Source organism: Procambarus clarkii, chromosome 8 (assembly GCF_040958095.1).
Source record: "Procambarus clarkii isolate CNS0578487 chromosome 8, FALCON_Pclarkii_2.0, whole genome shotgun sequence".
NCBI lineage: Eukaryota > Metazoa > Arthropoda > Malacostraca > Decapoda > Cambaridae > Procambarus > Procambarus clarkii.
This window is the reverse complement of record NC_091157.1, coordinates 37533438-37605526: the sequence shown is the minus strand read 5'-3', so window position 1 is coordinate 37605526 and position 72089 is coordinate 37533438. Positions and strand designations below refer to the sequence as shown.

General features: G+C 43.4%; 1 protein-coding gene across 1 annotated transcript; it reads right to left on the bottom strand.

The window, feature by feature from the left end:
- Positions 1 to 47461: 47461 nt before the first annotated feature.
- On the bottom strand, positions 47462 to 63739 carry LOC138360335 (uncharacterized). The gene is made up of 4 exons (XM_069320254.1): positions 63649 to 63739; positions 48493 to 49083; positions 48066 to 48359; positions 47462 to 47934 (listed from the first exon to the last, which is right to left on the bottom strand). Exons 1-4 carry the CDS (start codon positions 63737 to 63739, stop codon positions 47462 to 47464), a joined length of 1449 nt encoding a protein of 482 aa, XP_069176355.1.
- Positions 63740 to 72089: the final 8350 nt, after the last annotated feature.

Here is a 72089-nt window from a genome sequence, read left to right as displayed (position 1 = left end):
AGGTATACAGAGAATGACTGAGAGGTGTGTGAGGAACTCAACAAGAGGTTCCAGGAGGTCTTCACAATAAAACAGGGTGAGGTCACTGTGCTAGGAGAAAGGGAGGTAAACCAGGCGGCCTTGGAGGAGTTCGAAATTACGAGAGAGGAGGTCAAGAGACACCTGCTGGATCTGGATGTTAGAAAGGCTGTTGGTCCAGATGGGATCTCACCATGGGTACTGAAAGAGTGTGCAGAGGCACTTTGCTTGCCACTCTCCATAGTGTATAGTAAGTCAATAGAGACGGGAGACCTACCAGAAATATGGAAGACGGCGAATGAGGTCCCAATATACAAAAAGGGCGACAGACAAGAGGCACTGAACTACAGGCCAGTGTCCTTGACTTGTATACCATGCAAGGTGATGGAGAAGATCGTGAGAAAAAACCTGGTAACACATCTGGAGAGAAGGGACTTCGTGACAAATCGCCAACATGGATTCAGGGAGGGTAAATCTTGCCTTACAGGCTTGATAGAATTCTACGATCAGGTGACACAGATTAAGCAAGAAAGAGAGGGCTGGGTGGACTGCATTTTCTTGGATTGTCGGAAAGCCTTTGACACAGTACCGCATAAGAGGCTGGTACATAAGCTGGAGAGACAGGCAGGTGTAACTGGTAAGGTGCTCCAGTGGATAAGGGAGTATCTAAGCAATAGGAAGCAGAGAGTTACGGTGAGGGGTGAGACCTCCGATTGGCGTGAAGTCACCAGTGGAGTCCCACAGGGCTCTGTACTCGGTCCTATCTTGTTTCTGATATATGTAAATGATCTCCCGGAGGGTATCGATTCTTTTCTCTCAATGTTTGCGGACGATGCTAAAATTATGAGAAGGATTAAAACAGAAAAGGACTGTTTGAGGCTTCAAGAAAACCTAGACAAGCTGAAGGAATGGTCGACCAAATGGTTGTTAGAGTTTAACCCAACCAAATGTAATGTAATGAAGATAGGTGTAGGGAGCAGGAGGCCAGATACAAGGTATCATCTGGGAGAGGAAATTCTTCAGGAGTCAGAGAAGGAAAAAGACTTGGGGGTTGATATCACGCTAGACCTGTCTCCTGCAGCACATATCAAGCGGATAAAATCAGCGGCATATGCCAGGCTGGCCAACATACGAACGGCATTCAGAAACTTGTGTAAAGAATCATTCAGAACTTTGTATACCACATATGTCAGGCCAATCCTGGAGTATGCAGCCCCAGCATGGAGTCCATATCTAGTCAAGGATAAGACTAAACTGGAAAAGGTTCAAAGGTTTGCCACCAGACTAGTACCCGAGCTGAGGGGTATGAGCTACGAGGAGAGACTACGGGAATTAAACCTCACTTCGCTGGAAGACAGAAGAGTTAGGGGGGACATGATCACCACATTCAAGATTCTGAAGGGGATTGATAGGGTAGATAAAGACAGTCTATTTAACACAAGGGGAATACACACAAGGGGACACAGGTGGAAACTGAGTGCCCAAATGAGCCACAGAGATATTAGAAAGAACTTTTTTAGTGTCAGAGTGGTTGACAAATGGAATGCATTAGGGGGTGATGTGGTGGAGGCTGACTCCATACACAGTTTCAAGTGTAGATATGACAGAGCCCGATAGGCTCAGGAATCTGTACACCTGTTGATTGACGGTTGAGAGGCGGGACCAAAGAGCCAGAGCTCAACCCCCGCAAACACAACTAGGTGAGTACACACCAACAGAGTGGGGGCACACACACACACATACACACACCAACTGGTGTTGAAACAGCTTCCCACACCAGCAGAATGCTTTCCAAGAAAGGGACAAGAAAATAAACAGAAGAAAGTGAGCTTCAAGGCAATGTACACTAACATAGATGGGATTATAAATAAAACAAGTGAACTCAGAGAATGGGCACTAGAAAAAAACCCAGACAAAATAGCACTCACGGAAACAAAGCTAACGAAAACTATAACAAACGCAGTGTTTCCACAGGGCTACTATGTAATGAGGAAAGAGAGAGAAGGGAGAGGAGGAGGTGGTGTAGCTTTGCTACTAAGAGAAGGTTGGAGTTTCGAAGAGATGGTAATTCAGAACTGTGAATGTTTCAGTGATTACATATCAGGAACCATAGCAACTGGAGGACAGAAAATTATAGTAGTAATCATATATAACCCACCACCGAATGACAAAAGACCCAGACAGGAATATGATAGAAACAACCTGGCCACCATCAATATAATAGAGAGAGCAGCTTCTGTGGCTAGCAGGAACGGATCCAGACTACTAATAATGGGAGACTACAACCATGGGAAATAGATTGGGGGAACAGAGACCCACATGGAGGACCAGACATATGGAGAGCAAAGCTGCTGGATGTGGCAACAAGAAACTTTCTAATTCAACACGTCAAGGGACCGACAAGAATGAGAGGAGGGGATGAACCAGCCTTGCTTGATCTGATATTTACCCTAAATGAGTCGGATATAAGGGAAGTTAAGTTGGAAGCCCCCTTGGAAATGATTGATCATAGTGTATTGAGCTTTGAGTACCTGGTTGAGCTAGGAATTATCACCCCCAAAAAAGAACTGGGAAACAAAGGGCTGGCGTACCGAAAGGGAAACTATGAGGAAATGAATAAATTCCTATGGGATATACATTGGGACACAGAACTCAGAACCAAGTACGTACAAGACATGATGGACTATATCACCCAAAAATGTCAAAAGGCTGTAAGCAGGTTTGTCCCAGCCCGACAGGAAAAAACAGAGATGCAAAGGAAGAATCCGTGGTTTAATAGGGAATGTATGAAAGCAAAGGAGCTGAACAAAAGGGCGTGGAGGAACTTCCATAATAACAGAACCCCAGAAAGTAGAGAGAGATACCAGAGAACCAGGAACGAGTATGTTAGTATGAGAAGAGCAGCTGAGAAAAGGTATGAAAATGATATAGCTAATAAAGCCAAGACCGAACCAAAGCTACTACACAGTCATATCAGGAGGAAGACAACAGTGAAGGAACAGGTGATGAAACTTAGGGTGGGCGCCGACAGGTACACAGAGAATGACAAAGAGGTGTGTGAAGAACTCAACAAAAGGTTCCAGGAGGTCTTTACAATAGAACAGGGAAAAGTCACGGCGGTAGGAGAGGTGGCAGCAAACCAGGTGACCTTGGAAAGGTTCGAAATTACAAGAGATGAGGTCAAGAAGCACCTGTTGGAGCTGGATGTGAGAAAAGCTGTTGGGCCGGACGGAATCTCACCATGGGTATTGAAAGACTGTGCAGGAGCACTTTGCTTGCCACTCTCCATAGTGTATAGTAGGTCACTGGAAACGGGAGACCTACCATAAATATGGAAGACTGCTAATATAGTACCAATGTACAAAAAGGGTGACAGACAAGAGGCACTGAACTACAGGCCAGTGTCCTTAACTTGTATACCATGCAAGGTGATGGAGAAGATTGTGAGAAAAACCTAGTAACACATCTGGAGAGAAGAGACTTCGTGTCAACCCATCAACATGGGTTCAGGGAGGGTAAATCTTTCCTTACAGGCTTGATAAACTTCTACGATCAGGTGACAAAGATTAAGCAAGAAAGAGAAGGATGGACGGACTGCATTTTTTTGGACTGTCGGAAAGTCTTTGACACAGTACCCCATAAAAGGTTGATGCATAAGCTGGAGAAACAGGCAGGAGTAACTGGTAGGGCGCTCCAGTTGATAATGGAGTACCTAAGCAATAGGAAGCAGAGAGTTACAGTGAGGGGTGAGATCTCAGAATGGCGTGAAGTCACCAGTGGAGTCCCACAGGGCTCTGTGCTTGGACCTATCCTGTTTCTGATATACTTAAATGATCTCCCAGAGGGTATAGACTCATTCCTCTCAATGTTTGCTGACGACGCCAAAATTATGAGAAGGATTAAGACAGAGGAGGATAGCTTGAGGCTTCAAGAAGCCCTGGACAAGCTGCAGGAATGGTCGAACAAATGGCTGTAAGAGTTTAACCCAAGCAAATGTAATGTATTGAAGATAGGGGTAGGAAGCAGGAGACCAGATACAAGGTATCATTTGGGAGATGAAATACTTCAAGAGTCAGAGAGAGAGAAAGACCTGGGGGTTGGTATCACGCCAGACCTGTCCCCTGAAGGTCATATCAAGATGATAACATCAGCAGCATATGCCAGGTTGGCTAACATAAGAACGGCCTTTAGAAACTTGTGTAAGGAATCTTTCAGAACATTATACACCACATATGTCAGACCAATCCTGGAGTATGCGGCTCCAGCATGGAGTCCATATCTAGTCAAGGATAAGACTAAACTGGAAAAGGTTCAAAGGTTTGCCACCAGACTAGTACCCGAGCTGAGAGGTATGAGCTACGAGGAGAGACTACGGGAATTAAACCTCATTTCGTTGGAAGACAGAAGAGTTAGGGGGGGACATGATCAGCACATTCAAGATTCTCAAGGGAATCGACAGGGTTGATAAAGACAGGCTATTTAAAACAAGGGGCACACGCACTAAGGGACACAGGTGGAATCTGAGTGCCCAAATGAGCCACCGAGATATTAGAAAGAACTTTTTAAGTGTCAGAGTGGTTGACAAATGGAATGCATTAGGAAGTGATGTGGTGGAGGCTGACTCCATACACAGTTTCAAGTGCAGATATGCTAGAACCCAATATGCTCAGGAACCTGTACACCTGATGATTGACGGTTGAGAGGCCGGACCAAAGAACCAGAACTCAACTCCCGCAAGCACAACTAGGTGAGTACAACTAGGTGAGCACACACACACACACACACACACACACACACACACACACACACACACACACCCTGTACCCACCCCCTGTACCCTCCCCCTCTTATCCACCCCCTGTACCCTCCCCCTCTTATCCACCCCCTGTACCCTCCCCCTCTTATCCACCCCCTGTACCCTCCCCCTCTCCCCCACCACCCCAAGCCCTCCCTCCTCCACCAATCCCCCTGTGCCAGGTCCCCCCAGCTCCCACTCACCCCAGATCCCAAAGGTCCCCCCCCAGAAAAGAAGCAGAAGAGAGTCAGTTTCAGGGTGATGTACTCGAACATAGATGGGATCACAAGCAAGACAAGTGAACTAAGGGAAAGAGCACAAGAAGTTAACCCAGATGTAATCGGACTCACTGAAACAAAACTCTCTGGAATCATAACGAATGCCGTGTTTCCCCAGGAGTATACAGTAATAAGGAAAGAGAGGGAAGGTAGAGGAGGAGGCGGAGTGGCCCTACTCATGAGAAGGGAATGGAGTTTTAAGCAGATGGCCATCCCGGGCTGTGAGGAGTTCAGAGACTACATAGCAGGCACCATAACAATGGGAGGACCAAGAATAGTAGTAGCAGTAATATACAACCCTCCACCAAATGACAGGAGACCCAGTCAAGAGTATGAAAACAACAACAAGGCAGTTAACACTATAATTGAGAGGGCAGCCTCTGCTGCCTGTAGAAATAGATCCCACCTGCTCATCATAGGCGACTTCAATCACGGAAAGATTGACTGGGAGAACAAGGAACCGCATGGAGGCGAGGATATGTGGAGAGCCAAACTATTGGAGGTGGTGACAAGCAACTTTTTAACGCAGCATGTCGGAGAACCCACAAGGATGAGAGGCAATGACGAACCAGCGAGACTCGACCTAGTCTTCACTCTGAACGACTCCGACATAAGAGAAATCGGTTTTGAGGACCCAGTAGGAATGAGCGACCACAGTGTACTGGTGTTTGAGTACTTGATTGAAGAAGGGTTATTGAACTCGAGGAGGGATACCGAAACCAAAAGGTTAGCATACCGAAAGGGAAACTATGAGGGGATAAGAAAATTCCTAACAGATATAGCATGGGAAACAGAGCTCAGGGGAAAGACGGCCCAAGATATGATGGATTACATCACGCAGAAGTGCAAGGACGCAGCAAACAAGTTTGTCCCAGTCCAAAAGGAAAACAGAGAAATGAAGATGAGAAACCCATGGTTTAATCAAAGATGTAGGCTAGCTAAGCAGCAAAGTAAAAGGGCATGGAGAAACTATAGGAATAACAGGACACTGGAGAACAGAGAAAGATACCAGAATGCCAGGAATGAATATGTCAGGATGAGAAGAGAGGCAGAAAGACAATACGAAAATGACATCGCAAGTAAGGCAAAGACTCAGCCTAAATTGTTGCATAGCCACATAAGAAGAAAAACAACAGTAAAGGAACAGGTTATGAGATTAAGGATAGGGGCGGAAGGATTCACTACAAATGACAAGGAAGTGTGTGAGGAATTGAATAAGAAATTCCAGGAGGTCTTCACCTTAGAACAAGGAGAAATTCCAGAGGTAAGTGAGGGAATAGCTAACCAGGAACCACTGGAAGAGTTTGAGATTACCAGTGGGGAAGTAAGGAAGTGTTTACTAGAGTTGGACGTGACGAAGGCTATAGGCCCAGATGGAATCTCCCCTTGGGTTCTAAAGGAAGGAGCAAGAGAACTGAGCCTACCACTCTCCATAGTGTATAACAAATCACTGGCAACAGGGAAACTGCCAGATATTTGGAAAGTAGCTAACGTAGTCCCGATATACAAGAAAGGGGATAGACAGGAGGCACTGAACTACAGGCCAGTGTCCCTAACCTGCATACCATGCAAGCTGATGGAGAAGATTGTGCGAAAAAAACTAGTGGAGCATCTGGAGCGAAGGAACTTTGTAACACAGCATCAACATGGGTTCAGGGATGGCAGGTCCTGCCTCACAGGGTTACTTGAATTCTACGACCAGGCAACAAAAATAAGGCAAGAAAGAGAAGGGTGGGCAGACTGCATATTTTTGGATTGTCAGAAAGCCTTTGATACAGTGCCACACAAGAGGCTAGTGCGAAAGTTGGAGATGCAGGCTGGAGTGAGAGGGAAGGTACTCCGGTGGATAGAGGAATACCTAAGCAACAGGAGACAACGAGTCTGTGTGAGGGGTGAGGTCTCAGATTGGCGAGACGTCACAAGTGGAGTCCCGCAGGGGTCAGTCCTTGGACCTATACTGTTTCTGGTATATGTAAATGATCTCCCAGAGGGTATAGATTCGTTCCTCTCAATGTTTGCCGACGATGCAAAAATTATGAGGAGGATTGAAACAGAGGATGATAGTAGGAGGCTACAAGATGACCTGGATAGACTGAGTGAATGGTCCAACAAATGGCTGTTGAAGTTCAACCCGAGTAAATGCAAAGTAATGAAACTAGGCAGTGGAAACAGGAGGCCAGGCACAGGATACAGAATAGGAGATGAAGTACTTAATGAAACAGACAGAGAGAAAGATCTAGGAGTTGATATCACACCAAACCTGTCTCCTGAAGCCCACATAAAGAGAATAACGTCTGCGGCATATGCGAGGCTGGCTAACATCAGAACGGCGTTCAGGAACCTGTGTAAGGAATCATTCAGAATCTTGTACACCACATATGTAAGACCAATCCTGGAGTATGCGGCCCCAGCATGGAGCCCGTACCTTGTCAAGCACAAGACGAAGCTGGAAAAAGTCCAAAGGTATGCTACTAGACTAGTCCCAGAACTAAGAGGCATGAGTTATGAGGAAAGGCTGCGGGAAATGCACCTCACGACACTGGAAGACAGAAGAGTAAGGGGGGACATGATCACAACCTACAAAATCCTCAGGGGAATCGACCGGGTAAATAAGGATGAACTATTCAACACTGGTGGGACGCGAACAAGGGGACACAGGTGGAAGCTGAGTACCCAAATGAGCCACAGAGACGTTAGAAAGAACTTTTTCAGTGTCAGAGTAGTTAGCAAATGGAATGCATTAGGAAGTGATGTGGTGGAGGCTGACTCCATTCACAGTTTCAAATGTAGGTATGATAGAGCCCAATAGGCTCAGGAATCTGTACACCAGTTGATTGACGGTTGAGAGGCGGGACCAAAGAGCCAGAGCTCAACCCCCGCAAGCACAATTAGGTGAGTACACACACACACGCACACACGAGGTACTGAATGCAAGTTTCCATGGAGTGTTCACAACCGAGCCTGAGCAGCTCCCATTGTTAGAAGCGATTACCCTAGGTGAAAGACTATCAGATATAGAGGTGACAGCAGAGGAGGTAAGGAAACAGTTGACAACACTGGATGCAAATAAAGCGGTTGGACCAGACAAAATATCACCGCGGATACTAAAAGAGGCAGCGCAGGCTCTCAGCGTGCCTCTGGCAATGATCTTTAATGAGTCACTTATGTCGGGAGAATTGCCCAGTGGCTGGAAGGAGACAAGTGTCGTACCGATTTTCAAGAAAGGTGATAGGGAGGAGGCACTTAACTACAGACCCGTGTCACTGACAAGCATCCCCTGCAAAATACTTGAAAGAATAGTTAGACTAAGACTTGTTGAGCACCTGGAGAGCGTTGTGTTTGTAAACAAGCACCAACATGGGTTCTGGACAGGGAAATCATGACTAACAAACCTTTTAGAATTCTATGATAAAGTAACAAGGATAAGGCAGGACAGAGAAGGCTGGGCAGACTGCATATTTCTTGACTGCCAAAAGGCCTTTGATACAGTACCGCACATGAGACTGCAATACAAACTTGAGAGGCAGGCAGGAGTAAGCGGAAAGGCCCTAGCATGGGTGAGGAACTACCTAACAGGAAGGAGCCAGAGGGTAATGGTAAGGGGCGTGAAGTCGGACTGGCGAACAGTAACAAGTGGAGTACCTCAAGGATCGGTGCTGGGCCAAATCCTCTTTCTAATTTACGTAAATGATATGTTTACAGGAGTGGAATCATACATGTCAATGTTTGCGGATGACGCAAAATTAATGAGAAGAGTTGTGACAGACGAGGATTGTCGGATCCTCCAAGAGGACTTAAACAGGTTGCAGAGTTGGTCAGGGAAATGGCTACTGGAGTTCAACACCAGTAAATGTAAAGATATGGAAGTGAGATCAGGTGATAGGAGACCAAAGGGACAGTACACAATGAAGGGAAACTGCCTACCTGTAACGATTCGAGAAAGAGACCTGGGAGTGGATGTGACACCTAGTCTAACTCCAGAGGCACATATAAATAGGATAACGACAGCAGCGTACTCTACACTGGCGAAAATTAGAACTTCATTCAGAAACCTAAGTGAGGAGGCTTTTAGGGCGCTTTACACTGCCTACGTGAGACCAGTCTTAGAGTATGCCGCGCCATCATGGAGCCCTCACCTGAAGAAACACATAAGGAAACTGGAGAAGGTTCAGAGGTTTGCGACGAGGCTTGTCCCAGAGTTACGAGGGATGAGATATGAAGAGCGTCTGAAGGAACTGAACCTTACGACACTCGAGAAAAGAAGGGAGAGAGGAGATATGATAGGGACATATAAAATACTCAGGGGAATTGACAAAGTGGAAATAGATGAAATGTTCACACGGAATAATAACAGAACGAGGGGACATGGATGGAAACTGGAAACTCAGATGAGTCACAGAGATGTTAGGAAGTTTTCTTTTAGCGTGAGAGTAGTGGAAAAATGGAATGCACTTGGGGAACCGGTTGTGGAAGAAAATTCTATTCATACTTTTAAAATTAGGTATGATAGGGAAATTGGACAGGAGTCACTGCTGTAAACAACCGATAGCTGGAAAGGCGGGATAAAAGAGTCAATGCTCGATCCTGCAAGCACAAATAGGTGAGTACACACACACAAACACACACACACACACACACACACACACACACACACACACACACACACACACACACACACACACACACACACACATAGTTGAGTTCTTCACACACCTCTTTGTCGTTCTCAGTGTACTTGTCCTTACCCGTTCTCACATGGATGGATTCAGGGATGGCAGGTCCTGCCTCACACGGCTACTTGAATTCTACGACCAGGCAACAAAAAAAATTCAAGAAAGAGAAGGGTGGGCAGACTGCATATTTTTGGATTGTCAGAAAGCCTTTGATACAGTGCCACACAAGAGGCTAGTGAAAAAGCTGGAGATGCTGGCTGGAGTGAAAGGGAAGGTACTCCGTTGGATACAGGAGTACCTAAGCAACAGGAGACAACGAGTCAGTGTGAGGGGTGAGGTCGCCGATTGGCGAGACGTTACGAGTGGAGTCCCGCAGGGGTCAGTCCTTGGACCTATACTGTTTCTGATATATGTAAATGATCTCCCAGAGGGTATAGAATCGTTTCTCTCAATGTTTGCCGATGATGTAAAAATTATGAGGAGGATTGAAACTGAGGACGATAGTAGGAGGTTACAAGATGACCTAGACAGACAGAGTGAATGGACAACAAATGGCTGTTGAAGTTCAACCCGAGTAAATGCAAAGTAATGAAACTAGGCAGTGGAAACAGGAGGCCAGACACAGGATACAGAATAGGAGATGAAGTACTTAATGAAACAGACAGAGAGAAAGATCTAGGAGTTGATATCACACCAAACCTGTCTCCTGAAGCCCACATAAAGAGAATAACGTCTGCGGCATATGCGAGGCTGGCTAACATCAGAACGGCGTTCAGGAACCTGTGTAAGGAATCATTCAGAATCTTGTACACAACATATGTAAGACCAATCCTGGAGTATACGGTCCCAGCATGGAGCCCGTAAATTGTCAAGCACAAGACGAAGCTGGAAAAAGTCCAAAGATATGCTACTAGACTAGTCCCAGAACTAAGATGCATGAGTTATGAGGAAAGGCTGCGAGAAATGCACCTTACGACACTGGAAGACAGAAGAGTAAGGGGGGACATGATCACAACCTACAAAATCCTCAGGGGAATCGACCGGGTAAACAAGGATGAACTATTCAACACTGGAGGGACGCGAACAAGGGGACACAGGTGGAAGCTGAGTACCCAAATGAGCCACAGAGACATTAGAAAGAACTTTTTCAGTGTCAGAGTAGTTAGTAAATGGAATGCACTAGGAAGTGATGTGGTGGAGGCTGACTCCATACACAGTTTCAAATGTAGATATGATAGAGCCCAGTAGGCTCAGGAATCTGTACACCAGTTGATTGACGGTTGAGAGGCGGAACCAAAGAACCAGAGCTCAACCCCCGCAAGCACAATTAGGTGAGTACAATTAGGTGAGTACACACACACACACATTCACACACACACACACACACACACACACACACCAACACACACACACATACCTGTACCTGTCCTGGTACAGTTCACTAACGAAGAGGCAGTGGATTACATACTGCATCACAAACACCTACTCAGAGGTAGCGAAAATTACTACAACGTATTTATTGACAAATTCATGACGAAGGAGGAACAGATTGCCCACAGAGCAAGCAAACAACAGTACGACTCTTCCCATTTGTGCGCAGCTACACACCCCAGTGCTAAACCACCCCATGCTAACCAGCTCACACGTGCTTCTCAGGTCACCCCTTCGCCAAATCAGCCGCCCCTGCTTATCTCCCCAGCACATCCCTTGACCCCTCTGACCCCACTGGAGTCAAATTCATCCCACATTCCAAGGACCCCCTCATCACCTCAGCCCCCAAAACCCGTCCAGCCCTCATCCCCTCAACCCCCAAAACCCACCCAGCTCTCACCCCCTCAACCCCCAAAACTCATCCAGACCTCATCCCCTCAACCCCAAGAACCCACCCAGACCTCATCCCCTCAACACCCAAAGCCTACCCAGCCCTCACCCCTCCTCATCCCCTCTCCTTCCATGTGACCCCCCACCCTTGCGAGGGAGGTGGGAGGTCCCCCCCACCCCCTCTATCCTTCCCCCTCCCAACCTCTCAACCTCTATCTGTCTCCCAACCTTACGCTATCTCCCAACCCCTCTATGCCCTCCCTAATCTTCAGACCCAGTATGCCCTTCCTACTCCAGACCTACCTACCCAGGCCCTACCCCAGACCCTCCTACCTACCTTCCTAGAAGCCCAGCCCCCAGTAGCCCCCCAAGCACTCTTTCTGAACACCCCCCTCCTGAACTCTTTCACCCCCCATACACCCCCCGGACCCCCCCAGACACCCCCCGGATCCCCCCGGACATCCCCCGGACCCTCCCCGCCCCCAGTCATCCCCCAGACACCCCCCAGATCCCCTCTGCCCCCAGTCACCCCCCAGACATCCCCCAGATCCCCCCAGACCCCCAGAGAAAGGGAGAACTCTGGTACAAGAGTTTCCATGAAGAATCTCAAGGTTTGGTACACCAATGCTGATGGGGTATCTAATAAAGCAGAAGAGATAAAAGAAAGAGTGAGTGAAGCAGATCCTGACATAGTTGCAATTGTGGAAACTAAAATTAATGACATGATCTCAGATGCAATCTTTCCTGAAGGGTACCAGGTGATACGAAAAGAGAGGACACAGAGACAGGGAGGGGGAGTAGCACTCCTAATAAAGCGGAAATGGAAGTTTGAAGACCTGGGAAATCGAGTTACCAATGAGTGCACAAGCTTCATACATGGAACTCTGACAGTAGATGGGAGGAAGATTGTGATCCTGGTAATCTACAATCCCCCACCAAACAGTAGAAGACCCAGGCAGGAGTATGATGACAACAACAAAGCATGTATAGATGAACTGCAGAAGGCAGCAACACTAGCCCACAGAATGAGAGCGAAGCTGCTGATCATGGGGGACCTAAATCATGGAGAGATAAATTGGGAATCAAGGAATCCCCATGGAGGGGACGAAATGTGGGGAGCAAAATTAGTAGATGTTATAGACAGGAATTTCCTGACACAACATGTGAAGGAAGACACAAGGGAAAGAGGAGGAGATGCACCGAGCCTATTAGACCTGATTTTCACCCAGAACGTAGAAGATATCGAGAATTTAGAGCATGAAATACCTCTAGAGGCCAGCGACCATTGTGTCCTAGTCTTTGACTACATGATGGAATTCAAACTTATGACCATGGGACAAGAGATCTGGGAAAGGAGAGCTGACTACAGGAAAGGGGACTATATGAGGATAAGGGACTATCTGGGTGAAGTGCAGTGGGAGGAAGAAATTAGAGGAAAAACAGTCCAAGATATGATGGACCTAGTCATACAGAAATGCCAGGAGGCCGAAGAGAGATTTATACCAACGGTAAAGGGAAAAAATAAGAAGGAATATAATAACCCATGGTTTAATAGACAGTGTCAGGAAGCAAAAATGGCCAGCAGACGGGAGTGGAGGAAGTACAGAAGACAAAGAACAGAGGACAACAGAAGCAGATACAACAGAGCTAGGAACGATTACATTAACATAAGACGAACATCGGAAAGGGACTATGAGAACGATATTGCAATCAAAGCGAAAAAACAACCTAAGTTACTACACAGTCATATAAGAAGAAAAATGTCGGTGAACGACCAAGTGACAAGACTAAGGAAGACAGAGGGGGCATATACTGAAAGTGACAAGGAAATCTGCGAGGCACTGAATACCAGTTTCCATGGAGTGTTCACTACCGAGCCTGAGCAGCTCCCATTGTTGGAAGGGGTTACCCTAGATGAAAGACTATCAGATATAGAGGTGACAGCAGAGGAGGTAATGAAACAGTTGACAACTCTAGATGCAACTAAAGCAGTTGGACCAGACAAAGTATCACCGTGGATACTAAAAGAAGCAGCACAGGCCCTCAGCGTGCCTCTGGCAATGATCTTTAATGAGTCACTTATGTCAGGAGAATTGCCCAGTTGCTGGAAGAAGGCAAATGTCGTGCCGATCTTCAAGAAAGGAGATAGGGAGGAGGCACTTAACTACAGACCTGTATCACTGACAAGCATCCCCTGTAAAATACTGGAAAGAATAATTAGGCTGCGACTGGTTGCACACCTGGAGAACATTAGGTTTGTGAACAAACATCAACATGGGTTCTGGACAGGGAAATCGTGCCTAACAAACCTTCTGGAATTCTGTGATAAAATAACGAGGATAAGACAGGACAGAGATGGTTGGGCAGACTGCATATTTCTGGACTGCCAAAAAGCCTTTGATACAGTACCGCACATGAGACTGCTGTTCAAGCTCGAGAGGCAGGCGGGGGTGGGGGGAAAGGTCCTAGAATGGATAAGGAACTACCTAACAGGAAGGAGCCAAAGAGTTACGGTAAGGGGCGAGAAGTCGGACTGGCGAACAGTAACAAGTGGAGTACCACAAGGATCGGTGCTGGGACCAATTCTATTTCTTGTATATGTTAACGACATGTTTACAGGCGTAGAGTCCTACATGTCGATGTTTGCGGATGATGCAAAGTTGATGAGAAGAGTTGTGACAGATGAGGATTGCAGGATCCTCCAAGAGGACCTGAACAGATTGCAGAGATGGTCAGAGAAATGGCTACTAGAATTCAACACGAGCAAATGTAAAGTTATGGAAATGGGACTAGGAGATAGGAGACCAAAGGGACAGTACACAATGAAGGGGAACAGCCTACCTGTAACGACGCGTGAAAGAGACCTGGGGGTAGACGTAACACCTAATCTATCTCCTGAGGCACATATTAATAGGATAACGACAGCAGCGTACTCTACACTGGCAAAAGTTAGAACATCATTCAGAAACCTAAGTAAGGAGGCATTTAGGGCGCTTTACACTGCCTACGTAAGTCCAGTCTTAGAGTATGCCGCCTCATCATGGAGTCCCCATCTGAAGAAGCATATAATGAAACTGGAAAAGGTTCAGAGGTTTGCAACGAGACTCGTCCCAGAGCTACGAGGGATGGGGTATGAAGAGCGCCTGAGGGAACTGTGCCTTACGACACTAGAAAGAAGAAGGGAGAGGGGGGACATGATAGGAATGTATAAGATACTCAGAGGAATTGACAGAGTGGACATAGACGAAATGTTCACACGGAATAGTAACAGAACGAGGGGACATGGATGGAAGCTTGAAACTCAGATGAGTCACAGAGATGTTAGGAACTTTTCTTTTAGCGTGAGAGTAGTGGGGAAATGGAATGCACTTCAGGAACAGGTTGTGGAAGCAAATACTATTCATAATTTTAAAACCAGGTATGATAGGGAAATGGGACAGGAGTCATTGCTGTAAACAACCGATGCTCGAAAGGCGGGATCCAAGAGTCAATGCTCGATCCTGCAGACACAACTAGGTGAGTACAACTAGGTGAGTACACACACACACACACACACAATTATGTAGGGGCCTCGTAGCCTGGTGGATATTGCGCAGGACTCGTAATTCTGTGGCGCGGGTTCGATTCCCGCACGAGGCAGAAACAAATGGGCAAAGTTTCTTTCACCCTGAATGCCCCTGTTACCTAGCAGTAAATAGGTACCTGGGGGTTAGTCAGCTGTCACGGGCTGCTTCCTGGGGTGTGTGTGTGTGTGTGTGTGTGTGGGGTGTGAAAAAAAAGTAGTTAGTGTAGTTAGTAAACAGTTGATTGACAGTTGAGAGGCGGGCCGAAAGAGCAAAGCTCAACCCCCGCAAACACAACTAGGGGAATATAACTAGGTGAATACACACACACATACACACACACACACACACACACACACACACACACACACACACACACAATTTTAGAATTCTATGATAAAGTAACAAGGATAAGGCAGGACAGAGAAGGCTGGGCAGACTGCATATTTCTTGACTGCCAAAAGGCCTTTGATACGGTACCGCACATGAGACTGCTATACAAACTTGAGAGGCAGGCAGGAGTAAGCGGAAAGGCCCTAGTATGGGTGAAGAACTACCTAACAGGAAGGAGCCAGAGGGTAATGGTAAGGGGCGAAAAGTCGGACTGGCGAACAGTAACAAGTGGAGTACCTCAAGGATCGGTGCTGGGACCAATCCTCTTTCTAATTTACGTAAATGATATGTTTACAGGAATGGAATCATACATGTCAATGTTTGCAGATGACGCAAAATTAATGAGAAGAGTTGTGACAGACGAGGATTGTAGGATCCTCCAAGAGGACTTAAACAGGCTGCAGAGATGGTCAGGGAAATGGCTACTGGAGTTTAACACCAGTAAATGTAAAGTTATGGAAATGGGATCAGGTGACAGGAGACCAAAGGGACAGTACACAATGAAGGGGAACAGCCTACCTGTAACGATTCGAGAAAGAGACCTGGGAGTGGATGTGACACCTAATCTAACTCCTGAGGCACATATAAATAGGATAACGACAGCAGCGTACTCTACACTGGCGAAAATTAGAACTTCATTCAGAAACCTAAATGAGGAAGCTTTTAGGGCGCTTTACACTGCCTACGTGAGACCCGTCTTAGAGTATGCCGCGCCATCATGGAGCCCCCACCTGAAGAAACACATAAAGAAACTGGAGAAGGTTCAGAGGTTTGCGACGAGGCTTGTCCCAGAGCTACGAGGGATGGGATATGAAGAGCGGCTGAAGGAACTGAACCTTACGACACTAGAGAAAAGAAGGGAGAGAGGAGATATGATAGGGACATATAAAATACTCAGGGGAATTGACAAAGTGGAAATAGATGAAATGTTCACACGTAATAATAACAGAACGAGGGGACATGGGTGGAAACTGGAAACTCAGATGAGTCACAGAGATGTTAGGAAGTTTTCTTTTAGCGTGAGAGTAGTAGAAAAATGGAATGCACTTGGGGAACAGGTTGTGGAAGCAAATACTATTCATACTTTTAAAGCTAGGTATGATAGGGAAATGGGACAGGAGTCATTGCTGTAAACAACCGATAGCTAGAAAGGCGGGATCCAAGAGTCAATGCTCGATCCTGCAAGCACATATAGGTGAGTACATATAGGTGAGTACACACACACACACACACACACCGAACCAAAACTGCACATCAAGAGGAAAACAACACGAAATAACAGGCGATGAAAATTAGAACGGGTGAGGACAGGTACACTGAGAACGACAAAGAGGTGTGCGAAGAACTCAACAAGAGATTCCAGGAGGTTTTCGCAAAAGAACGAGGTGAAGTCCTTGTGTTAGGACAGGTGGCAGTAAACCAGAAGACCTTGGAATGGTTCGAAATTACAAGCGATGAGGGCAAGAGACACCTGTTGGACCTGGACGTGAGTAAGGCTATTGGTCAGGACGGAATATCACCAAGGGTATTGAAAGAGTGTGTAGAAGCACTTTTGCTTGCCACTCTCCATAGTGTACAGTAGGTCACTGGACACGGGAGACCTACCAGAAATAAGGAAGACAGCTAATGTAGTCCCAATATACAAAAAGGGTGACAGACAAGAATATTTCCGGATATTCTTGTTGAATATCTCTGGAAACAATACTGTGGAATACCTCAGGATACAATACTGTAGAATATCTTCTGATACAATACTGTAGACTATCTCCGGATACAATAATGTAGAATGTCTCCAGATACAATACTGAAGAATATTTCCGGGTACAATACTGTAGAATATCTCTGAATACAATTCTGTAGAATATCTCCGGATGAAATACTGTAGAATATCTCCGGATACAATACTGTAGAATATCTTTGAATACAATAATGTAGAATATCTCTGGATACAGTACTGTAGAATATCTCTAGATACAATATTGTAGAATATCTTTGGATACAATATTGTAGAATATCTCTGGATACAATATTGTAGAATATCTCTGGTTACAATATTGTAGAATATCTTCGGATACAATACTGTAGAATGTCTCCGGATACAATACTGCAGAATATATTCAGATACAATACTGTATCTTGAGATGATTTCGGGGCTTAGTGTCCCGGCGGCCCGGTCCTCAACCAGGCTTCCTTTTTGTTACACATCCTCAGGAAGCAGCCCATAACAGCTGTCTAACCCCCAGGTACCTAATTACTGCTAGGTGAACAAATGCATCAGGGTGAAAGAAACTCTGCTCATTTGTTTCAGCCTCCACCGGGACTTGAACCCGGAACTTAACGACAACAAATTCGAAGCGCTGTCCACTCAGCTGTCAGGCCCCTCTGCAGAATATATAAGGATACAATACTGTAGAATATATCCGGATACAATACTGTAGAATATATTCGGATATAATAGAATATCTTAAGACAAAATGACACAGTTTAACAAAAAATGTCCATGAGACACGGGCCAAACATGTTCTGCGTCCCGTTTTTGCCAGAAAAGACGGCCAGACCATGGAGCACTGTGCTACAGTAGCTACAGTGTACACTGTGCTCTCAGTGGAGTCACGGAGCACTGTGAGAAGAGCACAGAGCACAGTAGCTACGGTCTACACAGTCCTCTCAGAGAATCACAATCTTATACCAGTAATATATATATATATATATATATATATATATATATATATATATATATATATATATATATATATATATATATATATATATATATATATATAAGCCTATACTTGCATAAACCACAAGTGAAGATAAACAATCTTTGGACAACACCCACCAGTGGGACTCGAACCCAGAAAGCACAACTACCTTCCAGTAGCTGGCATAACTAGTATGCTTTAACCCACTACGCCATCAGACCTTACAAAAGAAGTAGATAGTTCGAGATATATATCTCAAACATCTCTACCTCCCGAAGGCACCAGATGAGTGAGGGGTCAGTCTGCATTTTTCGTCAAGCCACTGTCAATGTGAGAGAACTCGTGTCCAGCTTATAAGCCTATACTTGCATAAACCACAAGTGAAGATAAACAATCTTTGGACAACACCCACCAGTGGGACTCGAACCCAGAAAGCACAACTACCTTCCAGTAGCTGGCATAACTAGTATGCTTTAACCCACTACGCCATCAGACCTTACAAAAGAAGTAGATAGTTCGAGATATATATCTCAAACATCTCTACCTCCCGAAGGCACCAGATGAGTGAGGGGTCAGTCTGCATTTTTCGTCAAGCCACTGTCAATGTGAGAGAACTCGTGTCCAGCTTATAAGCCTATACTTGCATAAACCACAAGTGAAGATAAACAATCTTTGGACAACACCCACCAGTGGGACTCGAACCCAGAAAGCACAACTACCTTCCAGTAGCTGGCATAACTAGTATGCTTTAACCCACTACGCCATCAGACCTTACAAAAGAAGTAGATAGTTCGAGATATATATCTCAAACATCTCTACCTCCCGAAGGCACCAGATGAGTGAGGGGTCAGTCTGCATTTTTCGTCAAGCCACTGTCAATGTGAGAGAACTCGTGTCCAGCTTATAAGCCTATACTTGCATAAACCACAAGTGAAGATAAACAATCTTTGGACAACACCCACCAGTGGGACTCGAACCCAGAAAGCACAACTACCTTCCAGTAGCTGGCATAACTAGTATGCTTTAACCCACTACGCCATCAGACCTTACAAAAGAAGTAGATAGTTCGAGATATATATCTCAAACATCTCTACCTCCCGAAGGCACCAGATGAGTGAGGGGTCAGTCTGCATTTTTCGTCAAGCCACTGTCAATGTGAGAGAACTCGTGTCCAGCTTATAAGCCTATACTTGCATAAACCACAAGTGAAGATAAACAATCTTTGGACAACACCCACCAGTGGGACTCGAACCCAGAAAGCACAACTACCTTCCAGTAGCTGGCATAACTAGTATGCTTTAACCCACTACGCCATCAGACCTTACAAAAGAAGTAGATAGTTCGAGATATATATCTCAAACATCTCTACCTCCCGAAGGCACCAGATGAGTGAGGGGTCAGTCTGCATTTTTCGTCAAGCCACTGTCAATGTGAGAGAACTCGTGTCCAGCTTATAAGCCTATACTTGCATAAACCACAAGTGAAGATAAACAATCTTTGGACAACACCCACCAGTGGGACTCGAACCCAGAAAGCACAACTACCTTCCAGTAGCTGGCATAACTAGTATGCTTTAACCCACTACGCCATCAGACCTTACAAAAGAAGTAGATAGTTCGAGATATATATCTCAAACATCTCTACCTCCCGAAGGCACCAGATGAGTGAGGGGTCAGTCTGCATTTTTCGTCAAGCCACTGTCAATGTGAGAGAACTCGTGTCCAGCTTATAAGCCTATACTTGCATAAACCACAAGTGAAGATAAACAATCTTTGGACAACACCCACCAGTGGGACTCGAACCCAGAAAGCACAACTACCTTCCAGTAGCTGGCATAACTAGTATGCTTTAACCCACTACGCCATCAGACCTTACAAAAGAAGTAGATAGTTCGAGATATATATCTCAAACATCTCTACCTCCCGAAGGCACCAGATGAGTGAGGGGTCAGTCTGCATTTTTCGTCAAGCCACTGTCAATGTGAGAGAACTCGTGTCCAGCTTATAAGCCTATACTTGCATAAACCACAAGTGAAGATAAACAATCTTTGGACAACACCCACCAGTGGGACTCGAACCCAGAAAGCACAACTACCTTCCAGTAGCTGGCATAACTAGTATGCTTTAACCCACTACGCCATCAGACCTTACAAAAGAAGTAGATAGTTCGAGATATATATCTCAAACATCTCTACCTCCCGAAGGCACCAGATGAGTGAGGGGTCAGTCTGCATTTTTCGTCAAGCCACTGTCAATGTGAGAGAACTCGTGTCCAGCTTATAAGCCTATACTTGCATAAACCACAAGTGAAGATAAACAATCTTTGGACAACACCCACCAGTGGGACTCGAACCCAGAAAGCACAACTACCTTCCAGTAGCTGGCATAACTAGTATGCTTTAACCCACTACGCCATCAGACCTTACAAAAGAAGTAGATAGTTCGAGATATATATCTCAAACATCTCTACCTCCCGAAGGCACCAGATGAGTGAGGGGTCAGTCTGCATTTTTCGTCAAGCCACTGTCAATGTGAGAGAACTCGTGTCCAGCTTATAAGCCTATACTTGCATAAACCACAAGTGAAGATAAACAATCTTTGGACAACACCCACCAGTGGGACTCGAACCCAGAAAGCACAACTACCTTCCAGTAGCTGGCATAACTAGTATGCTTTAACCCACTACGCCATCAGACCTTACAAAAGAAGTAGATAGTTCGAGATATATATCTCAAACATCTCTACCTCCCGATGGCACCAGATGAGTGAGGGGTCAGTCTGCATTTTTCGTCAAGCCACTGTCAATGTGAGAGAACTCGTGTCCAGCTTATAAGCCTATACTTGCATAAACCACAAGTGAAGATAAACAATCTTTGGACAACACCCACCAGTGGGACTCGAACCCAGAAAGCACAACTACCTTCCAGTAGCTGGCATAACTAGTATGCTTTAACCCACTACGCCATCAGACCTTACAAAAGAAGTAGATAGTTCGAGATATATATCTCAAACATCTCTACCTCCCGAAGGCACCAGATGAGTGAGGGGTCAGTCTGCATTTTTCGTCAAGCCACTGTCAATGTGAGAGAACTCGTGTCCAGCTTATAAGCCTATACTTGCATAAACCACAAGTGAAGATAAACAATCTTTGGACAACACCCACCAGTGGGACTCGAACCCAGAAAGCACAACTACCTTCCAGTAGCTGGCATAACTAGTATGCTTTAACCCACTACGCCATCAGACCTTACAAAAGAAGTAGATAGTTCGAGATATATATCTCAAACATCTCTACCTCCCGAAGGCACCAGATGAGTGAGGGGTCAGTCTGCATTTTTCGTCAAGCCACTGTCAATGTGAGAGAACTCGTGTCCAGCTTATAAGCCTATACTTGCATAAACCACAAGTGAAGATAAACAATCTTTGGACAACACCCACCAGTGGGACTCGAACCCAGAAAGCACAACTACCTTCCAGTAGCTGGCATAACTAGTATGCTTTAACCCACTACGCCATCAGACCTTACAAAAGAAGTAGATAGTTCGAGATATATATCTCAAACATCTCTACCTCCCGAAGGCACCAGATGAGTGAGGGGTCAGTCTGCATTTTTCGTCAAGCCACTGTCAATGTGAGAGAACTCGTGTCCAGCTTATAAGCCTATACTTGCATAAACCACAAGTGAAGATAAACAATCTTTGGACAACACCCACCAGTGGGACTCGAACCCAGAAAGCACAACTACCTTCCAGTAGCTGGCATAACTAGTATGCTTTAACCCACTACGCCATCAGACCTTACAAAAGAAGTAGATAGTTCGAGATATATATCTCAAACATCTCTACCTCCCGAAGGCACCAGATGAGTGAGGGGTCAGTCTGCATTTTTCGTCAAGCCACTGTCAATGTGAGAGAACTCGTGTCCAGCTTATAAGCCTATACTTGCATAAACCACAAGTGAAGATAAACAATCTTTGGACAACACCCACCAGTGGGACTCGAACCCAGAAAGCACAACTACCTTCCAGTAGCTGGCATAACTAGTATGCTTTAACCCACTACGCCATCAGACCTTACAAAAGAAGTAGATAGTTCGAGATATATATCTCAAACATCTCTACCTCCCGAAAGCACCAGATGAGTGAGGGGTCAGTCTGCATTTTTCGTCAAGCCACTGTCAATGTGAGAGAACTCGTGTCCAGCTTATAAGCCTATACTTGCATAAACCACAAGTGAAGATAAACAATCTTTGGACAACACCCACCAGTGGGACTCGAACCCAGAAAGCACAACTACCTTCCAGTAGCTGGCATAACTAGTATGCTTTAACCCACTACGCCATCAGACCTTACAAAAGAAGTAGATAGTTCGAGATATATATCTCAAACATCTCTACCTCCCGAAGGCACCAGATGAGTGAGGGGTCAGTCTGCATTTTTCGTCAAGCCACTGTCAATGTGAGAGAACTCGTGTCCAGCTTATAAGCCTATACTTGCTTAACTCTGGTGCCTTCGGGAGGTAGAGATGTTTGAGATATATATCTCGAACTATCTACTTCTTTTGTAAGGTCTGATGGCGTAGTGGGTTAAAGCATACTAGTTATGCCAGCTACTGGAAGGTAGTTGTGCTTTCTGGGTTCGAGTCCCACTGGTGGGTGTTGTCCAAAGATTGTTTATCTTCACTTGTGGTTTATGCAAGTATAGGCTTATAAGCTGGACACGAGTTCTCTCACATTGACAGTGGCTTGACGAAAAATGCAGACTGACCCCTCACTCATCTGGTGCCTTCGGGAGGTAGAGATGTTTGAGATATATATCTCGAACTATCTACTTCTTTTGTAAGGTCTGATGGCGTAGTGGGTTAAAGCATACTAGTTATGCCAGCTACTGGAAGGTAGTTGTGCTTTCTGGGTTCGAGTCCCACTGGTGGGTGTTGTCCAAAGATTGTTTATCTTCACTTGTGGTTTATGCAAGTATAGGCTTATAAGCTGGACACGAGTTCTCTCACATTGACAGTGGCTTGACGAAAAATGCAGACTGACCCCTCACTCATCTGGTGCCTTCGGGAGGTAGAGATGTTTGAGATATATATCTCGAACTATCTACTTCTTTTGTAAGGTCTGATGGCGTAGTGGGTTAAAGCATACTAGTTATGCCAGCTACTGGAAGGTAGTTGTGCTTTCTGGGTTCGAGTCCCACTGGTGGGTGTTGTCCAAAGATTGTTTATCTTCACTTGTGGTTTATGCAAGTATAGGCTTATAAGCTGGACACGAGTTCTCTCACATTGACAGTGGCTTGACGAAAAATGCAGACTGACCCCTCACTCATCTGGTGCCTTCGGGAGGTAGAGATGTTTGAGATATATATCTCGAACTATCTACTTCTTTTGTAAGGTCTGATGGCGTAGTGGGTTAAAGCATACTAGTTATGCCAGCTACTGGAAGGTAGTTGTGCTTTCTGGGTTCGAGTCCCACTGGTGGGTGTTGTCCAAAGATTGTTTATCTTCACTTGTGGTTTATGCAAGTATAGGCTTATAAGCTGGACACGAGTTCTCTCACATTGACAGTGGCTTGACGAAAAATGCAGACTGACCCCTCACTCATCTGGTGCCTTCGGGAGGTAGAGATGTTTGAGATATATATCTCGAACTATCTACTTCTTTTGTAAGGTCTGATGGCGTAGTGGGTTAAAGCATACTAGTTATGCCAGCTACTGGAAGGTAGTTGTGCTTTCTGGGTTCGAGTCCCACTGGTGGGTGTTGTCCAAAGATTGTTTATCTTCACTTGTGGTTTATGCAAGTATAGTCTTATAAGTTGGACACGAGTTCTCTCACATTGACAGTGGCTTGACGAAAAATGCAGACTGACCCCTCACTCATCTGGTGCCTTCGGGAGGTAGAGATGTTTGAGATATATATCTCGAACTATCTACTTCTTTTGTAAGGTCTGATGGCGTAGTGGGTTAAAGCATACTAGTTATGCCAGCTACTGGAAGGTAGTTGTGCTTTCTGGGTTCGAGTCCCACTGGTGGGTGTTGTCCAAAGATTGTTTATCTTCACTTGTGGTTTATGCAAGTATAGGCTTATAAGCTGGACACGAGTTCTCTCACATTGACAGTGGCTTGACGAAAAATGCAGACTGACCCCTCACTCATCTGTTGCCTTCGGGAGGTAGAGATGTTTGAGATATATATCTCGAACTATCTACTTCTTTTGTAAGGTCTGATGGCGTAGTGGGTTAAAGCATACTAGTTATGCCAGCTACTGGAAGGTAGTTGTGCTTTCTGGGTTCGAGTCCCACTGGTGGGTGTTGTCCAAAGATTGTTTATCTTCACTTGTGGTTTATGCAAGTATAGGCTTATAAGCTGGACACGAGTTCTCTCACATTGACAGTGGCTTGACGAAAAATGCAGACTGACCCCTCACTCATCTGGTGCCTTCGGGAGGTAGAGATGTTTGAGATATATATCTCGAACTATCTACTTCTTTTGTAAGGTCTGATGGCGTAGTGGGTTAAAGCATACTAGTTATGCCAGCTACTGGAAGGTAGTTGTGCTTTCTGGGTTCGAGTCCCACTGGTGGGTGTTGTCCAAAGATTGTTTATCTTCACTTGTGGTTTATGCAAGTATAGGCTTATAAGCTGGACACGAGTTCTCTCACATTGACAGTGGCTTGACGAAAAATGCAGACTGACCCCTCACTCATCTGGTGCCTTCGGGAGGTAGAGATGTTTGAGATATATATCTCGAACTATCTACTTCTTTTGTAAGGTCTGATGGCGTAGTGGGTTAAAGCATACTAGTTATGCCAGCTACTGGAAGGTAGTTGTGCTTTCTGGGTTCAAGTCCCACTGGTGGGTGTTGTCCAAAGATTGTTTATCTTCACTTGTGGTTTATGCAAGTATAGGCTTATAAGCTGGACACGAGTTCTCTCACATTGACAGTGGCTTGACGAAAAATGCAGACTGACCCCTCACTCATCTGGTGCCTTCGGGAGGTAGAGATGTTTGAGATATATATCTCGAACTATCTACTTCTTTTGTAAGGTCTGATGGCGTAGTGGGTTAAAGCATACTAGTTATGCCAGCTACTGGAAGGTAGTTGTGCTTTCTGGGTTCGAGTCCCACTGGTGGGTGTTGTCCAAAGATTGTTTATCTTCACTTGTGGTTTATGCAAGTATAGGCTTATAAGCTGGACACGAGTTCTCTCACATTGACAGTGGCTTGACGAAAAATGCAGACTGACCCCTCACTCATCTGGTGCCTTCGGGAGGTAGAGATGTTTGAGATATATATCTCGAACTATCTACTTCTTTTGTAAGGTCTGATGGCGTAGTGGGTTAAAGCATACTAGTTATGCCAGCTACTGGAAGGTAGTTGTGCTTTCTGGGTTCGAGTCCCACTGGTGGGTGTTGTCCAAAGATTGTTTATCTTCACTTGTGGTTTATGCAAGTATAGGCTTATAAGCTGGACACGAGTTCTCTCACATTGACAGTGGCTTGACGAAAAATGCAGACTGACCCCTCACTCATCTGGTGCCTTCGGGAGGTAGAGATGTTTGAGATATATATCTCGAACTATCTACTTCTTTTGTAAGGTCTGATGGCGTAGTGGGTTAAAGCATACTAGTTATGCCAGCTACTGGAAGGTAGTTGTGCTTTCTGGGTTCGAGTCCCACTGGTGGGTGTTGTCCAAAGATTGTTTATCTTCACTTGTGGTTTATGCAAGTATAGGCTTATAAGCTGGACACGAGTTCTCTCACATTGACAGTGGCTTGACGAAAAATGCAGACTGACCCCTCACTCATCTGGTGCCTTCGGGAGGTAGAGATGTTTGAGATATATATCTCGAACTATCTACTTCTTTTGTAAGGTCTGATGGCGTAGTGGGTTAAAGCATACTAGTTATGTCAGCTACTGGAAGGTAGTTGTGCTTTCTGGGTTCGAGTCCCACTGGTGGGTGTTGTCCAAAGATTGTTTATCTTCACTTGTGGTTTATGCAAGTATAGGCTTATAAGCTGGACACGAGTTCTCTCACATTGACAGTGGCTTGACGAAAAATGCAGACTGGCCCCTCACTCATCTGGTGCCTTCGGGAGGTAGAGATGTTTGAGATATATATCTCGAACTATCTACTTCTTTTGTAAGGTCTGATGGCGTAGTGGGTTAAAGCATACTAGTTATGCCAGCTACTGGAAGGTAGTTGTGCTTTCTGGGTTCGAGTCCCACTGGTGGGTGTTGTCCAAAGATTGTTTATCTTCACTTGTGGTTTATGCAAGTATAGGCTTATAAGCTGGACACGAGTTCTCTCACATTGACAGTGGCTTGACGAAAAATGCAGACTGACCCCTCACTCATCTGGTGCCTTCGGGAGGTAGAGATGTTTGAGATATATATCTCGAACTATCTACTTCTTTTGTAAGGTCTGATGGCGTAGTGGGTTAAAGCATGCTAGTTATGCCAGCTACTGGAAGGTAGTTGTGCTTTCTGGGTTCGAGTCCCACTGGTGGGTGTTGTCCAAAGATTGTTTATCTTCACTTGTGGTTTATGCAAGTATAGGCTTATAAGCTGGACACGAGTTCTCTCACATTGACAGTGGCTTGACGAAAAGTGCAGACTGACCCCTCACTCATCTGGTGCCTTCGGGAGGTAGAGATGTTTGAGATATATATCTCGAACTATCTACTTCTTTTGTAAGGTCTGATGGCGTAGTGGGTTAAAGCATACTAGTTATGCCAGCTACTGGAAGGTAGTTGTGCTTTCTGGGTTCGAGTCCCACTGGTGGGTGTTGTCCAAAGATTGTTTATCTTCACTTGTGGTTTATGCAAGTATAGGCTTATAAGCTGGACACGAGTTCTCTCACATTGACAGTGGCTTGACGAAAAATGCAGACTGGCCCCTCACTCATCTGGTGCCTTCGGGAGGTAGAGATGTTTGAGATATATATCTCGAACTATCTACTTCTTTTGTAAGGTCTGATGGCGTAGTGGGTTAAAGCATACTAGTTATGCCAGCTACTGGAAGGTAGTTGTGCTTTCTGGGTTCGAGTCCCACTGGTGGGTGTTGTCCAAAGATTGTTTATCTTCACTTGTGGTTTATGCAAGTATAGGCTTATAAGCTGGACACGAGTTCTCTCACATTGACAGTGGCTTGACGAAAAATGCAGACTGACCCCTCACTCATCTGGTGCCTTCGGGAGGTAGAGATGTTTGAGATATATATCTCGAACTATCTACTTCTTTTGTAAGGTCTGATGGCGTAGTGGGTTAAAGCATACTAGTTATGCCAGCTACTGGAAGGTAGTTGTGCTTTCTGGGTTCGAGTCCCACTGGTGGGTGTTGTCCAAAGATTGTTTATCTTCACTTGTGGTTTATGCAAGTATAGGCTTATAAGCTGGACACGAGTTCTCTCACATTGACAGTGGCTTGACGAAAAATGCAGACTGACCCCTCACTCATCTGGTGCCTTCGGGAGGTAGAGATGTTTGAGATATATATCTCGAACTATCTACTTCTTTTGTAAGGTCTGATGGCGTAGTGGGTTAAAGCATACTAGTTATGCCAGCTACTGGAAGGTAGTTGTGCTTTCTGGGTTCAAGTCCCACTGGTGGGTGTTGTCCAAAGATTGTTTATCTTCACTTGTGGTTTATGCAAGTATAGGCTTATAAGCTGGACACGAGTTCTCTCACATTGACAGTGGCTTGACGAAAAATGCAGACTGACCCCTCACTCATCTGGTGCCTTCGGGAGGTAGAGATGTTTGAGATATATATCTCGAACTATCTACTTCTTTTGTAAGGTCTGATGGCGTAGTGGGTTAAAGCATACTAGTTATGCCAGCTACTGGAAGGTAGTTGTGCTTTCTGGGTTCGAGTCCCACTGGTGGGTGTTGTCCAAAGATTGTTTATCTTCACTTGTGGTTTATGCAAGTATAGGCTTATAAGCTGGACACGAGTTCTCTCACATTGACAGTGGCTTGACGAAAAATGCAGACTGACCCCTCACTCATCTGGTGCCTTCGGGAGGTAGAGATGTTTGAGATATATATCTCGAACTATCTACTTCTTTTGTAAGGTCTGATGGCGTAGTGGGTTAAAGCATACTAGTTATGCCAGCTACTGGAAGGTAGTTGTGCTTTCTGGGTTCGAGTCCCACTGGTGGGTGTTGTCCAAAGATTGTTTATCTTCACTTGTGGTTTATGCAAGTATAGGCTTATAAGCTGGACACGAGTTCTCTCACATTGACAGTGGCTTGACGAAAAATGCAGACTGACCCCTCACTCATCTGGTGCCTTCGGGAGGTAGAGATGTTTGAGATATATATCTCGAACTATCTACTTCTTTTGTAAGGTCTGATGGCGTAGTGGGTTAAAGCATACTAGTTATGCCAGCTACTGGAAGGTAGTTGTGCTTTCTGGGTTCGAGTCCCACTGGTGGGTGTTGTCCAAAGATTGTTTATCTTCACTTGTGGTTTATGCAAGTATAGGCTTATAAGCTGGACACGAGTTCTCTCACATTGACAGTGGCTTGACGAAAAATGCAGACTGACCCCTCACTCATCTGGTGCCTTCGGGAGGTAGAGATGTTTGAGATATATATCTCGAACTATCTACTTCTTTTGTAAGGTCTGATGGCGTAGTGGGTTAAAGCATACTAGTTATGTCAGCTACTGGAAGGTAGTTGTGCTTTCTGGGTTCGAGTCCCACTGGTGGGTGTTGTCCAAAGATTGTTTATCTTCACTTGTGGTTTATGCAAGTATAGGCTTATAAGCTGGACACGAGTTCTCTCACATTGACAGTGGCTTGACGAAAAATGCAGACTGGCCCCTCACTCATCTGGTGCCTTCGGGAGGTAGAGATGTTTGAGATATATATCTCGAACTATCTACTTCTTTTGTAAGGTCTGATGGCGTAGTGGGTTAAAGCATACTAGTTATGCCAGCTACTGGAAGGTAGTTGTGCTTTCTGGGTTCGAGTCCCACTGGTGGGTGTTGTCCAAAGATTGTTTATCTTCACTTGTGGTTTATGCAAGTATAGGCTTATAAGCTGGACACGAGTTCTCTCACATTGACAGTGGCTTGACGAAAAATGCAGACTGACCCCTCACTCATCTGGTGCCTTCGGGAGGTAGAGATGTTTGAGATATATATCTCGAACTATCTACTTCTTTTGTAAGGTCTGATGGCGTAGTGGGTTAAAGCATACTAGTTATGCCAGCTACTGGAAGGTAGTTGTGCTTTCTGGGTTCGAGTCCCACTGGTGGGTGTTGTCCAAAGATTGTTTATCTTCACTTGTGGTTTATGCAAGTATAGGCTTATAAGCTGGACACGAGTTCTCTCACATTGACAGTGGCTTGACGAAAAGTGCAGACTGACCCCTCACTCATCTGGTGCCTTCGGGAGGTAGAGATGTTTGAGATATATATCTCGAACTATCTACTTCTTTTGTAAGGTCTGATGGCGTAGTGGGTTAAAGCATACTAGTTATGCCAGCTACTGGAAGGTAGTTGTGCTTTCTGGGTTCGAGTCCCACTGGTGGGTGTTGTCCAAAGATTGTTTATCTTCACTTGTGGTTTATGCAAGTATAGGCTTATAAGCTGGACACGAGTTCTCTCACATTGACAGTGGCTTGACGAAAAATGCAGACTGGCCCCTCACTCATCTGGTGCCTTCGGGAGGTAGAGATGTTTGAGATATATATCTCGAACTATCTACTTCTTTTGTAAGGTCTGATGGCGTAGTGGGTTAAAGCATACTAGTTATGCCAGCTACTGGAAGGTAGTTGTGCTTTCTGGGTTCGAGTCCCACTGGTGGGTGTTGTCCAAAGATTGTTTATCTTCACTTGTGGTTTATGCAAGTATAGGCTTATAAGCTGGACACGAGTTCTCTCACATTGACAGTGGCTTGACGAAAAATGCAGACTGACCCCTCACTCATCTGGTGCCTTCGGGAGGTAGAGATGTTTGAGATATATATCTCGAACTATCTACTTCTTTTGTAAGGTCTGATGGCGTAGTGGGTTAAAGCATACTAGTTATGCCAGCTACTGGAAGGTAGTTGTGCTTTCTGGGTTCGAGTCCCACTGGTGGGTGTTGTCCAAAGATTATATATATATATATATATATATATATATATATATATATATATATATATATATATATATATATATATATATATATATATATATTATTAAATATGACCGAAAAAGTAAGATTAATAATTCTAACACGAATTTTCTCAATCTTTCGTACATTACGCTTCACTGTTGGAGGTAAATCAAAAATCAATTCTCCAAAATTCATTTTTATTTCTAGTCTGACGCGACACGGGCGCGTTTCGTAAAACTTATTACATTTTCAAAGACTTTAGTTCACAAATACACAACTGATTAGAACTGATGATAAAGATTAAGCCACCCAAAAGGTTGCACGGGCATGAATAGCCCGTAAGAGATGATTAGAACTTATTATGATTAGAACTATGATTAGAACTTACGTATCTCCGATTTTATATCTACATTTGAGTGAGGTGGGAGGGGTGATGTGGCATTAACACAAGACAGAACAAGAGGGGATATTAATAGGGTATTAAAAGTATCAACACAAGACAGAACACAAACAATGGGTATTGAATAGAAGTGTTTGTAGAAAGCCTATTGGTCCATATTTCTTGATGCTTCTATATTGGAGCGGAGTCTTGAGGTGGGTAGAATATAGTTGTGCAATAATTGGCTGTTGATTGCTGGTGTTGACTTCTTGATGTGTAGTGCCTCGCAAACGTCAAGCCGCCTGCTATCGCTGTATCTATCGATGATTTCTGTGTTGTTTACTAGGATTTCTCTGGCGATGGTTTGGTGGTTGTGGGAAGAGATTATATGTTCCTTAATGGAGCCCTGTTGCTTATGCATCGTTAAACGCCTAGAAAGAGATGTTGTTGTCTTGCCTATATACTGGTTTTTTTGGAGCTTACAGTCCCCAAGTGGGCATTTGAAGGCATAGACGACGTTAGTCTCTTTTAAAGCGTTCTGTTTTGTGTCTGGAGAGTTTCTCATGAGAAGGCTGGCCGTTTTTCTGGTTTTATAGTAAATCGTCAGTTGTATCCTCTGATTTTTGTCTGTAGGGATAACGTTTCTATTAACAATATCTTTCAGGACCCTTTCCTCCGTTTTATGAGCTGTGGAAAAGAAGTTCCTGTAAAATAGTCTAATAGGGGGTATAGGTGTTGTGTTAGTTGTCTCTTCAGAGGTTGCATGGCTTTTCACTTTCCTTCTTATGATGTCTTCGATGAAACCATTGGAGAAGCCGTTATTGACTAGGACCTGCCTTACCCTACAGAGTTCTTCGTCGACTTGCTTCCATTCTGAGCTGTGGCTGAGAGCACGGTCGACATATGCGTTAACAACACTCCTCTTGTACCTGTCAGGACGCACAAGCCTGGAAACCCACTTCGGCCAATCATTAGCCAGATACCCACACCCACGTACAGACTGGCGAAGCGACTCAACGGCCTGCTGACTCCTTATGTTCCTTGCGCCTTCAGCCTGAAGTCTCCAAAGGAATTTGTTGACTTACTGCGGGGCACACGGGCCACAGGGATAAGAGCCTCGTTGGACGTAGAATTGCTGTTTACCAACGTACCTGTGGACGAGACAATCGGAATGATAGCCGACAGAGTGTATCGTGATCCAGCCTGTACTCCTCTTGACATGCCAGAAAATATTCTGAGGAAACTACTCCAAGCTTGTACTAAAGAGGCACCCTTCTTGAGCCCGGATGGGCACATGTATAAGCAAGTAGATGGGGTCGCCATGGGTTCTCCCCTAGGTGTCCTGTTTGCAAACTTCTACATGGGTACCATCGAGCAAAAAGTCTTAGTCGACATGAACTTGAAACCGGCCATATACTGCAGGTATGTTGACGACATTTTTACACAGGTACCTGATGTCAGACATCTGCAGGAGCTGAAGGAGGCATTTGAGCAGAGTTCCGTGCTGCGTTTCACTTACGAGATGGAAAAGGATGGGAAGCTGCCCTTTCTAGATGTAACAGTCATGGAAAAGGGCGGAGGTTTCCACACTGCAGTCTACACTAAGGAAACAAACATAGGAATGTGCCTAAATGCCAACAGCGACTGCCCTGACAGGTACAAGAGGAGTGTTGTTAACGCATATGTCGACCGTGCTCTCAGCCACAGCTCAGAATGGAAGCAAGTCGACGAAGAACTCTGTAGGGTAAGGCAGGTCCTAGTCAATAACGGCTTCTCCAATGGTTTCATCGAAGACATCATAAGAAGGAAAGTGAAAAGCCATACAACCTCTGAAGAGACAACTAACACAACACCTATACCCCTTATTAGACTATTTTACAGGAACTTCTTTTCCACAGCTCATAAAATGGAGGAAAGGGTCCTGAAAGATATTGTTAATAGAAACGTTATCCCTACAGACAAAAATCAGAGGATACAACTGACGATTTACTATAAAACCAGAAAAACGGCCAGCCTTCTCATGAGAAACTCTCCAGACACAAAACAGAACGCTTTAAAAGAGACTAACGTCGTCTATGCCTTCAAATGCCCACTTGGGGACTGTAAGCTCCAAAAAACCCAGTATATAGGCAAGACAACAACATCTCTTTCTAGGCGTTTAACGATGCATAAGCAACAGGGCTCCATTAAGGAACATATAATCTCTTCCCACAACCAAACCATCGCCAGAGAAATCCTAGTAAACAACACAGAAATCATCGATAGATACAGCGATAGCAGGCGGCTTGACGTTTGCGAGGCACTACACATCAAGAAGTCAACACCAGCAATCAACAGCCAATTATTGCACAACTATATTCTACCCACCTCAAGACTCCGCTCCAATATAGAAGCATCAAGAAATATGGACCAATAGGCTTTCTACAAACACTTCTATTCAATACCCATTGTTTGTGTTCTGTCTTGTGTTGATACTTTTAATACCCTATTAATATCCCCTCTTCTTCTGTCTTGTGTTAATGCCACATCACCCCTCCCACCTCACTCAAATGTAGATATAAAATCGGAGATACGTAAGTTCTAATCAGTTGTGTATTTGTGAACTAAAGTCTTTGAAAATGTAATAATTTTTACGAAACGCGCCCGTGTCGCGTCAGACTAGAAATAAAAATGAATTTTGGGGAATTGATTTTTGATTTACCTCCAACAGTGAAGCGTAATGTACGAAAGATTGAGAAAATTCGTGTTAGAATTATTAATCTTACTTTTTCGGTCATATTTAATAATATATGTCTACAGGAAAGACTGCTACCAAAATATACTAATATATATATATATATATATATATATATATATATATATATATATATATATATATATATATATATATATATATATATATATATATATATATACGAAAATTCATCAAATTTTAGTATGGTGAAACTTTATGGTGAAACTAAGGTCAACAGATTTGAATCTTTCTGTTTTCAAAACAACATTGTGACTGGGGAAATACCTGTTGTACGGCTCGACCTGTATGTAAATAGTTAGATAAGTCAAATAATTAATTAAAGTCTCTACCCTCTTTGCCGGGAAAAATATGTGGGGTGTGAGACAAACATAGGCTAGATAGGGATTGGCCTAAGTTAAATGCTCTAAGAAATATTAATATTTATAGCTACACCAATAGTATTTTCATGGAGTCAAGTGTAAAGTATTTTATGTTTCCGATCGGGCTTTTCACTATTTCGTAATAATACATTTTCTGAGAAAATGGGGGGAGGGGAGTTGAAACAGGAGGGTTGGGATAGGGATAAAAGGGAAGAGGAAGAAGACGATGTGTGGGTCCAAGTGTAAGGGAAAGGGGAAAATGGGCTGAAGAGGGAAGGAGGTGGAAGGAGGAGGATGATAGTACGCACCTAGGTCCAGATGTGTTCCCGGTTCTTGGGTAGGTGGTTCGAGACTACTAGTGCCCATGTTAATGAAATGTTATTATCCACGGTAGTGTGATAAGCAATTTAAATGACGTGAGTGTGGATCATTCCTCTGTGCTCGAGTGGCAGCAATGGCAGGCTTAAAGTGCCAGTTGGGCAGCGGTTAGTTGCTCTTGGGATCCTTCCTGTCCGTAGTACAGTTGATAGAGCAACTGTCTCCCGATCGTACGACTCTTCTACTCACAAAGACAAGAGAAGTACTCTGTGTGTCCCCCAGGCAGTCCCATCACGTGAGCCACGACCCTCCAGACGCGACACAGACAAGAGCAGTACTCTGTGTGTCCACCCGACAGTCCATCACGTGAGCTACGACTCGCTAGACATGACACAGGCAAGAGAAGTACTCTGTGTGTCCACCCGTCAGTCCAATCACGTGAGCCACGACCCGCCAAACGTGACACAGACAAGAGCAGTACTCTGTGTGTCCACCCGACAATCCCATCACGTGAGCCACGACCCTCCAGACGCGACACAGACAAGAGCAGTACTCTGTGTGTACCACCCGACAATCCCATCACGTGAGCCACGACCCGCCAGACGCGACACAGACAAGAGCAGTACTCAGTGTGTCCACTCGACAATCACATCACGTGAGCCACGACCCTCCAGACGCGACACAGACAAGAGCAGTACTCAGTGTGTCCACCCGACAATCACATCACGTGAGCCACGACCCGCCAGACGCGACACAGACAAGAGCAGTACTCAGTGTGTACCACCCGACAGTCACATCACGTGAGCCACGACCCTCCAGACGCGACACAGACAAGAGCAGTACTCAGTGTGTACCACCCGACAGTCTCATCACGTGAGCCACGACCCTCCAGGCGCGACACAGACAAGAGCAGTACTCAGTGTGTACCACCCGACAGTCTCATCACGTGAGCCACGACCCGCCAGACGTGACACAGCTGACACTCATGTTGGCCTTCGTTTTTGGACCTCAAAAGCTGCTTCATGATGACTTAAGTTTCCTTCACTCGAGCTGCATAACTGAAAAGAACTGATGGCAAAACATTCATGTTATGCAACAAAACACTCCGGTTATGCAACAAAACACTCCAGTTATGCAACAAAACACTCCTGTTATGCAACAAAACACTCCTGTTATGCAACAAAACACTCCGGTTATGCAACAAAACACTCCTGTTATGCAACAAAACACTCCTGTTATGCAACAAAACACTCCGGTTATGCAACAAAACACTCCTGTTATGCAACAAAACACTCCTGTTATGCAACAAAACACTCCTGTTATGCAACAAAACACTCCGGTTATGCAACAAAACACTCCTGGTATGCAACAAAACACTCCGGTTATGCAACAAAACACTCCTGTTATGCAACAAAACACTCCTGTTATGCAACAAAACACTCCTGTTATGCAACAAAACACTCCTGTTATGCAACAAAACACTCCGGTTATGCAACAAAACACTCCTGTTATACAACAAAGCACTCCTGTTATGCAACAAAACACTCCTGTTATGCAACAAAACACTCCTGTTATGCAACAAAACACTCCTGTTATGCAACAAAACTCTCCGGTTATGCAACAAAACTCTCCGGTTATGCAACAAAACTCTCCGGTTATGCAACAAAACACTCCTGTTATGCAACAAAACACATTTATGACTCGACTTCGATGAAAACTAGACCTAAATAAACCATTTTAAACATTATTTCCGTTCTCAGCGACACAAAATTATTTATATTTGACTTCATTTGTTCAGAAGCATTTTGTCTGTACACCAGTACACTCATGAGATTTATACAGTTAGTAAATGTTTGCTAAATTTTAACGTAACAAAATTATGTTATTGTTAATAACTAATGCAAGAACGTAATAAATACAACGAATATAAAGAAACTGTTGCAATGAGAGAAACAGAAGCATAAAAATATAACTTGTCATTCTCAAGGTTGTAACACAGTTCTTGACAATTTCCTCGAACCAAGAGCCAGGAGGCGCTTTATGGGACACTGCCTCAAGCTATCTCTGAATTTACAGCGTTGTGGCCTAAGAGGGGCTCTGAGAGGCTGGTATTGTTCAAGGGACCAAATGTAACCAGCATTTCTACCGTGATCACCGTGTCACGGGACGAGCCTAAGAGATAAGTAGAAAAATGTGCATGTTTTCTTAGACCGAAGATGTCAAGGTTCTCTGGTTGTGATGCCAGGTGGCGGTGCATGAATTACTGTAGTTCGTACGGTAGTTCATTGGGATGCTCAGTGAAATATAATACCGGATTTCAGTCGTGTTACAATCAATGCTTTAAAATATTGTACTTCTTTTGTCCTCCTCCATTATACACACCTTCCATATTTTTGTTCATGCTGATCCATCATCTTAATTGGTGATTTAAATGCTAAACACAAAACATTAGATAAATTCACAAACACCAACAGTGTAAGAGTGATTACACTTCTCAGTGCACGTTATGATGTTAAAATTATCAATATGAATCAGCCAGCTCATATGTATGAAGGAGTGCTCGACAGGCGTATTGACTTGAATCACTCATACACAACTCATGGCTCTGATATTGTGCATATCTGACCATCTATATAAATAAAAATGTAAATGTTCGTTTGTTCAAAACCGCTAATTTCCGAAAGTTATTCATCAATTGCTTTGAAGTTTTGACACAACGTTCCATTCGAATACATGCGTATTTTTATATACATACTATATAGATGACACACCTATGACAGATAAAAACATGCTTAGTTTTGAAAAACAGCGCCATCTGTTGCAAGTAAGAGCAACACTTGCTATACTAAATATATTATGATTCAATTTCAATGTTTCCGATTACATTGATAAATTTAATTTTCATAGATTTTGTTTTATTTTCAATATGATTAAATTATTTTGTGTGACATTGCGTTGGAATTGAGCTGTGTTGTTTACCATACCATTCATTTCGTGAGTATAAATATAGATGCCACACCTGTGACAGGCAATAACATGCTTTTTTTGAAAAACAGCGCCGTCTGTTGCACGTGAGAGCAACACACGCTATACCAAATAAGTTACGATTCCATTTCTATGTTTCTGATTTCTGAATAATACGATTATTAAAAAAAAACTAAAAATAATTTAATTAAAATCTCCCCTGATGCAGCAGGTTATGTGTATTCGATTCCATGCAATGATTGTTAGTCTGTGTACCTTGGACAAACAGGAAAATCCTTACAATTACGTATGTCCCAACATGCTTATAGTATAAGAACTGCCCAAACGTCTAATGTTTTGTATCTACACACAAGTGTGTGTGATCACATAATTAATTGGGATGGGGCGAAAAGCATTACCAATTGCAATGGCTTTGTGGAACGGAATTTAATTGAGTCTGCCCTAATTAGTCAATGTCCAAATCTTCTCAATGTTAGTACTGGTATGTACAAACTTCACCCAGTTTTAAGTTACAATATTGTACAACAGTTTAAGAAAAAACTATGATAGGGAGAATTACATTGTCTCATAACAATATTATATTAATATTTTATGTAGGTTCAATGAGGCTTTTTCTTTAATTTTTTATTCTTACCGCTTAAATCTTTGTTACCACTCTAAGGTAATATATACCTTTTTCTGATTAATTCTTTCCCAAGGAGATTGAGGTCAGGATCTTGTGTCTGCTTCCACTCTTCCTTTGTGATTTCATTCTGTTCGGTGTTGACAAAGGCCCAAATCGGCCGAAACGTTCATTGCTCTTTCCTATTTCTCTGTTTCTTTCCTATTTCCTAAACTCTCTCTCTCTCTCTCTCTCTCTATCTATATATATATATATATATATATATATATATATATATATATATATATATATATATATATATATATATATATATATATATATATATATGCTTATATATGCTTATATTCTTCTCAATGCTTATATTCGTCGAGTGCATACCCACTGCTCTGAATGGAGCAACGTGAGTAGAGAGTTTGAAAGAGTAACTCAGGTATTGGTGAACAACGGATATAGCAACGCGGAAATAAACGCTGCTATAAGAAGACACTTGGACCGTTGGTATAATTCAGAACCTAGAACAGAAACCACAACACCCCCAATAAAATTATATTACAAATCAACCATGCACAGTGAACATATAAAAGAGGAAAGAATAATGAAAGAAATAATCCGTAAAGGAGTAAAAAGCACTACTCCTAACCAAAACATAAACCTGATAATATTCTACAAAACCAAGAAGACTTCCGAACTCCTTATCAAAAACAGCCCGAAGCCGACGGAGAACCCTCTACAGCAGTCAAGCGTTGTATACATGTACACTTGCCCCCACGAAGGATGTAACCTTCAATGTAAGTACATAGGTATGACGTCGACCAAGCTGACGAGGCGTTTGACATGCCATCTTCAATCTGGTGCCCCTAGGAATCACATGAGACAAGTCCATGACATTACTCTAACAAGAGAAATGTTGAACAAGAATACTTGCATAATAGACAAAACCCAAGATTCAAGAAGATTACAAATTCTTGAGGCAATTCACATAAGAATAGAGCGACCTACCATGAACACCCAAATCACGGAACTATTTACTCTACCCACCATGAGAGTAAGGACAAGACAAGAACATATCGATGCCAACACAGAAGACAATGTCCAACATAACAGGCCAATTACACTGGATTAATCTTTGTGTTTGGATAGGAGATGCCTCGTATGGGCCAATAAGCCTTCTGCAGCCCCTATGTTTATCCCTTATGTATCCCCCCATGTTTTCACCTTCATTGTATTATCACCTGACCTAATGCGGGTATAAAATCAACTAGTATTGTAAGATCTGTTCACTTGAGAATGAACCATGGAGGTTCGAAACGTCGTGCAAATTATACAAATAAGTGTAATACACTCTATAGTAAATCACTTCTTTTCTTCACCTGAAAAGTACGAAAATGAGTTTTGGAGAACTCCTATTTCAATTAAGCCCTGATGCTAAGAAAATAGTTAGAGGGATAGAAGCCCTAAACCAGAAAATAATAAATACAGAATATGCGGTCATATTCAATGAAACATATATATATATATATATATATATATATATATATATATATATATATATATATATATATATATATATATATATATATATATATATATATATATATATATATATATATATATATATATATATATATATATATATATATATATATATATATATATATATATATATATATATATATATATATATATATATATATATATACACACATATGTACTCACTTAGTTGTGCTTGCGGGGGTTGAGCTCTGGCTCTTTGGTCCCGCCTCTCAACTGTCAATCAACAGGTGTACAGGTTCTTGAGCCTATTGGGCTCTATCATATCTACACTTGAAACTGTGTATGGAGTCAGCCTCCACCACATCACTTCCTAATGCATTCTATTTGTCAACCACTCTGACACTAAAAAAGTTCTTTCTAATATCTCTGTGGCTCATTTGGGCACTCAGTTTCCACCTGTGTCCCCTAGTGCGTGTGCCCCTTGTGTTAAACAGCCTGTCTTTATCAACCCTGTCGATTCCCTTGAGGATCTTGAATGTGGTGATCATATCCCCGCGAACTCTTCTGTCTTCCAACGAAGTGAGGTTTAATTCCCGTAGTCTCTCCTCGTAGCTCATACCTCTCAGCTCGGGTACTAGTCTGGTGGCAAACCTTTGAACCTTTTCCATTTTAGTCTTATGCTTGACTAGATATGGACTCCATGCTGGTGCCGCATACTCCATGATTGGTCTGACATATGTGGTATATAATGTTCTGAAAGATTCCTTACACAAGTTTCTAAAGGCCGTTCTTATGTTAGCCAACCTGGCATATGCTGCTGCTGTTATCCTCTTGATATGAGCTTCAGGGGACAGGTCTGGCGTGATATCAACCCCCAGGTCTTTCTCTCTATCTGACTCTTGAAGTATTTCATCTCCCAAGTGATACCTTGTATCTGGTCTCCTGCTTCCTACCCCTATCTTCATTACATTATATTTGCTTGGATTAAACTCTAACAGCCATTTGTTCGACCATTATTGCAGCTTGTCCAGGTCTCCTTGAAGCCTCAAGCTGTCCTCCTCTGTCTTAATCCTTCTCATAATTTTGGCGTCGTCAGCAAACATTGAGAGGAATGAGTCTATACCCTCTGGGAGATCATTTGCGTATATCAGAAACAGGATAGGTCCAAGTACAGAGCCCTGTTTGACTCCACTGGTGACTTCACGCCATTCTGAGGTCTCACCCCTCACTGTAACTCTCTGCTTCCTATTGTTTAGGTACTCCCTTATCCACTGGAGCGCCCTACCAGTTACTCCTGCCTGTTTCTCCAGCTTATGCATCAACCTTTTATGGGGTACTGTGTCAAAGGCTTTCCGACAGTCCAAAAATATGCAGTCCGCCCACCCTTCTCTTTCTTGTTTAACCTTTGTCACTTGACCGTAGAATTCTATCAAGCCTGTAAGGCAAGATTTACCCTCGCTGAATCCATGTTGATGGGTTGTCAGGAAGTCTCTTCTCTCCAGATGTGTCACTAGGTTTTTTCTCACAATCTTCTCCATCACCTTGCATGGTATACAAGTTAAGGACACTGGCCTGTAGTTCAGTGCCTTTTGTCTGTCACCCTTTTTGTATATTGGTACTACATTAGCAGTCTTCCATATTTCTGGTAGGTCCCCCGTTTCCAGTGACCTACTATACACTATGGAGAGTGGTAGGCAAAGTGCTCCTGCACACTCTTTCAATACCCATGGCGAGATTCCATTCGGCCAACAGCTTTTCTCCCATCCAGCTCCAATAGGTGCTTCTTGACCTCATCTCTTGTAATTTCGAACCTATCCAAGGTCACCTGGTTTGCTGCCACCTCTTCTAGCGCCACGACATCTCCCTGTTCTATTGTAAAGACCTCCTGGAACCTTTTGTTGAGTTCTTCACACACCTCTTTGTCATTCTCTGTGTACCTGTCCTCGCCCACCCTAAGTTTCATCACCTGTTACTTCACTGTTGTCTTCCTCCTGATGTGACTGTGTAGTAGCTTTGGTTCGGTCTTGGCTTTATTAGCTATATCATTTTCATACCTCTTCTCAGCTGCTCTTCTCACACTGACATACTCGTTCCTGGTTCTCTGGTATCTCTCTCTACATTCTGGTGTTCTGTTATTACGGAAGTTCCTCCATGCCCTTTTGTTCAGCTCCTTTGCTTTCATACATTCCTTATTAAACCACGGATTCTTCCTTTGCTTCTCTGTTTTTCCGGTCGGGCTGGGAAAAACCTGCTTACAGCCTCCTGACATTTTTGGGTGACATAGTCCATCATGTCTTGTACGGACTTGGTCCAAGTTCTGTGTCCCAATGTATATCCCATAGGAATTTATTCATTTCCTCATAGTTTCCCTTTCGGTATGCCAGCCCTTTGGTTCCCAGTTCATTTTTGGGGGTGACCAGATACTCAAAGCTCAATACACTATGATCACTCATTCCCAAGGGGGCTTCCAACTTAACTTCCCTTATATCCGACTCATTAAGGGTAAATATCAGACCAAGCAAGGCTGGTTCATCCCCTCCTCTCATTCTTGTCGGTCCCTTGACGTGTTGAATTAGAAAGTTTCTTGTTGCCACATCCAGCAGCTTAGCTCTCCATGTGTCTGGGCCTCCATGTGGGTCTCTGTTCCCCCAATCTATCTTCCCATGGTTGAAGTCTCCCATGATTAGAAGTCTAGATACGTTCCTGCTAGCCACAGAAGCTGCTCTCTCTATTATATTGATGGTGACCAAGTTGTTTCTTTCATATTCCTGTCAGGGTCTTCTGTCATTCGGTGGGGGGTTATATATGACTACTATTATAATTTTCTGTCCTCCAGTTGCTATGGTGCCTGATATGTAGTCACTGAAACCTTCACAGTTCTGAATTACCCTCGCTTCGAAACTCCAACCTTCTCTTAGTAGCAAAGCTACACCAACTCCTCCTCTCCCTTCTCTCTCTTTCCTCACTACATAGTAGCCCTGTGGAAACACTGCGTTTGTTATGATTTTCGTTAACTTTGTTTCTGTGAGTGCTATTATGTCTGGGTTTTCTTCTAGTGCCCATTCTCCAAGTTCACTTGTTTTATTTGAAATCCCATCTATGTTAGTGTACATCGCCTTGAAGGCGATGTATTCTATCATAGTGAGTTATATATAACATATAACTCACTTTCTTCTGTTCATTTTCATGTCCCTTTCATGGCGAGCATTCTGCTGGTGTGGGAAGCTGTTCCGTGGGTGAGAGGATCTGTGAGGTGGTTTGCAGGGTCTCAGAGGATTTTGGGGTGGGGGTGGGGGTTTAAGGGAAGGAGGGACAGGTAGGGTGTGGGTTAAGGAGATAGGGGGGACATGGAGGATACGGGGTGAGGGGGGAGGAGGGATAGGGAGGGTATGGGATGAAGGGGGAGGGGGGACAGGGGGGGGGGGAAGGTGGGAGGGGGGACATGATGGGAATGGGGAAGGGGTGTCAGGGCCAGAATGGGGTGGGGGGGGGGAGGGAGGGTTGGGTGGGGGCAGGTAGGGTGAGGGGAAGGGAGGGTTTCTATGCAGAGAGGAGTGGTGGTGTTGCCCTCCCCTCTGGTGTTGTTGGGATGCTGGTTTTGGGTTCTCCTCTTGTCTCTGGGACTGTTATGTTGAGGGCTGTGATTTCCTGGTTTGCTCCTCTCTCCCTGCGCTTCCTCCTTGCCTCTGCTGCCCTGGCTCTCTCCTCCTTCGTCCTGTCCCTCTGCAGGAATACTTTTTTGTATCCCTCCATATGCTGCAGACGACTCTTCCTTTCGAGAATATCCTCCTTCGTGGTTTCGTTTGTAAACACCACCTTTACAAGTCGGTTTCTGTCCTTGTTGTACCAGCCCAATCTGAAAACCTTCTCAATGTTGTGTACAGCCCCTTCCATCTGTAATCCCTTCAGTAGCCCATGTACTGCCTCTCTATCCTTGCCATTCCATTCTTGCCTGTTGGATCCTTCCTGTTCTTTGATGCCTACAACTACCACTGATCTTTTTCTCTCCAGCAGTTTAGTGGTGCACCTTGCTGCTTCCTGTGACGTAGCTGCTTGCATCGCTACCTCCCTCACTGTGTCCATTGCTTCTGAGCTCTTTTTCAGTATATCCGTAAATGTATCAGGTAAAGAGGCATTTCCTTGCAATGTAACATTCCCACCTTCCCTTTGGATGATAATCTGATGCTCGGTCTCTTTATTTTTCTCTGTGAGAGATTTGATCTCCTCCCTTGCTGATGCTAGCTCACTTTGCAGATTGTTAATTGTAATCCTCATTTCATTCATCTCCCTCCTGAATTCCTCCAGAACTTAAGTTAGCAATTCCTTTGTTTGATCACCCTGGCTGCTTCCCGTGTCCCTGTTGCGGCCTCCTGCCATTTTGCCCCTTGTCAAGAGAGAGAGCAAGAGAGAGGGAGAGCAAGAGACAGAGAGAGAGAGCAAGAGAGAGTAAGAGAGCAAGAAAGAGAGAGAGGAAAAGAGAGCAAGAGAGAGCAAAAGAGAGCAAGAGAGAGCGAACAAGAGGGAGAACAAGAGAGAGAGAGAGAACAAGAGAGAGAGAGCAAGAGGGCGAGAGCAAGAGAGAGCAAGAGGGCGAGAGCAAGAGAGCAAGAGAGAGAGAGAGAACGTGTGTGCGTGTGGGATGGGGTAAAGAGGAGGTGAGGTGTTCAGCTTACGGCAGGTAAGTGAGGTGGAAGAGAAGGGGTAAGAGAGGGGGTGGGTTATGAGAGGTTTTATCTCCTTTCCACGAAAGGTGTTAATCCCTTCTAGCCTGTGTGTGCGTGTGTGTGTGCGTGCATACGTACGTGGGCTTGAGTGCGTGCATGCGTGTGTGTGCGTGCGTGCGCGTGCATGTGTCACTAGTTCCCGTAAGCGGTAACTTCTACCCAGAATGAGCCACACCGAGATTTTAAATATATATACTATCCTGAACAAGAATTTGATAATATTTTACCTCATACTGTACACCTGATTACTTGACCAGAGAGGGGTTACATACCAGTCTGTTTCCCGCTCACACAACTTGATGAGTAATGATGATGTATGGTTGACGATGGTGCTCCGTCGTCGCCTTTTCACTTGGTGATTCTCTAAGTGCTAGTAGATTGATGATGGCGGTTCTTTTCTACACAAATTTCTGGAGTCACAGTCACCACCCAACAAACGCTGTCAGCAGTTCCACGGCGGATCGTCTCACCTGGCAGTCAGGTCAGGTCAGGTCACTACGCGGTCCTCCACACTGTATGCACCGGTGATTCCACTAGCTACACTTTGTTTTTTTTCACTATCGCTAGCGATATGACTATGCTATGTAGCACCCTGCTAGCTACACACTGCGAGAGGCCAAATACTATGATCTAGCCTCAATAATCCTTCAATGTCCCGAAAAATTGACGAATTTCCGCGGACCTCGCTAATCGCGTGTCTCTCCTACCGTCGCTGGCCTACTAATAAGCATTTGTTAAAACTGTCAGTTATAGGACAGTTGTATGCAACAGCAGTCATGCAAAAACAAATTTCCACTCAGTTGAAGTTTTACAACATATTTGCAGCAAACATGATTTTAGGTGAACTCAAAAAACAGCACTCATATTAATGTGTATTGCTTCCACTACGTATGTAAAGATGAAAAGTACAGCACTTCCAATCATCGTGGCAGATAACACCTTTAGACATCTAACGACTATATTCCACACCAAAAACTAATCACTGTTAAGTACCTTAGTACTTAACACAGTCTACAAACTTAAAACAAAACTACACAAACCACACGCACTGATGGATCTCTCAATTTGGCTTCGAGGGAAGGCAAGAAGTATCGTAATTGCTCATTAGCCCGACGGCACCTTCGTTGAGAAGAATATAGGGATCAGTAATTGGGCTTCCACCTTTGCAAAGTGAACTGTTGGCTATCCTTGTATCATTTACATTTGTTCAAACCCTTCCAGTAGACTGCATAGTTTTTTCACACTCCCTTTCCCTCATTACTAGTAATATATTCATAATAATAAAATTGTAACGTTCTTTTTCTCCGCAGCTAGACATATATATTTGCAAACTTAATAAGGGCGATAACTTCAAAGTGATGAGGGTTCCCTCTCACTGGGTGGCAAAAATCTGATAATGTTGAGTCCCTTGCTAAGCTTGCAGTATATAAAGACAAGGCTGAAGGCAGTCTTGAGCTATTAAATACATCTCCAAAAAGCGTCGTTAGCTATTAGACGAGAACTCTGAAGATATTTAAAGAAAGTAGAGAAGTGCATAAAGGAACTAGCACGTCCTTGACTATAGCAATGTGTCAAACCCGACACTTGTACATAGCAAGTAACAGCATCAGTAGACTGACTGACCTTGTCGCAGCTCGACAACGACTTCGCTACAAGTATTTCTGGCAGACTGGCACCCAAGGTTACCTCGCCGACATAAAGTGTAAAGTGTGTGAACTTAGAGGAGGACACACGCTAGAACATTAAATTGTAGATTGTGCCATAATTTTGCTAATTAGAGATCATTCTAAACTCACGTCGCATGAAATGTCAATTCTATTATTGCAATTGATAAAACATCTGAAATTCTTGAGCAGTGTTCCCACATGCTGATTAAAGGAGAAAAATGACAGGATGTCATTTTTGGATGTCAAAAGGACATCCAAAAATGTCACAAGATGGGTAGACGGTCACAGAATGGGTAGGTGGTCACAGGATGGGTAGGTGGTCACAGGATGGGTAGGTGGTCACAGGATGGGTAGGCGGTCTCAGGATGGTTAGGTGGTCTCAGGATGGGTAGGCGGTCACAAGATGGGTAGGCTGTCACAAAGAGAGTTGGTGGTCACAGGATGGGTAGGTGGTCACAGGATGGGTAGGCGGTCTCAGGATGGTAAGGTGGTCACAGGATGGGTAGGCGGTCACAAGATGGGTAGGCTGTCACAAAGAGAGTTGGCGGTCACAGGATGGGTAGGTGATCACAGGATGGGTAGGCTGTCACAGGATGGGTAAGCGGTCCCAGGATGGGTAAGCACTCACAAGATGTGTATACACTCCCAGGATGGGTAAGCCCTCACAGGATGGGTAAGCCCTCACAGGATGGGTAAGCGGTCCCAGGATGGGTAAGCACTCACAAGATGTATATACACTCCCAGGATGGGTAAGCCCTCACAGGATGGGTACGCGGTCCCAGGATGGGTAACTGGAGCACAATAGCCTGCATGGTTCCCACACCAACAATCAGATCACTCATATAACACTCACAAAACATAATACATTCACTTGAACACATCCATATTTATTGAAGTTTTATTATTATTATTATTGTTATTATTATTATTATTATTATTGTTATTATTATTATTGTTGTTATTATTATTATTATTATTATTATTATTATTATTATTATTATTATTATTATTATTGTTATTATTATTATTATATATATCTTTTGAGAATATATCTATAAATTTCAACATATATATATTGTTTTGGTTGTTCCAGGTATGCCTACTGGGAACGGCGTTCGTCCCATCAGTGGCGGTGGTGGCGGGGTCTCTCCTGGGGGTGGCGTCGTGGGCGGCCCTGGGGCCGGTGTGGGCGTGGGGGGCGTGGACACGGAGGAGGATGAGGGCCCCGGTGGGAACACCAGGTTGTTGGAGCTGGTGCCACCCATGATCATAGTTTTGGTGGTCTCCTTGGCCACCATCCTGGTGATGGCGCTCCTGGTGATGCTCCTCCTGAAGAGACGGGGCGGACTGCGACGCCTGGAGCAGGAGATGGAGCAGGTGTGTGTGTGTGGTTAAGTAGAGGTGTAGTAAAGCAGGTGTGTGGTGGTGCTGATGTGTGTTGGTGGTGTGTGCTTGAGGAGTGCTGAGGCATGTGTAGTGGTAGATATATTAGTTGTGAAGGTGTCAGGAGGATCTGGTGTGTGAGTGTGGTAGTGGTTCAGGTATGTGTAAGAGATCCAGGTGTGTGGTAGGGTTAATTTAAGTGTGAAGACAAATGCCGAGCTTCTTTTAACAACTATGTGCCTTAATGTGCTCCAAACTACTTTTGAACTACCATATTTAAGGATCATTATAAAGAAAAGGTTTCGTTTAAAGACAAAATAATCAGCAAGTGATAAACGACATACAAAGACAGATTTTGAATGCCAAAAAATTTGAAATAATATAATAACAGAATACAGTTGTATTCCACAACAGTGTAAAGGAACGGGACAATATTATCAATTAACATTCATTCTTTTGATAACATATATATACACAGTAACTGTGAGAAGCTCCAGCGTGATATTCACAGTTACTGTGAAAAGCACCAGCGTGACATACACAGTTACTGTGAGAAGTTCCAGTGAGATATACACAGTTACTGTGAGAAGCTCCAGCGTGATATACACAGTTACTGTGAGAAGCACCAGCGTGATATACACAGTTACTGTGAGAAGCTCCAGCGTGATATACACAGTTACTGTGAGAAGCACCAGTGTGATATACACAGTTACTGTGAGAAGCACCAGTGAGATATACACAGTTACTGTGAGAAGCACAAGCGTGATATACACAGTTACTGTGAGAAGCACGAGCGTGATATACACAGTTACTGTGAAAAGCACCAGTGTGATATACACAGTTACTGTGAGAAGCTCCAGGTAGATATACACAGTTACTGTGAGAAGCACCAGTGAGATATACACAGTTACTGTGAGAAGCACCAATGTGATACACAGTTACTGTGAGAAGCTCCAGCGTGATATACACAGTTACTGTGAGAAGCACCAGTGTGATATACACAGTTACTGTGAGAAACACCAGTGAGATATACACAGTTACTGTGAGAAGCACCAGTGAGATACACAGTTACTGTGAGAAGCACAAGCGTGATATACACAGTTACTGTGAGAAGCACCAGCGTGATATACACAGTTACTGTGAGAAGCACCAGTGAGATATACACAGTTACTGTGAGAAGCACCAGTGTGATATACACAGTTACTGTGAGAAGCACCAGCGTGATATACACAGTTACTGTGAGAAGCACAAGCGTGATATACACAGTTACTGTGAGGAGCACCAGCGTGATATACACAGTTACTGTGAGAAGCACCAGTGTGATATACACAGTTACTGTGAGAAGCACCAGTGAGATATACACAGTTACTGTGAGAAGCACCAGCGTGATATACACAGTTACTGTGAGAAGCACCAGTGAGATATACACAGTTACTGTGAGAAGCACCAGTGAGATATACACAGTTACTGTGAGAAGCACCAGCGTGATACACAGTTACTGTGAGAAGCACCAGTGTGATATACACAGTTACTGTGAGAAGCTCCAGCGTGATATACACTGTTACTGTGAGAAGCTCCAGCGTGATATACACAGTTACTGTGAGAAGCTCCAGCGTGATATACACAGTTACTGTGAGAAGCTCCAGCGTGATATACACTGTTACTGTGAGAAGCTCCAGCGTGATATACACAGTTACTGTGAGAAGCTCCAGCGTGATATACACTGTTACTGTGAGAAGCTCCAGCATGATATACACAGTTACTGTGAGAAGCTCCAGCGTGATATACACTGTTACTGTGAGAAGCTCCAGCGTGATATACACAGTTACTGTGAGAAGCACCAGCGTGATAAACACAGTTACTGTGAGAAGCTCCAGCGTGATATACACAATAACTGTGAGAAGCACCAGTGTGATATACACAGTTACTGTGAGAAGCACCAGTGTGATATACACAGTTACTGTGAGAAGCTCTAGCGTGATATACACTGTTACTGTGAGAAGCTCCAGCGTGATATACACAGTTACTGTGAGAAGCTCCAGCGTGATATACACTGTTACTGTGAGAAGCACCAGTGTGATATACACAGTTACTGTGAGAAGCTCCAGTGTGATACACAATAACTGTGAGAAGCACCAGTGTGATATACACTGTTACTGTGAGAAGCTCCAGCGTGATATACACAGTTACTGTGAGAAGCACCAGCGTGATAAACACAGTTACTGTGAGAAGAAGCTCCGTTGCAATATGCACAGCTGCAACTAAACAAACCCTAACAGAACAAACGATAATAATTAGGTGAAGCCTAATTTTGAGTTGTTAATTCCTTCCCTTTGCCAAGCTCCTTCACATGGCGTTACACTACTCTGTTACGAGGCCTTGATCGTCTGTGACTCTCTGCTTCTCTGAAACAGGTCAAGCTGAACAAGGAGATGGTGCCTGTACACAGCAGAGGTGAGGACAGCCCCTCCTCCAGGGACACCCCAGGTAAGCCAGCTCCTCCCCTGTTTTTTTGCCTTTTCTTATGAAAGAGATTCAACCTTCTCTCGGCTGGTAAGTTGATATTTTGCTCATTAGGAAAATATCGAAACCCTGATGTGTATTGCATTATATATTTGTTTATAAATTGGAGACGATTTGATTTATTAAACCTAAACTTGCAAGGAAAACTAAATTTTGTTGGGGGGGGGGGATGTTGTGATCACATACATATGTATATATATATATATATATATATATATATATATATATATATATATATATATATATATATATATATATATATATATATATATATATATATATATATATACATATATATATATATATATATATATATATATATATATATATATATATATATATATACATATATATATATATATATATATATATATATATATATATATATATATATATATATATATATATATATATATATATATATATATATATATATATATATATATGTCGTACCTAGTAGCCAGACCGCACTTCTCAGCCGACTATGCAAATCCCGATTTGCCTAATAAGCCAAGTTTTCATGAATTATTTGTTTTTCGACTACCTAACCTACCTAACCTAACCTAACCTAGCTTTTTCGGCTACCTAACCTAACCTAACCTATAGAGATAGGTTAGGTTAGGTTAGGTAGGGTTGGTTAGGTTCGGTCATATATATACGTTAATTTTAACTTCAATAAAACTTTTTTACCTCATACATAATGAAATGGTAGCTTTATCATTTCATAAGAAAAAAATTAGAGAAAATATATTAATTCATGAAAACTTGGCTTATTAGGCAAATCGGGCATTGCATAGTAGGCCGAGTACGACGTTCTGGCTACTAGGTACAACATATATATATATATATATATATATATATATATATATATATATATATATATATATATATATATATATATATATATATATATATATATATATAAAGGTTGTGAGGGTACCACCTCTGGTGCCAATGTGGGGACCCATAGCCTCGGAGAAGAAAATAAAAAGTATTCAGAGGAGACCTTGTGGTTTCTCACTGAACACTAATATTATCTTCTCCTACCACCCCCATTCTTTTGTATGTACACATATATATATGTTTTATTTGAACTTTGTTACAAAAAAGATGTTACATATAGGGTACAAAGATGGTTATCATAGGTTGTCGAGTTCCTCCAGCTTCTCAGATGGCAGGCAAGAACCCTGGATGCAGTGCACATTTTCCCTCTGTATCGCCAAGCTGAGGCGCTTGAAAAGAAAGCTGGCAGTTATAGGGTCCCTTGTTGTTTCAATGAGCCTAGAACCCAGTTCCTTCAAAAAACTGATAGCACTTTTACCCCAGGCGCCGAGTGTCTCAGAAGCAATGGGGACAAAATTGTAGTGGTGATCCAGTTCTCTGTACTTTCGGGATTTGGCTGCTTCCCTGTGGGTGGCAGCGCCACCTGGTTGTGCAACACTAAGATCAATGTAGGTGATCCATGTAGGCGAGCCATGGTTGATACGCACGTGTAGTCCCATACTAACTGCTTGCCATTCTTCCAGGGGTTCACTGTGATACCATTCGGGCGACCAATAAGAGCATCAGAGTTACGGGGCGTTAGGTAACGGTACTCTCAACGTACAACGTAACGGTACACTCAACGGTACTCTTGGGTACACATCACTCTACGGTACTCTTGGGTACACATCACTATACGGTACTCTTGGGTACACATCACTCTACGATACTCTAGGGTCCACATCACTCTACGATACTCCTGGGTACACATCACTCTATGGTACTCTAGGGTACACAGCACTCTAGGGTACTCTAGGGTACACATCACTCTACGATACTCCTGGGTACACATCACTCTATGGTACTCTAGGGTACACATCACTCTAGGGTACTCTAGGGTACACATCACTCTACAGTACTCTTGGGCACACATCACTCTACGATTCACCTAGCGCCCTTAATCGTAGGGAGCGGGGAAGGGTAGGGTGAGGTGATTGTTGCCTGATTCCGGCTTGTAGCTGTCTGTTCAGCTTCGGTTTTTCGAACTCAACTATCTGTAACGAGCTAACATTGAATTATAAGGTGTGAAGAATAGATGAAATTATTTATGTAATAATCTAAGTTGAAGTCTGATTAATACCTTTTGTGCCCTGTGTAATGCTTTTTGCGCTACCGCTCACAGGATGAGTACGGCGAGCACAATAAAAACAAAACAAAAACTATCTCTTACCAATTGCATAGAGATGGAAGATACATATGAAAATATTATTATGACCTTTCAAGAAAGTTGTGATTACATTCAGTATCGAAAAATCACACTGTACGAGCAATATAAAGACTTCAGCAGTGGGAGACGAGATCTGGATACTTGGAGGAGAATGTTTGAGAGAGCACAAAAAGGAAATCCAAGATTAGCCTCCAGCAATACTCTTGAAAATTGAGGTGACAGTTCTTGGAAGACTTTTCCCCTTGCATATCAGATCGGAGCTTTCAATTCCAAGAGAGTTCTCTACCGTATAAGCATGAGATGGAATTTCAGAGGATGTCAATTAGCTTGGCATTCCACTTCGTTGAAATATCTACATTATAAAAACTTGTTAAAGGATATCTGAAAGAAAAACGGTAGTTGGGAGAGCTATCTCTTTGATACGGACAGGAAGGTCGCATTCCAGTTGTCGGAAAAATCAAGTCGCACAGAGCAAATAAGAATTCCAGCTCCTGAGAAAACCTTAGCTATGCAGGAGGCCACAGCGATGGAAGAGAGGTCCTCGACCCGCCATTATCGAGCAATAGTCAACGGTGGGTCAGGTAGGGTGAAGAGACGAGGAGGAGGAGGAGCTGGCAGTAGGGAACTAGGAGAGATAGATGGAGACAAGGTAAATAGTTTTGGTGGGAGAGTGTTACGGTGGGAGTGAGGATGACGGGGAGTGTTGACACAATCGCTCCATTGTGAGTTTAAAGAAAGAGTCGAGGGAAGCTTAACATCCACACCCTTCTTCTTCCACACCCTCCACCACCTTCTCTACTTTATATCAATCTCTCTCTCTCTCTTCCTATATTCTCTCTTCTATCCTCCCTTGTATATATATCCTCTTCTATTCTCCCTTGTATATATATATATATATATATATATATATATATATATATATATATATATATATATATATATATATATATCTATATATATAATCTTTGGACAACACCCACCAGTGGGACTCGAACCCAGAAAGCACAACTACCTTCCAGTAGCTGGCATAACTAGTATGCTTTAACCCACTACGCCATCAGACCTTACAAAAGAAGTAGATAGTTCGAGATATATATATCTCAAACATCTCTACCTCCCGAAGGCACCAGATGAGTGAGGGGTCAGTCTGCATTTTTCGTCAAGCCACTGTCAATGTGAGAGAACTCGTGTCCAGCTTATAAGCCTATACTTGCATAAACCACAAGTGAAGATAAACAATCTTTGGACAACACCCACCAGTGGGACTCGAACCCAGAAAGCACAACTACCTTCCAGTAGCTGGCATAACTAGTATGCTTTAACCCACTACGCCATCAGACCTTACAAAAGAAGTAGATAGTTCGAGATATATATATCTCAAACATCTCTACCTCCCGAAGGCACCAGATGAGTGAGGGGTCAGTCTGCATTTTTCGTCAAGCCACTGTCAATGTGAGAGAACTCGTGTCCAGCTTATAAGCCTATACTTGCATAAACCACAAGTGAAGATAAACAATCTTTGGACAACACCCACCAGTGGGACTCGAACCCAGAAAGCACAACTACCTTCCAGTAGCTGGCATAACTAGTATGCTTTAACCCACTACGCCATCAGACCTTACAAAAGAAGTAGATAGTTCGAGATATATATATCTCAAACATCTCTACCTCCCGAAGGCACCAGATGAGTGAGGGGTCAGTCTGCATTTTTCGTCAAGCCACTGTCAATGTGAGAGAACTCGTGTCCAGCTTATAAGCCTATACTTGCATAAACCACAAGTGAAGATAAACAATCTTTGGACAACACCCACCAGTGGGACTCGAACCCAGAAAGCACAACTACCTTCCAGTAGCTGGCATAACTAGTATGCTTTAACCCACTACGCCATCAGACCTTACAAAAGAAGTAGATAGTTCGAGATATATATATCTCAAACATCTCTACCTCCCGAAGGCACCAGATGAGTGAGGGGTCAGTCTGCATTTTTCGTCAAGCCACTGTCAATGTGAGAGAACTCGTGTCCAGCTTATAAGCCTATACTTGCATAAACCACAAGTGAAGATAAACAATCTTTGGACAACACCCACCAGTGGGACTCGAACCCAGAAAGCACAACTACCTTCCAGTAGCTGGCATAACTAGTATGCTTTAACCCACTACGCCATCAGACCTTACAAAAGAAGTAGATAGTTCGAGATATATATATCTCAAACATCTCTACCTCCCGAAGGCACCAGATGAGTGAGGGGTCAGTCTGCATTTTTCGTCAAGCCACTGTCAATGTGAGAGAACTCGTGTCCAGCTTATAAGCCTATACTTGCATAAACCACAAGTGAAGATAAACAATCTTTGGACAACACCCACCAGTGGGACTCGAACCCAGAAAGCACAACTACCTTCCAGTAGCTGGCATAACTAGTATGCTTTAACCCACTACGCCATCAGACCTTACAAAAGAAGTAGATAGTTCGAGATATATATATCTCAAACATCTCTACCTCCCGAAGGCACCAGATGAGTGAGGGGTCAGTCTGCATTTTTCGTCAAGCCACTGTCAATGTGAGAGAACTCGTGTCCAGCTTATAAGCCTATACTTGCATAAACCACAAGTCCAAAGATTGTTTATCTTCACTTGTGGTTTATGCAAGTATAGGCTTATAAGCTCGACACGAGTTCTCTCACATTGACAGTGGCTTGACGAAAAATGCAGACTGACCCCTCACTCATCTGGTGCCTTCGGGAGGTAGAGATGTTTGAGATATATATATCTCGAACTATCTACTTCTTTTGTAAGGTCTGATGGCGTAGTGGGTTAAAGCATACTAGTTATGCCAGCTACTGGAAGGTAGTTGTGCTTTCTGGGTTCGAGTCCCACTGGTGGGTGTTGTCCAAAGATTGTTTATCTTCACTTGTGGTTTATGCAAGTATAGGCTTATAAGCTGGACACGAGTTCTCTCACATTGACAGTGGCTTGACGAAAAATGCAGACTGACCCCTCACTCATCTGGTGCCTTCGGGAGGTAGAGATGTTTGAGATATATATATCTCGAACTATCTACTTCTTTTGTAAGGTCTGATGGCGTAGTGGGTTAAAGCATACTAGTTATGCCAGCTACTGGAAGGTAGTTGTGCTTTCTGGGTTCGAGTCCCACTGGTGGGTGTTGTCCAAAGATTGTTTATCTTCACTTGTGGTTTATGCAAGTATAGGCTTATAAGCTGGACACGAGTTCTCTCACATTGACAGTGGCTTGACGAAAAATGCAGACTGACCCCTCACTCATCTGGTGCCTTCGGGAGGTAGAGATGTTTGAGATATATATATCTCGAACTATCTACTTCTTTTGTAAGGTCTGATGGCGTAGTGGGTTAAAGCATACTAGTTATGCCAGCTACTGGAAGGTAGTTGTGCTTTCTGGGTTCGAGTCCCACTGGTGGGTGTTGTCCAAAGATTGTTTATCTTCACTTGTGGTTTATGCAAGTATAGGCTTATAAGCTGGACACGAGTTCTCTCACATTGACAGTGGCTTGACGAAAAATGCAGACTGACCCCTCACTCATCTGGTGCCTTCGGGAGGTAGAGATGTTTGAGATATATATATCTCGAACTATCTACTTCTTTTGTAAGGTCTGATGGCGTAGTGGGTTGAAGCATACTAGTTATGCCAGCTACTGGAAGGTAGTTGTGCTTTCTGGGTTCGAGTCCCACTGGTGGGTGTTGTCCAAAGATTGTTTATCTTCACTTGTGGTTTATGCAAGTATAGGCTTATAAGCTGGACACGAGTTCTCTCACATTGACAGTGGCTTGACGAAAAATGCAGACTGACCCCTCACTCATCTGGTGCCTTCGGGAGGTAGAGATGTTTGAGATATATATATCTCGAACTATCTACTTCTTTTGTAAGGTCTGATGGCGTAGTGGGTTAAAGCATACTAGTTATGCCAGCTACTGGAAGGTTGTTGTGCTTTCTGGGTTCGAGTCCCACTGGTGGGTGTTGTCCAAAGATTGTTTATCTTCACTTGTGGTTTATGCAAGTATAGGCTTATAAGCTGGACACGAGTTCTCTCACATTGACAGTGACTTGACGAAAAATGCAGACTGACCCCTCACTCATCAGGTGCCTTCGGGAGGTAGAGATGTTTGAGATATATATATCTCGAACTATCTACTTCTTTTGTAAGGTCTGATGGCGTAGTGGGTTAAAGCATACTAGTTATGCCAGCTACTGGAAGGTAGTTGTGCTTTCTGGGTTCGAGTCCCACTGGTGGGTGTTGTCCAAAGATTGTTTATCTTCACTTGTGGTTTATGCAAGTATAGGCTTATAAGCTGGACACGAGTTCTCTCACATTGACAGTGGCTTGACGAAAAATGCAGACTGACCCCTCACTCATCTGGTGCCTTCGGGAGGTAGAGATGTTTGAGATATATATATCTCGAACTATCTACTTCTTTTGTAAGGTCTGATGGCGTAGTGGGTTAAAGCATACTAGTTATGCCAGCTACTGGAAGGTAGTTGTGCTTTCTGGGTTCGAGTCCCACTGGTGGGTGTTGTCCAAAGATTGTTTATCTTCACTTGTGGTTTATGCAAGTATAGGCTTATAAGCTGGACACGAGTTCTCTCACATTGACAGTGGCTTGACGAAAAATGCAGACTGACCCCTCACTCATCTGGTGCCTTCGGGAGGTAGAGATGTTTGAGATATATATATCTCGAACTATCTACTTCTTTTGTAAGGTCTGATGGCGTAGTGGGTTAAAGCATACTAGTTATGCCAGCTACTGGAAGGTAGTTGAGCTTTCTGGGTTCGAGTCCCACTGGTGGGTGTTGTCCAAAGATTGTTTATCTTCACTTGTGGTTTATGCAAGTATAGGCTTATAAGCTGGACACGAGTTCTCTCACATTGACAGTGGCTTGACGAAAAATGCAGACTGACCCCCTCACTCATCTGGTGCCTTCGGGAGGTAGAGATGTTTGAGATATATATATCTCGAACTATCTACTTCTTTTGTAAGGTCTGATGGCGTAGTGGGTTAAAGCATACTAGTTATGCCAGCTACTGGAAGGTAGTTGTGCTTTCTGGGTTCGAGTCCCACTGGTGGGTGTTGTCCAAAGATTGTTTATCTTCACTTGTGGTTTATGCAAGTATAGGCTTATAAGCTGGACACGAGTTCTCTCACATTGACAGTGGCTTGACGAAAAATGCAGACTGACCCCTCACTCATCTGGTGCCTTCGGGAGGTAGAGATGTTTGAGATATATATATCTCGAACTATCTACTTCTTTTGTAAGGTCTGATGGCGTAGTGGGTTAAAGCATACTAGTTATGCCAGCTACTGGAAGGTAGTTGAGCTTTCTGGGTTCGAGTCCCACTGGTGGGTGTTGTCCAAAGATTGTTTATCTTCACTTGTGGTTTATGCAAGTATAGGCTTATAAGCTGGACACGAGTTCTCTCACATTGACAGTGGCTTGACGAAAAATGCAGACTGACCCCCTCACTCATCTGGTGCCTTCGGGAGGTAGAGATGTTTGAGATATATATATCTCGAACTATCTACTTCTTTTGTAAGGTCTGATGGCGTAGTGGGTTAAAGCATACTAGTTATGCCAGCTACTGGAAGGTAGTTGTGCTTTCTGGGTTCGAGTCCCACTGGTGGGTGTTGTCCAAAGATTGTTTATCTTCACTTGTGGTTTATGCAAGTATAGGCTTATATATATATATATATATATATATATATATATATGTCGTACCTAGTAGCCAGAACGCACTTTTCAGCCTACTATGCAAGGCCCAATTTGCCTAATAAGCCAAGTTTTCATGAATTAATGCTTTCTCGACTACCTAACATACCTAACCTAACCTAACTTATTCGGCTACCTAACCTAACCTAACCTATAAAGATAGGTTAGGTAGGGTTGGTTAGGTTCGGTCATATATCTACGTTAATTTTAACTCCAATGAAAAAAAAATTGACCTCATACATAAGGAAATGGGTAGCTTTATCATTTCATAAGAAAAAGAATAGAGAAAATATATTAATTCAGGAAAACTTGGCTTATTAGGCAAATCGGGCCTTGCATAGTAGGCTGAGAAGTGCGTTCTGGCTACTAGGTACGACACATATATATATATATATATATATGTCGTACCTAGTAGCCAGAACTCACTTCTCAGCCTACTATTCAAGGCCCGATTTGCCTAATAAGCCAAGTTTTCCTGAATTAATATATTTACTATAATTTTTTTCTTATGAAATGATAAAGCAACCCTTTTCTCTATGTATGAGGTCAATTTTTTTTTATTCGAGTTAAAATTAACGTAGATATATGATCGAACCTAACCAACCCTACCTAACCTAACCTAACCTATATTTATAGGTAAGGTTAGGTTAGGTAGCCAAAAAAAGCTAGGTTAGGTTAGGTTAGGTAGGTTAGGTAGACGAAAAAACTTTAATTCATGAAAACTTGGCTTATTAGGCAAATCGGGCCTTGAATAGTAGGCTGAGAAGTGCGTTCTGGCTATTAGGTACGACATATATATATATATATATATATATATATATATATACAGTATATATATGTGTCGTACCTAGTAGCCAAAACGCACTTCTCAGCCTACTATGCAAGGACCGATTTGCTTAATAAGCCAAGTTTTCCTGAATTAATATATTTTCTCAAATGTTTTTCTTATGAAATGATAAAGTTACCCATTTCATTATGTATGAGGTCAATTTTTTTTTATTGGAGTTAAAATTAATGGAGATATATGACTGAACCTAACCATCCCTACCGAACCTATTTTTATAGGTTAGGTAGCCGAAAAAAGTTAGGTTAGGTTAGGTTAGGTAGGTTAGGTAGTCGAAAAAGCATTAATTCATGAAAACTTGGCTTATTAGGCAAATCGAGCCTTGCATAGTAGGCTGAGAAGTTCGTTCTGACTACTAGGTACGACATATATACATGTGAGCAACACAAATACGAACAAGCTTGACTGGTCCCCAAGCATATATGCAACTGAAAACTCCACACTGCAGTTTTTCAAAAAAGCCTGTTTTTATCTGTCACATGTGTGGCACGTATAAGTAGGCATATACAAACACGGGCGTATTCGAATGCTACTTTGTATCACAATTTCAAATCTTATCGGTAAAGATGTTGCTGAGATTTCCCTCAAATGAAAAACATTAAAAAAAAAAAGAATTTTTACCTGTCACAGACGTGACATCTATACAGTAAGTATATAAAAACACGCTTGTATGCGAATGCAACGTTTTCACAAAATTTCATAGCAATCGGGGGAACAACTTTCAGAGATTATCGATTTTGAACAAACCGAACATTTACATTTTTATTTATATAGTTTATTTCACGACATGATATAAGGATTGTAACCTGGAGCTCAACTGAACACACGAGGGCTCTCCGCTAGCCCTCGTGTGTTCAGTAGAACTCTGGGTCACAATCCTTATACCATGTCGTGGTCTAGTCGCTAGAGTGTGTGCGTGCGAACACCCTCCCCCAAAAAACTGAAAATAGTAACAATAATATTATGATCAATATAATAATATTAAAAAAATATAAGAAAATCTGTTGGAGCCTTGATGAGGGTTCGAACCTATGTTCGAACCCTCATCAAGGCTCCAACGGATTTTCTTATATTTTTTTTTAATATTATTATATTGATCATAATATTATTGTTACTATTTTCACAGTTTTTATTGTTATTACTGTATTTTAATTTTATTTCGCTTATTTCGCTTAAATTTGCTTCTTTAGTATTGGAATAACAAAATCATTCGTTTGTATATCTAAATATATAAAAAAAAATCTTGCTGTTAAATATTTATTAGGTAATAACAAAGTCATGAACGTTTCCACGGAACAAATGTCCCGAAGGCAATTATGTTAAATTGTATAGGAAAACGCTTGTTATGTTCCGTAATACACGTGAGTATGACGGTAGAGGAGTGGTTGGATGTGAGGTATTTGACCTGTGTGTGTGTGCGGGGGGAGGTGGAAGGTAATTGTTTACTCTTGTTTATTGCTTGATCCCACGTGACTTCATTCATGGTGGGTTGTTGTTCCTTGCTTGATTCTCATTTGTTTAATGGCGGAATTTTCACTAGTTTGATACTTAACTCTCACTTGTTTCATGTCTAATTCTCACTTGTTTCATGCCTAATTCTCAATAGTTTCATGTCTAACTTTCACTTGTTTCCTGAGTAATTCTTACATGTTTCATGGCTGATTCTTACTACTTTCATCTCTGATTCTCACTACTTCATCCCTGCTTCTGTCTGGACGTCCTGTCGATATTTCTCTGGAAGAAGATTAACACTTGACCTCAAATCAACCCCCTGATATTCCCCTCACTGATCAACTAACACTCTCTGGAGTGCCACACTAATACCGTCCCCTGTGACTACCTTATACTTTCAAATCTATTATTTAATGCCGCATTATTTAAGCCAACCTTATAACTCCACGACATGATATTGTAAACTCATCAACCTAATGCATTTATTTAACCCCTCCAGAACCTACTTTCCTCCAGCCCTGTGATGCTGTTCTATACACCATTCAGGCTGTGTGCCATGAATCCCAGAAACGTCAGATATTATCATGGAAGATGAAATACTCTCATAGTTCTCTCTCTCTCTCTCTCTCTCTCTCTCTCTCTCTCTCTCTCTCTCTCTCTCTCTCTCTCTCTCTCTCTCTCTCTCTCTCTCTCTCTCTCTCTCTCTCTCTCTCTCTCTCTCTCTCTCTCTCTCTCCTCTCTCTCTCTCTCTCTCTCTCTCTCTCTCTCTCTCTCTCTCTCTCTCTCTCTCTCTCTCTCTCTCTCTCTCTCTCTCTCTCTCGCATTCTCACATCAACAATTGGATTTAATGAAGGCAAGAGCATTCGTATAATCATCCTCGCTTCTAAATTATGGAATTGAAATGTCGTTTGCGAGACCATTACATGTCCTCAGAGGAAAGAGGCGTCGAGATAAAACAATAGCAGTGTGGTCCCTCCAGGACTAATTCTTCAAATCTTTGGAAAGCGTTTCAACATGCCCTACATCGTTTCATAATGAGAACATAGAGGGAGGAGTTCGTAAAGACTTGATGATGGTTGGTATGGATTTTAATTATTGGTTCCCCAAAAAACTGAGTTTCTTGGGACGAAAGCTGTAATGCATTTTGACTTTATTCCCAACTTTGAGGTCAACAATTCAATCTACGGACTTATTGAATAAACGGTATACTTATGAACGAAAATACATTTTCTTTCATACGTATGAACGTTTATATGTCTGCGTATAAATGTGCGGAAAATACACACATGTATACTCATTTATTAAATATCTACATTTATACATAATAAATAAAAAATAAATATATAAATAAATAAATAAATAAAGTATATATATATATATATATATATATATATATATATATATATATATATATATATATATATATATATATATATATATATATTTATTTATTTATTTATTTATTTATTTTACTTATTTATTAATTTATTTATATATTTACTTTTTATTTATTATATATAAATGTAGATATTTGTAGATATAATGTGGATATTTGTAGATATAAATCGATATGTATGTATATCGATTAAAAATGTGACAGTGTCAGACCAAGGAGGAAAATTGAAACAGGAATTTCCTTAAGTACTTTCGAATATTAATACATCTTCATTAATGTATTAATATATTAAGACTCCTTCTGAAGATGTATATATATATATATATATATATATATATATATATATATATATATATATATATATATATATATATTGTGACGGGAAAGTATAGGAGTGTAGATGTTCGGCAGTCCTCCTAATGGCTAGTGTCAATGCCTAGTCACATTTACAAAAAAAAAAAAAGATAGACTGCTTGACTGTTGTCTGTGGTAAATTAAGGGAAGACACGCAAAACACATAGTATGAACAATGAAACATTAATTAATATTGAAAACAAATTATTAACGAAAGAATCCCTTGGCTATGTACAGTGCACACAAACAGGTCAAAAATTGTAACATATAAATTATGAACAGGAATGACGTTACTCTATAATATAATGACAGAAAAGTGATTAAACAGGTGCTGAGAATAAAGTGCTAGCTGAGAAACATCCACCTGATAGACAGAGCGTATATCAGTTAGTTGTTCACAGTTTGAGAGCACAAGATATTCTAACTTCAATGACTGGTACAAGCCTCGACTAAGTAGAGGGCGCTGAGGTGCAGAGGTGCAGGTATGCAGTCGGCAGGTCACCAATCAGAAGCAGGCAGGCTGGGAACGGTAGTTTGCTGGTTGATGACGGAGCCGGCATGGAGGGAGTGTGTAGTAGGGGGGAGTTTTGGGTACGTTTGCCTCCTGGTCAAAACGTTTTGTGCTACTGGTAGACGTATCTTGAAGGTAGCATCTTATTGTTGTATATATAAGTAACTTTATGTAGAGAAGAGCAGGCTCAATCTCTCTTGAAAGATATTATCGTCACAACTCTCCCCCGAAGCCAGCTCTAATGGGTGAAGTTACGTCTTCAGATAATAGAGTGGTAGGTGTAGCTGCCTCTACCTCATAGACTCTGGAGAGGGCGTCTACTATGATGTTGTCAGAACCCTTGATGTAGAAGATCTACAGGTTGAAATTCTGCAGATACAAAGCCCATCGTAGAAGTTGTTGTTTGTTGAATTGAGCTTGCTGCAGGAAGTGTAGGGGATTGTGGTCCGAGTTGATGGTGGTAGACCGAACACTTTGTAGGTACGATTCAGAGTGCTGTAAGTTCAGGACGATGGAGAGAAGTTCCTTTTCGATAGTGGTGTAGTTCTTCTGGTGAGGTTTTAACTTGTAGCTGTAGTAGCTAACAGGTAGAACCTCCTCGCCTCATTGTTGCATCAGGACGCTCCCGATACCGGTACCACTGGCGTCGACATGGAGGATGAAAGGCTTCATGATATCTGGCGAGGCGAGAATAGGATTAGAACAGAGCAGGGATTTAAGTTGTTCAAAAGCAATGGTTTGCTGATTTTTTTTTATTTATTTATATTTTTACATGCAAACATGCGATTTAAATTACAATAAAACAAAATTAGAAACATAACAGAACAAAACAAGAAACCGCCGGCCAGAAGGACCGACAGAACAACAATTACCACACCTTTTGGCCACCACTTGGTCCGGGAGACATCTCCCGTCACGCAGGGTGCAGTTGCGCCTCCACAGATCTCCAGTATCATCTTTTGATACTGGTAATGGCTCGAAAGGGCCACCACTTACGGGCTATTCATGCCCGTGCCACCTCTTGGGTGGCTTAATCTTCATCAATCAATCAACAATTACCAAAACTGGAAAGGGTACAGGAAATGCAGGATAAAAACACAAAAGGATACAAAATAGATAACAAAACAGAAAACAATCACAAACAAGCATGCAATGCAAGCAAAACAAGAACATAACAACAAGTTAAAACATTTTAGCAGTATGAAACAAAACACAAGCGCTGGCCTGAAGGACCGACAACAGAGCACAACAGTATGAACAAAATGAAATATAATAAAAAATACAATAAGATAGCACACCACACAACCAGCCAATAACAAACAAAAAATAAAAATAAAAATAAAAATAAAAAATAAAAATAAAAATAAAAAATAAAAAATTAAATAAAACACAAACACAACACGTAAGCATAAAATAAAACACACAGGGCACGGTAACAACACAAAATAAATACATGAAGATTAACACACACCAAACCACCCGCCTCGCCACAAACAAAGGGAGAGTCACGGGCACAAACTACCAGAAGGTAAACAAACAACCAGAAGGGCACACAGCACAAAATTAAGCACAAAAGTAGAAAATCATCTGACATACTTGCCCGGAAACACGTCCCGAGGGAATCGTACATGGTACGCCTCCCATCGTAACCACTGCCAAGGGCCCTACCATCAACCGGGGACGCCATATCATCCGGGACATTGGCAACAAACACCCGCAAACAGGGCACCCAAATGGTATCACTCCTGATCCGAGTGACCGGCACACGCTCCCGCACCAATGGAACTGCCCCACCAATGAAAGTCCAGCGCCTCCTCGCAGATCGGTAACACAGCAATCTGCGACCAGTGACCCAACAGCATCACAGACTCCGGTAACACATTCCCCAAGTCCCCAACAGACGTCCTCAGAGGAGGGAGCCGGACAGAAGGCACCACCACAGGGGCACCAGCGTCCACGGGCACACCACCGGACGACTGCCGGGAAACCGAACTGCGCACATCCTTCTGCAAGGTCACCACCAGGCCACGCCCAACCCCATCATCCCCACCATCCCTGGCAGCGGAGGTCACCACTCCCCACTGCGGAGAGGCCCCCGGTGGAGAAGAAACATCAGGCACACCCGAGACATGGACACCAACGTCAGCAGGCACATGGACTTCCGCCACCACTAACTGCGGAGCCAGCGACGCATCCGGAACCACTCCATCCACACCCGAAGACCCACAGTCACTAAATTCCCCAACTTCAGCCCAGGCAGACGACGAACGCCAGGAACGTTTGGGCACCGGCCTGAGATTGTCAGAGCCGGAAGCTGACTCAGAAACACGGGCCCCACTAGCCGGACGAACCGACGCCCGCCGCAGAACAGCAGCAGCCTCGACAACAGGGGGAACCGGACCACACACATCAGGGGCCCCCACAGCCACCCCAGCACCCAGCACAGCCGGGACCCGAGGCGAGGATGCAGGGCCAGGTGCAGCAGCTGAAGTCGGGTGTGCAGACGGCGATGCCTCACAGGGAGCATCAGGAAGGCCCACGGGAGAAACAGTGACAGGAGCAGGAGTAGCATCCGACGGCACCGCAACATCCGGAGGAGGGTCGGCGACAACTGGGAGAACGTCGGGCGACGCAGGGGGAGCCTCAGCAACGAACAGAAAACAGAAGAGGTAAAAACGTTTACCTCCTCACTCTCGGAGTCCTCGTCCAGAGGGAGCGGCGGGAAATCCTCTTCCTGGAACAAGTTGACTTGAGCAATCGGAGCTCCATCGCACCCGGCAGCCTGATGCCCCAACAGGCCACACCGGAAACAGGTACGAGGCTGCTGGGCATAGTATACCCGAACGTAGTACTCCAGAAGCCGGACCGAAGATGGAATATCCGACCGCAGGCGCATCCCCAAGGTGCGAACGTTCGTCCGCCTACCTGCATACCTCCCAGAGGAGAGCGTGTTGACCCGCACACTGATGACCGCTCCAAACCGCTGAAAGTAACGCCGGAGAAGGTCCTCGGGAAACTCCAGGGGCGCCCCATGCACACTGACATAAGTCAGTGCACCACTACGGTCCGAGATGGATACAGAGCCGGCACCACCCGGCAGCGGCAACGAACGTCCCTCGTAACGACGGAGGAAATCACGGTACTTCTCCTCCGTCACGAACTTGATGACAACCCAGTGGGCAGTTACAAGCTTAATACCATAAATGGCCATCACAGGGATACGGAGCATGTCACACATAACCATTTCTATAGCCGCATATCCAGCACGATCAGTGAACTCCAGGCCCATTCACGCGCTTAACAGGAGGAAGGAGACCACCCATGGCAAGCTCGCCACGTCAACACGCAGCCAGCAACAACAGCAGGGAAGGGGGGGGGGGGAAGAGGCGCCCACACCTGCTGGTGACGAAAACAGCAAACACCCCAAACTACCAGAGGCCAGACGACACGTCTGTACCCCACGGCAGCTCCAGGTGGACCTGGTTTGCTGAATGGTCCAATGATACCGTTGCTTGGGGCTGGTTAAAGTGATGAATGGTGTCGCTACCGTACTAAAATTCTTCACAAACCTACAGTAGTAGGAGGCAAGACCAAGGAAGCGCAGGACCTGCTTCCTGGTGGTAGGCTGTGGGTAATGCTGGATGGCTTAAGTGTGTATGTTTAACGGAGCTAGGCTGCCACTCCCTATCTCATGACCAAGATAACGCACTTTACCTTTAGCAAAGGTGGACTTGCCCAAGTTGATGGTGAGGCCGGCTGTCAGGAGCTTGGCAAACAATCGTTGCAGCTGGAGCAGATGTTCGCTCCAGGTGTTAGTTAGTTAGTGCCACAACGATATCATCCAAGTAGGCGTAGGTATGATCTAAGCCCTGGATGACGCGGTTGACAGCTCGCTGGAAAGTGGCCGGGGCATTACATAGTCCAAATGGAAGGCGTTCGCATCTGTAAAGGCCAAAAGGAATGGTGAAGGCAGACATTTCCTTAGCTCGCTCTGTCAAACACACTTGGTAGTATCCCTTGAGTAAGTCTAATTTGGATAGATACCGAGCATTACCAATGGCGTCAAGGATGTCATCTATTCTAGGTAATGGGTAAGCATCCTTGACAGTCACAAGATTCAATTTCCGGTAATCGGTACACAGCCTCACTTTACCGTGCGGTTTCGGCACCAAGATGCAGGGTGAGGCCCAAGGGGACTCACAAGGGGTGGCCAGCCCATGATCCAGGAGGTACTGTACTTCAGCACGCATAACTTCCTTTTTGCTCGGGCTGATTTGGTACAAAGTTTGACGAATCGGCCGGGTGTCAGGGAGTAGCTGGTTGTCGTGCTGAACGACATTACCCTCCTGTGGATCATCGCTGAACAACTTCTGATGTTCCTTGAAGATTCTGATGAGAGGAGCACTATTACTGTCCTGCAAATAGGTATGAAGATCATTAAGGATTTCCGAGTTGGAAGGCACTGACTCAGTGTTAGTGCTTTCGGGAGGAAAAGCAGGGAAGGTCTCACTGTGAAGGTATGGACTTTTAAATGTGGATAATGATACCAACACAGTGGGGGGAGTACCTTGATACTGCTTCAGGAGGTTGACGTGGCACAACTGGGTCTTCCGCCGCCTATCTGGAGTCTCAAGAACGTAGTTGTGGTTGTTTCTGCACTCCTTGATGCGGTAAGGTCCTGAAAACTTGTTTTGCAATGGAGAACCTGGGATAGGAAAATATAACAACACGAAGTCTCCTGGTTTAAATTTCCTTAGTTTGCTGCTTTGGTCAAAATGAGTCTTCATCCTCTCCTGAGCTTTTAATAGATTGTCATTAGCAAATTTACGTACTCTCTCTAGAATGTGTTTTAAGTTTTGAAGAAACTGGGGCACATTCTGAGGGTCACTGAAGGTGGCATTACGTAGAGAGTCTTTAAAAGCTTTGAGAGGCGTACGGCACTTACGTCCGTAGAGCATCTCATAAGGAGATACTCCTAGAGACTCATTGGGGAGACTTCTGAAAATGCACATATTGAGGTCAAGTTGTTTATCACAGTCCTTTAAGGTTTCATTGCAAAATTTTTTTAGGCATGCTTTAATAGTCTGATTACTACGTTCAAGAGAACCCTGTGAAGCAGGATGATAGGGGCTGGACAATACCTGTGTGATGTTGAACTCTTCCAGTGTCTTCTTGAAGAGATCACTTGTGAAGTTGGTGCCACAGTCACTTTGAACCTCTCTTGGAAATCCGTACTGGGTGAAGATCTTCAATAGTTGTTTCACCACAGTAGCAGCTGTAATGTTCTTTACTGGAACTGCTATGGGAAATCTGGTGGTAGGACACAGGATAGTTAGTATATAGGCGTTGCCAGAACTGGTCCGGGGTAAAGGACCAACACAGTCTATGATGACTCTGTGGAAAGGTTCCGCAGGCACCTGTATAAGAGTTAATGGAACCTGGGGAATAGAGATGTTAGGTTTACCTGCCTTTTGACATGTATGACACTGTTGCACGTAACTTTTGACGTCTTTAACCATACCTGGCCAGTAGTAGTCTTGTCTGATTCCGTGGTAGGTTTTGTTAAAACCATAGTGTGAAAGTGCTCCGTGGGCCAGGTGTAGAATATCGGGCCGTAGGCTGGTGGGAACCACTAGTTGTTCGACATTTGCCCAATCGTCGTCCTCCTTCAGCTTACTGGGTCTGTATCTGTGGTAGAGCAACTGATTCTCTAGGAAGAACCCAAGGAAACTGTCGGGTTGAGTCTCAGCCTGGAAAAATAATGGTGTTAATGATGGATCCTCCCTCGGTAATTTACGGAACTCCAAACTAGTAAGATTCGGTGGTAGATTCTGAGGGTCTTGAGGGAGAGCGGTTGCAGTAGAGTCAGCTGGTTGCGGGCGTGCAGCTTGTGCAAGGGTGGTCACCAAAACCAGAGGAGAAACATCATCACTTTCTTGGACCTCTGCTGAAACATACTTAAAGATGGGATTCTCCACTACAGAGTTACACACCTGGGGTTTGTCCATGATGATCAGGTTGGACGGTTGCAGATCTTCTGCCAAGTCGTTGCCCAGGAGAAGTTGCACTCCAGACATGGGAAAAGGCTTTTCCTTGAAGGCGACTTGGACTTCACCGGTCACAAAATGACAATCCAGGTGGACTCTGGCGAGTGGATACGGAGTGGTAGCAGTGAGGTCAGTGATAAGGATGGTTTCCCCGGTGTAGGTGATGTTAGGCACAGCTGATTTCAATATTATTGACTGAAGAGCCGTTGTGTCCCTCAAGATCTTCTATTTGAAACGTCCCTCCGAATCTGTACTGCTGGCATAGACAGTTCCAGGATACAGGTGTTTGCTGAAAAGAGAAAGATCATTAACAGGAACACCAACATTCATCACAGGTTTACCTGACTTAGGAGGAGTCGGTTTGGGTTTAGGAGGTTCATTGTCTCTGTATTGAGCCTACCCACATTTATCTGTGGTATGTCCATAGAGTTTGCAATACTTACAATACAATTGAGAGCTCGCTTGATCGGCACTCACTTTACAATAACTATACCAAGACTTCTTACTGGAAGGTGGTTCTGGTGTAAGCCGGTGGATGAGGCTTTAGGTGTCAGCTGACTTCGCACATCTGATGTAGTCGGTTTCTTCTTTGTCTGCTAAATATAAACGGACGGAAGGGGGAACACTTCTAAAAAATTCTTCAACTAGAATGAGGTTGACGAGTTCTGAAAATGTAGAGACATGTGCTGCTTCCAGCCATTTCATGAAATATCTTTTCTTTGTATTGGCAAATTCTAAAAAAGTGGTGGTACTTGCCTTTAGATAATCACGGAATTTTCGTCTGTAGCTTTCGGTGGAGAGAAGGTAGGCGTCCAAAAGTGCTTGCTTCAGGGTCTGGTAGTCATTCTCAGACGCTAAGGTACTGAGAGTAACCGCAGCTCTACCTGTGAGATGCACTCTGAGAAGGGTAGACCATTGGTCTGCAGGCCAGCTAAGTTTTTTAGCTAGGGTCTCAAAACTGGTGAAAAAGACATCGATCTCTGTCTCAACGAATGGTGGCATTAACTTACTTGCATGGGAGACATTGAAACTTATGGGAAGACTAGCGGTAGCTTATTGGCGCTGAGTGTGGTGTGTAGTTTCCAACGCGAGTTCATGTTGAAGACATGCTATATCCATATCGGCTTGCTTCTTATCATGCTCGCGTTGCATCTCCAGGTGACGTTGTCTTGCTTCAGTCTGTACTCGCTCACGCTCACGGAGTAGCGTAGTCTCACGTTCCCTTTCTTCTTTCCTCAGGGCAGCCTCTGGTTCTTTGAGGGCCATCTCGCGTTCTTGTTCTTCTTTCTTTATGGCCGCTTCTTCTTTCCTTAGGGCCGCCTCTCGTTCCTTTAGGGCCACCTCGCGTTCTTGTTGTTCTTTCCTTAGGGCCGCCTCTCGTTCTTGTTCTTCTTTCCTTAGGGCTGTCTCTCTTTCCCTCATTTGTAGAGCTTCTTTTTGTTGTTCCCGCTTGATCTTTGTAAGTTCAAGCTTTAGTTTTATAGTTGTCAGAGCATGTCTATCTGCAATAGAATAATTTTCGTGAGTTTCAGAGTCAATCTTCCCTTCATCTAAGAGGTGATCCAATATTAAATTGTGCAAGTCATTTTTGTTGGCTCCATGGGGAACATTTAGTTGATACTCGTGTGCAAGAGTTTGTAATTCGGTCTTCTTGGCACGACTTAAGTTCCCTATTTCACCTGCTGGATCGTTACGAAAAGCTTGGAGACGAAACATGGTGAAAAATAGCAAATAAATGTAAAACGAATATACTTGTGATATGGAAGTGTCAGTAACAGGATAACGTGGCAACTGGTAACTATTCGGTGGAATTTTAATAGTTAACAATTAACGTTAATTTTAGTAGGATAAATGATTAGTCAATCAAAAGCGCAGGAAATCTTGTACCCGGTACTCAGTGTAAGAGAATCAGGGCAAGAAAATCCTAGTAAATTGAAACCTATAGTTTCTAAAACAAATGAAACATTTAATTGTTTCAAAAGTGTATAAGGTAGTTCAAGAATGTAGGCATACCTTGCCGAGTCTCTATAGGACAGGAGCAAGGGTTTTCCCACTAAATGAAACATGATACTTACAGAATTAGCGAACTTTGTGCTCTGAAAAAAAGAAAGCTAATTCCCTACCTAAGTAAATATCATCATCTCTGACCAACGTGTAGGGGTGCGAGTGTCAACTGGTGACGAGAACTGCTGTTGAGGTCCCAACTCATCAACTTAGTCCGTGCTAGAGGAACTATGGCCCTCTGTATTCTCCTTCAGTCGGATTGCAGAAGATAGGGTGCTTTGACCCGAAGACTAACCAAAGTACCAGGGTACCAAAATGATGATCTGTCTGAGATTGAGAAATATCCTAGGGACAAAAGGTGGAAAACACGAGTAATAACACGGAGGGAGGGATGACCAATTAAGAGAATGACTGAGGCCTCCAGTAACCACGTAATCCAAAGTTATCCAAGACTCACAATATGCTACTCTCGGAATGCACAATAAACACAGCACCATATAAATATTAAATGTAATGAAAATATTGAAAAGCAACTGTATCAAAGCCAAGTACACTTACCACAAATTGATGTTCTAGTACTAGCACCTGAGTGAGGCTCCCGGACAGGCCCCCATTAAATGTGACGGGAAAGTGTAGGAGTGTAGATGCTCGGCAGTCCTCCTAATGGCTGGTGTCAATGCCTAGTCACATTTCCAAAAAAAAAAATATAGACTGCTTGGCTTTTGTCTGTGGTAAATTAAGGGAAGTCACGCAAAACACATAGTATGAACAATGAAACTTTAATTAATATTGAAAACAAATTATGAACAAAAGAATCCCTTGGCTATGTACAGTGCAAACAAACAGGTAAAAAAATATAACATAAAAATTAAGAACAGGAATGACATTACTCTATAATATAAAGACAGAAAAGTGATTAAACAGGTGCTGAGAATAAAGCGCTAGCTGAGAAACATCCACCTGATAGACAGAGCGTATATCAGTTAGTTGTTCACAGTTTGAGAGCACAAGATATTCTAACTTCAATGACTGGTACAAGCCCAGACATCAACTAAGTACAGGGCGCTAAGGTGCAGAGGTGCAGGTGTGCAGTCGGCAGGTCACCAATCAGAAGCAGGCAGGCTGGGAATGGTAGTTTGCCAGTTGATGACGGAGCCGGCATGGAGGGAGTGTGGAGTAGGGGGGTGTTTTGGGGACGTTTGCCTCCTGGTCAAAACGTTTTGTGCTACTGGTAGACGTATCTTGAAGGTAGCATCTTATTGTTGTATATATAAGTAACTTTATGTAGAGAAGAGCAGGCTCAATCTCTCTTGAAAGAGATTATCGTCACTATATATATATATATATATATATATATATATATATATATATATATATATATATATATATATATATATATATATATATATATATATAAGCCTATACTTGCATAAACCACAAGTGAAGATAAACAATCTTTGGACAACACCCACCAGTGGGACTCGAACCCAGAAAGCACAACTACCTTCCAGTAGCTGGCATAACTAGTATGCTTTAACCCACTACGCCATCAGACCTTACAAAAGAAGTAGATAGTTCGAGATATATATCTCAAACATCTCTACCTCCCGAAGGCACCAGATGAGTGAGGGGTCAGTCTGCATTTTTCGTCAAGCCACTGTCAATGTGAGAGAACTCGTGTCCAGCTTATAAGCCTATACTTGCATAAACCACAAGTGAAGATAAACAATCTTTGGACAACACCCACCAGTGGGACTCGAACCCAGAAAGCACAACTACCTTCCAGTAGCTGGCATAACTAGTATGCTTTAACCCACTACGCCATCAGACCTTACAAAAGAAGTAGATAATTCGAGATATATATCTCAAACATCTCTACCTCCCGAAGGCACCAGATGAGTGAGGGGTCAGTCTGCATTTTTCGTCAAGCCACTGTCAATGTGAGAGAACTCGTGTCCAGCTTATAAGCCTATACTTGCATAAACC

What these genes read in the sequence shown, in the direction of transcription:
- LOC138360335 (XM_069320254.1), bottom strand. Translation starts at nt 63,739, where the DNA reads ATGGCGTCCCCGGTTGATGGTAGGGCCCTTGGCAGTGGTTACGATGGG. An exon ending in CGGGACGTGTTTCCGGGCAA is followed by an intron (nt 49,084 to 63,648) that starts GTATGTCAGATG and finishes TGCTTCTCACAG; the next exon opens with TAACAGTGTATATCACGCTG. An exon ending in TCTCACTGGTGCTTCTCACA is followed by an intron (nt 47,935 to 48,065) that starts GTAACTGTGTAT and finishes TGCTTCTCACAG; the next exon opens with TAACTGTGTATATCTCACTG.